General features: G+C 32.2%; 6 protein-coding genes and 1 pseudogene across 7 annotated transcripts in view; 4 read left to right on the forward strand and 3 right to left on the reverse strand.

Annotated features, from left to right (window-relative positions):
* LOC133315630 (putative HVA22-like protein g) overlaps window positions 1–2,791 on the reverse strand; it is a 4,149-nt gene extending 1,358 nt beyond the window's left edge. The window contains exons 1-6 of the mRNA XM_061517294.1: window positions 2,645–2,791; window positions 681–721; window positions 486–584; window positions 341–397; window positions 151–214; window positions 1–53 (exon numbers count right to left, since the gene is read on the reverse strand). The exon at window positions 1–53 is cut by the window's left edge and continues 157 nt beyond it. Of these exons, the coding sequence (XP_061373278.1) occupies window positions 1–53; window positions 151–214; window positions 341–397; window positions 486–584; window positions 681–721; window positions 2,645–2,659 (329 nt within the window). The 5' untranslated portion in view covers window positions 2,660–2,791. The remainder of the gene's footprint in view (window positions 54–150; window positions 215–340; window positions 398–485; window positions 585–680; window positions 722–2,644) is intronic.
* A 10,159-nt stretch (window positions 2,792–12,950) lies between these two features.
* On the forward strand, window positions 12,951–15,959 carry LOC133315646 (probable diphthine methyl ester synthase). The gene is made up of 6 exons (XM_061517313.1): window positions 12,951–13,260; window positions 13,342–13,466; window positions 13,545–13,774; window positions 14,138–14,177; window positions 14,382–14,473; window positions 15,453–15,959. Exons 1-6 carry the CDS (start codon window positions 13,111–13,113, stop codon window positions 15,638–15,640), a joined length of 825 nt encoding a protein of 274 aa, XP_061373297.1. The 5' UTR covers window positions 12,951–13,110; the 3' UTR covers window positions 15,641–15,959.
* An 876-nt stretch (window positions 15,960–16,835) lies between these two features.
* Window positions 16,836–19,254, reverse strand: LOC133315654 (L10-interacting MYB domain-containing protein-like; annotated as a pseudogene).
* Window positions 19,255–20,758: 1,504 nt separating this feature from the next.
* LOC133315641 (uncharacterized) lies at window positions 20,759–21,370 on the forward strand. The gene has a single exon (XM_061517307.1). The coding sequence runs from the start codon at window positions 20,759–20,761 to the stop codon at window positions 21,368–21,370; it is 612 nt and encodes a 203-aa protein (XP_061373291.1).
* Window positions 21,371–28,070: 6,700 nt separating this feature from the next.
* Window positions 28,071–31,639, forward strand: LOC133315647 (endoglucanase 2-like). Its single transcript, XM_061517314.1, has 6 exons — window positions 28,071–28,281; window positions 28,452–28,735; window positions 29,402–29,839; window positions 30,118–30,265; window positions 30,849–31,015; window positions 31,097–31,639. Exons 1-6 carry the CDS (start codon window positions 28,071–28,073, stop codon window positions 31,427–31,429), a joined length of 1,581 nt encoding a protein of 526 aa, XP_061373298.1. The 3' UTR covers window positions 31,430–31,639.
* Window positions 31,640–37,979: 6,340 nt separating this feature from the next.
* On the reverse strand, window positions 37,980–40,905 carry LOC133315618 (cytokinin riboside 5'-monophosphate phosphoribohydrolase LOG1-like). Of its 2 annotated transcripts, none has more exons than XM_061517272.1 (7): window positions 40,572–40,905; window positions 40,140–40,237; window positions 40,014–40,044; window positions 39,775–39,874; window positions 39,074–39,144; window positions 38,588–38,731; window positions 37,980–38,432 (listed from the first exon to the last, which is right to left on the reverse strand). In XM_061517272.1, exons 1-7 carry the CDS (start codon window positions 40,689–40,691, stop codon window positions 38,337–38,339), a joined length of 660 nt encoding a protein of 219 aa, XP_061373256.1. In that variant the 5' UTR covers window positions 40,692–40,905; the 3' UTR covers window positions 37,980–38,336. The 2 variants fall into 2 exon arrangements, with proteins under 2 accessions (XP_061373256.1, XP_061373258.1); XM_061517274.1 differs by having other exon boundaries at window positions 40,568–40,683.
* Window positions 40,906–69,231: 28,326 nt separating this feature from the next.
* LOC133315645 (protein SMALL AUXIN UP-REGULATED RNA 51-like) lies at window positions 69,232–69,578 on the forward strand. Its single transcript, XM_061517312.1, has one exon. It carries the CDS (start codon window positions 69,264–69,266, stop codon window positions 69,576–69,578), a length of 315 nt encoding a protein of 104 aa, XP_061373296.1. The 5' UTR covers window positions 69,232–69,263.
* The last annotated feature ends 2,511 nt before the right edge of the window (window positions 69,579–72,089 follow it).

Here is a 72,089-nt window from a genome sequence, read left to right on the forward strand (position 1 = left end):
TCGTGTTTCGCAACATACGGTTTAAAGAAGGAATCATACACATATGTTGTTCCCTAACACAGGTAATAAATATTAAATTAAAGAACTCAAGCTGAAGAAAAGCAAATTATAAAGCAATATCAGATTCAAGCACAGTAATTAATTGTATACCTTTGTTTTCGGGTACCACAGATATATAAAAAATGCCAACTTAGCTTCACTATACATTGGGACCCTTCAAGAAGAATAACTCACTTATTTTAATAAGAAGGAAACAAGAAAGCATAATATACTTTTTTTTTTTTTCAATTACAAAAAGAACATAGCATTCTCTGCACACATCCAAAATATTATCCTCTACCATGATATAAAAGCATCACCAATTCGCTCACATACGGTCAAAAGAGCCACCAAAATCCTGCAACACAAGGGGAAAAGAAAGCAGGTATTGGTATTTATGAACAGCTATTTATAAGTTTCGCACAGATGATCAATGTGCAACATACCAATACTGGCACCAAAAGCGAAGTTGTTCAATTTCTGGCTTATTCTTTTCAACTGTTTTATAGCATTCATAGGCTGGGTAGGCATAACCAAAAACCATCCTGCCAACACATAGATGAAAATATAAAATTATTAAAGCTCAAAAAATACGGCATAAACCCGCCATGTAAGAACAGTTAGAATATCATAAAACATACACAAGTCCCCTGGTAAGAAAGGATCCTATCATTTTGTATTCCTGGCATAGAAAAGAAAAGACAACCAGTTAAGCCAAACAGGATAGCTTCCAAGAAACTGAAACTGAAGAGGAGTTATAGATGTGAAAAATTAAGCACAGCAAATTAAGCTTGCTTTAATGTGAGAAAACATGAAAAAAAAAAATTGGATTCGAACGAATATGACAGAGGCTTATGCATAAAATTAGGATCACTATGAGTTTCTCTATATTCATTAAAGGAATATTTAGATAATGTAAGGCTTCTTTTCTTACAAGAAAAAACGAGGAGAGTCTAACCCCCTATCTTTCTGAAATGCAAATTGAAACCAAAATCAAACGAGGTTCATGATGAATTCGATTATATCCAAAAGGTTCGATGCTCGTGAAAATAACAAACATATTGATATCTTTTTACCTATTTGTACTTGAGACAAACGCAATTCATTTTAGGTCTGCTTTCGAAAACGAAAATCACCTAAATTAGGGCGAAGCAATGGCGAGTAAAACAAAGATCGGTTTCGAAAATCAAACTAAAGATAAAAATAAAAAAACGACACTAGTAATAATAAGGCAGTAAATAAACCCGTTCAATTTAATTTACACATCGCAAAATGAAACAGGATAGGAACTGGGAGAAATGAAAATACCTGTTTAGTGTAAGAGAAAGAAGCAACTATAGTATAAATCCAAAACGAGAGGAATTTCCTGGTTCAGCGCCGGCGAAGAGGGAAATCGGCGGCGCGGAAATGGCACCGCGAGCCGTTAAGTTGTCGGCGAGAGAGATAGAGAGAGAGAGAGAGAGGGAAAATGGGTAGAGGAAGAAGAGTGAGTGTAAAGAACACAAAGTCAGAAGAGAAGCGAGAAGAAGCAAAAAAAAGAAAAAAAGAGAGAATCGCAAAACGAAACTTGGAAATGGAGCCGTTTAAATTGTATGTTTGTTGTTACGGCTTTGTATTCCTATTATCGCTAATCGCTATACCCCACACTCTTGTTAGTAGTTAGTAGTTACTACTAGTTATTTATTAAACTTAATAATCCAGCAAACCCAACTTAACCTATCACAGTGTCAGTGTGGTCTTTTTAGTTTTTACACATCGGTCAACCCTTCGCAGAAAATTTTAATTTTGAAACTTTAATTAATAATATATTATTAGAAAATTGGGAATTTGGTGGCAAGAAAGTTCACGGTCTCTGGTTCTGGTGGTGTGTTGCAGTTGCAGATCAGATCATCCACGATTACTATTGTAAGGCTAAAAAACAAAATGCAAATTAACTTGGGCATTCATGTGCCGATTCGCGAATCAACTTTATACAATTTAGTATCTTCTAAAAATTATTATTACCGAAAAAAGAAATCCGCATGAAATGTGCATTTATTTACTTAATTAACTAGCTTTACCACATTCGTTATCTATAGAATATATAGTTTACTTTATAGGAGTATTTTGATATTTAGTTCAAATATAAAAAAATTTAAATTACAGTAAATTATAAATAAAATATGAATAATTAAATTATAAAAATAATATTTATAAAAAAAGTATACACAATTAATTTAGAACATTGAAATTTTAAATTCAAAAAAGATCAACTAACAATAATATTACTTTTAACCTCCAAAAAAAAAAAAATATAATGTACTTTGTAGAGACGGGGCAAGATTTGTCTTTTGATTCTCAGTCAAGGATCTTGGAGTTATGGATAACGATCAAATATAAGCAATTCACGAGGTGGGGGCATCATAAATAACACATTAGGAACATTTGGTAAAGGATAAAAAAAAAATTACCTAAGAATTTGGTGGAAAAATAAATTTTTTGAAAATATTATCAAAAATTTGTTTGGTAGCCCAAAATATTTCTGAGAAATTTGAATCAGGTTTCCTGATACTATATTTGATGGTAAAATATTACTGAATATATGAAGTAATTTTACGAAAATAACCTCTGCGGCTTTCATCTTTCTTATTGTCCTCCACTTTGAGTTCCTTATCTTCCTTCAATTTTTTCTCTTTCCTCTGAGTCTTTCATGTCCTTTCTCTTATTTTTCTTCCTCTTCTCTCCCATGGCACGCACCATCGACGCTACCTTCTTCTCGGCAGTCTCCGTCTCCAGAAAGTCGCTTTCTTGGGAGATGATTTGAAGACTCTATCCAAAAACACAACGAGATTTGATCTATCAAAACTCACGCTAAATGAAGAAGAATAATTATATGATGGGGAAGGTTTCGTTTTGGAGTGAGTCCCTTTCTGTTCGTTTTCTTAGAAATCAAATTAATAGTTATTAGTTGATATAATTTATTTTTATTAGTTTAATTTCAATATAATAATAATGAAAATGGTTGTACAGGATTGTAGATATACCCTCCCTCTTAATAATTTGAATTTTTTTTTCATTAGAAAATAATTTGATTTCTAAAGAAGAAATATTTTCTCTTTTCGTTAATGTTTCTTGGTGAAGTGTTTGGAAAAGCTTCCAATTTTTTTTAAGGAAATTATATAATTCATGCCAACTATATTTATTACTAGTCAAAATAAAAAAAAGTTTACTTTGCTATCAATTTTAATTTTTAATTCTCTGAACTTTTTAATTACCTAAACAACCCCTTATGTTTATCTCTCTCTATATATGATGACAAAACTTTCAATATGAACTATTTGTGGTGTAGAGCCACTAATGTATTCCATAGAAAGTAAAATATATCAATCTAGCGGTACTTTCAGTAAATGGTATGGAGCAAGGATCTGTTAGAGCTTCCCAAGTGCTAAGCAAATAAATTGCAATTGGGGGAATGTATTTGGTTATTCTGGCTCAATGTTTAGGCAGAGCAACAACTCATGAAGTTGAATAGATTATATGTATCCCTTCAATAGAAAAGGAGGGTATTCAGAAAGAAGAGGAAACTCTCCAAGCATGGAAGAGAGAATAAGGAGGGAAACAGAGTTGTACCACTTGTAACATGGCCTTGTCCTTGGGACAAGGTGCCTTGCAGCCATTATCACTGCACAATGGCTATTGCCAAGGAAACACGGACACTTGTAAAAATAGGAAGAATCGGGTCCGACACGCTCCGACATGGTGTCGGACACGCGGTTGACTTTTTCCGACACGTTGACCATTCCGACACGCGAATTTGACCGTGTCCGACACGGTCAAATAGCATTTTCGTAATTTGTTTTAATTTTTTTTTTAATTTTCTTTTAAAAAATTTATTTTTTTAAAGTTAAAATATATTAATAAAGCTTCCACCTGATCATATCAATTTTATCTTTTGTCTTTTTTCCCCTTAAGTAAATAAGATATCATCTCAGCATCATTGTTGTCAATTTCTATCACGCTCTTGTTGTATCTTCTTCTCTCTGATCTCTCTCTAATATGATTTGATCTCTCTATCTGATATTATATCTCTCTCTCATCCCAGATTTTATTTTTTTTAGTAAAGCTTCCATCTTTATAACGTGTTGATGGATATTAGTAATTTAGTTCATTTTTTGTTAAATTATTAAATATTAAATAAAATATACACTATATAAATTAAAAATATTATTTAATATTAAAACGTGTCCCAACGTGTCGGAATCTATAATTTTTTAGGATTGACATGTCGGAGTGTCATGTCGTGTCGTGTCACGTGTCGCGTGTCGTATCGGTGCTACATAGGTTGTTGCGCAGGGAAAAAATGGTACTATGTGATGAGATTTTATAGCTCACCATGCGATGCCCTCTAAAAAGTTCTAGATGTGGACTATTATCATTGGGTCCCACTTATTGGGCCTAAAAAGGCCGGCCTGAACCCAATAATTTTTTATTTTTATTTTTGGTGAGGACCTTAACCCAATAATTTATTTTCTCTAAGAATTTAAATTTTTTAAAAAAACTATTTTGTTAATTTTAATTAAAGCTTAATGTTTCTACAGTGAATGTAGATAAGTTATCTACATTTACTCTCAAAACGACGTCGTTTTGCGTTGAAAAATTAAAAAAGTATAATAAAAAAGACTATTATAACCTTAAAATAAATTATAATTACAAAAATACCTTGATTTCTGCCTTAAAATGACGTCATTTTGGGTTCAATGTAGGTAAGTTATCTACATTGACCGTAGAAAAAGCAAATCCTTTAATTGAATGCATTTATATAAATAATAAACTAACCATATAAAAAATTAAATAATAATATTATGCTTGTCTTAATAAATTCTTAAGCATGATTATAATTAATTTTTTATTTATTTTCTTGTATTTATTTTCTTTTATTTAATTATTTTTTTTAGAGGGAGGATCTCTTGACTCCGATATATGATTAAGAGCCTATTTTGACCAACAACAAAAAAAGAGAGTATGTTTGGATGGATTTTCAAAAAAAGTATTTTTTATACCTTATTTATTTTAGAAGTATTTTTTTATAAAAGCTAAAGCTATTTAGAGTTTTTTTAAAATATTTGGTTTTTGAAAAAAAAAATGACTTTTGACTTATGCATTTTTTAGAAGTTAAAATTTTTTGCTTTCAAAAACAGGAAGTTTTGGTTTTTTTTTGTGACTTCTGCTCTTTTTAAAAACAGGCATTCAAATAGATTTTTTTTAAGAAATGTTTTTTTTTTCCCTAAAAAAAATAGCTTTTGGAGGTGGAAAACTCCATCCAAACGGCGCTAAGAAATCTTATTCTTATCTCAACCATTAATTTTTGTTTATCTGACAATTTTAATTTATTAAATTATATTTATTATTCAATTATTAATTTTAAATAAACTATAATTATTAGATGAACGAAAATCATCGTTGAAATGAAAAATAAGAGTTATTAATCATACTCTGAAATCAAAAGATCCCACCTTTATTTTTATATTATAACTGATCTAATACATTTCAATAATGTCACCAAAAAAAAATTACAAAAACATCTACGAATCTCTTGAGGGGGCGTTTGGTTGAGGAGAAATTTTATGAATGATAGGAAAATGTTATACACAGGGAAATGGTTGGAAAGTAAGATAGGTAGGAAAATGTATAAAAAAAATTGTTTGGTTGGGAAAAATTTTACCGGGAAAATTAGGTAACTTTTATTAAATCTATGTTTGGTTGTAAATAAAATATAGATGGAAAAATAAGTTAGTTTTACGAAAATAACCCTGTATTTAAATTTTTTTTACGGTGGCCGTTGTACACACGCAGTATGAGCAAAAAAATTAGTCAATGTAATTTCTAGTATTTAAAAGAAAGGATAGAGCCTCATTAACAGCTTATACACATTTTATAAGTTGCCATATGAACTGTTGCAATCTATGTTTTCAAAAAAATTGGACAGTTTCAGCAGCCCCCCCTTTTTTGTCTGGGGTTCGAACCAGTGTTAAAATTTTGGGGTCTGGTAAATAAATTTCATTTTCCCTTATCAAAATGAAATTGACCATTGCACTTTTTTATTTTATTTTCTCGTTTAATGTTAAACGGGTTTCAGCTTTTCCCATGTGAGCCTTTTATCCCAGTCAATTGTATATTAGTATTGAATGCACAATCATCAATCATCTCAGCAAATCGTTGGGGTTGTGTACAGTACGTGTATCAGTAATTTTGTGAATCTGCAATACAACCAATGTAGCTGAAAGAGACCATTACAAATTTACAACCACTTTTGTTTGGCTAATTAAGATTATTTGGAATTTCGTGATGTAAAGTGCAGGCAGCAGGCAGTGTTTGTGATTCATATGATTAGTACAATTCATAGGCACTGTTACATAAAGGATTAAGAAACATAAATCATCAACCTCTTCATTAATAGCAGCTGATTCAAATGCAGTATACAGACGAGAGTCTGCACAATTAAATACTATGATACTGTTTTATGTTGATAACCATTTAACTCAAATCCAATATGAAGCTGTATTAACATTTCAGTTCAGACAGTCAATGGAGAAGTGATCATAACCTGGTTAACATCTCACATTTATATTAAATAACAGAGTTACAAGTCATCATCATATTCATTACATTATTACTGCATATACAATGGATTGCACTTAACAAATGTGATTAATAAAATTGTTGTCATATTCATTACATCATTACTGCAGATTACAGTCAAATAGACCATAACATTCATCATTGTCCCCTTTCCATCATTCAATTTATAAGAAGCTCACAAATCTTCAATTCCTGTTCGAAGTCCATTGCACAAAAAACTTTCGATCTAAGCAAGTCAAATTCAGGCTATCTGATGCAATCCTCATTACCCTTGAAAGGAAGCACTCCAATTTCCTCCACATTGTTTGACTATGGAGCCCATGTAGCATCACCAAAACACTGTCCAACACAGATATAAAAAAACATATTGGTTGGTCATTTGAGTAAGACCAAAAAATTATATGTTGAATGCATATATGTTCAAAACAAGAGAGATTACAGACTTGAAAAAATCTTCCTTAACGTTTCACCATTACAAGGATAGCAGCTATTAACACTTTACCAAACCCCATCACCATTAACGAAGTAACTTGAAAAGTGAATCCGAACTTCAGAAATGGCTTTAGGAAAGGCAACCAATTGATATCATCATTAACAAAATTACATTTCCTACAACAAATCCAGACAGCAAATCCAGACCTTCCAGCCTCATGCAAAGGAATATTAAGCTTCCATAAAATCCATTAATATGCCTAGCATATGTACCATTTCTAGAAAAGGCACAAGCAAGCACTTCCAACGAATAAAAGGCAAGTAAATTAAAGATAAGATTGGCATTATTCTAAGAACAAAGAAGACACGTCTAGTAAAGTGAATGATTTGAAACTATGTCTTAATGAAAGACCAACTTGTTAAACAAATATCACCATCACTGTAAGAATTTACTCAGCAGTCAAAAGTATAAGAGGATCCAAATTGTTAGCCGTCAAGGGAGATGAAACAGAAAAATAAAAAATCCATCTTTCCCAATTCTCAAACAAAAAATGGTCAACATGTTTCCCCCAAACTTCTCTCAAAATCTCTCAATAAATCAAACAACAACGCAGGCAGCAACCAGCAAACAAAGTACAGCTAGAGCAACATTGCATTTCGCCATACAATCAATGCCCACGAACCTTACTAATTGAGGGCAATATCAAAATCAATTTTTTATTCAGAAAATGATAAAAAGGCAATGCTTCCAATCTTCCAATGCTTCCAACCAATTGATATCAATTTGTTAATGATAGATAAATTGATGAAGGAGAAAGAGGATCTCACATTCATAAAGGTCTCTAGTTTTTGAAAAAATTAAATAGAGATACACATATATTGGTTGAATCTTGTATTTTCAATATCACACTCAAGTTCAAACCAAATATTACCATAAACCAAAAATTAATGACATGCTTCACAAACAGAGGGTTACCGGATAGATGTGGACCAAGGTTGACGGAAAACAACAAACGCAAACTAAACTTCTGATGGTAACAGTTTCTTCTCGGTTTGACAACCTCGACTCCAACTTACCGCACGAACAACTGACAACGGTGGAGCAAGTTTTTTTCTCAGATCTCAAAGGTGAAATGTGAAGGCCAAGACTTCAGAAACTGTTTGGCTCTGCATGCAATTAATCCAAAGTAAAATCGATATTAGTAGGTCAAGGAAAAAACGCAAGGTGTTTCTGTGGAATAAACCAAAAAAACGCACGAAATAAATTTGCTATTTCCTTACCTTACCTCCCACAGTAACCAACTTCATGCTTCAGCGATGGTTTGTTTTGGGTTTCTGACCACAAACATGAACATGGTAAAGGCTACCTTGGATGAGCATCTTCGTTTTCCTCTGTGCAAGTCTTTGGTCATAGGAAAGTGACAACTAACAGCTCAGCAAATAGATGCATCAACTTTTTCACTTTCGCGCGCTCTTGTTGGAGGGTACGCTCGTCAATTGGTCTTTGCACAGTGAAACCACATACGTTGCTATCTTGCAATACCACCTCTGATTTGGGAATCAATGGCCGGCTATCTCCATGAGAAAGACATGCAAATGGATTAGATGGAATAATCACTTAGGTAGATAAATATGTCAAACCGCTCAACCAAACAAGGACATCATGCAAACCCACTTCTCCATTTCCCCATCTATCTCTCCAAAATCCTCCAACCAAACACCCCTGAGAGTCACACATTCTAATGATGTTAAAAATTAAAAAATCTGCGTCCTATCTTTTTTTCTTTGAGTATTTTGACGTCAAAGATTTATGCCCACAACTTTTGCTTTTAAATATATAACTAGTCATGAAGTTTTTATACAACTGAAATTACATCCCTAGCTAATATTGTATGATTAAAAATTACAAAAATATAAGCATTATGCAGCGGTTAAAATCGTCACGAAATCCCCAAAATGCATTTAGCGGCGAAATGAACGTTGCCAAAAGCCTGCTTATTTTTAGTAATTATATTTAAAATAAATAAAAATTTGAAAACTATTATTGAGGCTAGGGATGTTAACGGGTCGAGCCGAGTTTTGGTCTTAAAAGGCTAAACTTGTGTTTAAATGTGTTAGTCTAAGCAAACCTGTTACTTATTATGAATATAATTATCGGCACGTGGCCTGATTTATTTACAAAAAATAAAATTATGATTTAGCCTGTTAATCTTTTTTTAAAAAAATAAGACAACAAAAATTTATCCAAATAGAATATACAATTAACAACACTAGTAATTTCATGAATATTCATAAATTTAATGTATATCCAAATAGTATAATATAGAACAAATCATTCAAAATCTCTGTTTAACCAATAAAATAGGATGAAATGGATTGAGGAGAGAGATATTATAAGTAGTATAAAAAATAAAAAATAAAAATTAATATACTAGGCCAGCCTGAGAGGCTCTAAGGCCGAGTTTTTGAATTTAAGCCTAAGACATTTTTATTAAACGAGTAGTCAAAGCCTGGTTTCAACAACCAATTTTAGATATATAAGTTCAGACCTTCACGAGCTGAGCCAAAGTTCCGGTTTGTTTATCACCCCTGACTGAATCCATTGTTACTCCATTCAAAACAATTTGGATAAGGTCACTGTATCTCCGTGTATAAGTCCATCCATTTTTTCTATAATTAGGTTTTCTATATTTTTAGTGTGAAATGATATCAAAGTTATTTTTCTTGGTGTTTTCTCACATGGTCGATGTAAAAAGGTGATTGTATCTATATACAGAAAAGAACAATGCACATTTTTTATGCTGTACCTTGCACATTTCTTATTCACTTGAAATCAAGAAACACGTATATTGAAAAAATGTTTAAATTTTATACATAACTAAACTGGAAGAGTTTGAAAATTTTTAAAAATAAAAATTAATAATGACACTTATTTTAATAAAGGAGAATAAAATAAAAATATCACTGCTAACTAAAAATACTTTAGTTTAAGATAAATGGTGGCAGCATAGTTTTTTTTTTACATTCTCTTTTTAATATATATTTTCGTTTATTTTGTCAAATCTTGTACTTACTCCATCGATCTACTTTCTATTAATGAAATTAGCATAGGATTTCAGTCAATAAAAAAAAAATGTTAAAATTTAGAGTATTGCCTACATTCCGCTTGTAATTTTTTTTTTTTTTTTTTTTGTAAATATTCCGCTTGTAATTTAATAAATAAAGTTTACCTATTGAAAATAAATTTCTGTTGGCCTGCACAGCTGCAATGGCTTTAGGGTGATAAAAGGCAATCAAAATTTGGTGGAATCACCAGTGATGAATTTATTTTTATAAATCTCTGTTGGCCTACACAGCTGCAATGGCTTTAGGGTGATAAAAGGCAATCAAAATTTGGTGGAATCACCAGTGATGAATTTATTTTTATAAATCTCTGTTGGCCTACACAGCTGCAATGGCTTTAGCTGCGATGTCCTTTTTATATTTTTATTTATTTACTTAAAATGTTTGGTGGCATTATTAAATACGTGGATTAATTTCAGTTATGGTTTCAAATTCAAATCGTGTTAAAAATTTCATAAAGAAAATTTTACCATTTTTGTGATCCTATTTTGCCTGTTTGATAAAATTAATTGAATAATCGGTAAACTATGGAAAAAAAACTAAAAAAAATAATTGTTGGGAGGCTGTTCATCCTTATAAAATCGTTTTTTTTACCTTGATAGCCTTCAATTAATAAAAAATTACATTTTTGCCTTTTTACCAAAATATATCACCCATCTGTCTGTGCTTTACTGTTAACACCGTAAAATACCCAGATACATAAGAGGTTATCCAGGTATAATTCGAAAAAATAACACTACTTGCTGACCTAGGTGGGCTATTTGGATATTGTTCATAATTTGAGAATTATTATGAATTATTTACCTAAGTAGGAAGGGGGCTACCTGAATAAATGTCACGGGTAAGTTTTTATAAAAACCCAGCAGCTTCCATTTTTCAAACCCACAAATCACAGTACCGAGTAGAGATGTGAAAAAGGAGAAATTAGTAATATATATGTCCTAAATATCAGCCGCCTCCAATCGTCTAGGATCTAAATATTTTACACAAACATAAGCTATTAATTCCGATCCATATACATCTCTATTATAATAGCTATTCCATCTTAAAGAAATATATGTCCTTAATTGGGCATGCGTTGCCATGGTCTCTAAAGTGATGGAGTGGAGTGGAGGACACGGATCCTAAGTGTGTTTTTGTGAACCACAAGAAAGGTAATAAAAGAGGAAACACAATATGGTACATTATTGCGATAAAAAAGCAAAAGCTAACAGAAAAGAGGCCATTATTTAATAAAGCTCAAGCTACATTTCAGAAAGGCAAAGGGACCCTTGAGGATGATACAACTACAAGGATATCGATCACTATAAATCATCTATATTATATTATACATACGCATAAAGATAGATAAAGAAAACCAGGGAGAAGGGAGGCATGTGGATGATAGAGAAGTGGATGTTTCCTCATGAAAAGAGAAAAGAGGAAAAAGAAAAGAAAAGGAAAGGCTTGGATTCTACGTTTATGAAAGGATCAGCTATCCATTCTGTTCCATGATCTTATGGGACATGCGAACGTCCAACATAAAGATCATATATATGCCATTACGCCAATACAATGGTCAATATTGTTGTCATTTCCACACGTGCTTCCTAATTATGTGCGTTTGTTGGCCTGTCGCTCTCATGTCTATTTTGTAATGCCTATTCTCCATTCCTCCCCTCTGCTACAATTCTCGCTCCCCACGCACAACTCGCTCCTATAGTCATGTATGTACTCCTGTTCGTTATTCATTCATTTCTTCTTTATAAAATCCATGACTAGAAAATGATCTCGCCTCTATTTATTTATGCATTGTATATTTGAATACTTCTTTTCTTATTTTCTGTGACGTATGTACATCACATTTATTAATTAACTCCTACTGAAAGAAAAAGTTTGGGCTAACTTGGAAATGATGAGAGAAGTTAACGCTATGATAAAATTAGAAATATGCAATATGAATACATGTGTATATTTTAATAATAAATTCTCAAACTAGTAGCATTCAAGAATCGGGAGCGGTGATTGAAGTCAAGATATTGGGCCTAGTAATTATCCCTTGGATCATGGTTTGTGAATTGAGGTGCAGACTCCGAGAGGAATGGGCTTTGGGCTAACAATTTTATCAGCCCAGTTGAGCTGAGAAATTTGGATGCATGGTCAATGGGTCATGAATCATCAACGGATCCACGCGAAAGAATGGACTGGATGTAGGAAAATTCAACATTAACATAATAATAGTTTAAATTTGAATTTAAATTTATTACAAGGGTTTAATATTTTCAGATAAAATTATCTCGCATGACCCAACAAGAATACACTAGGAGAAATATTAAATCAATACATATATAAGGGTTTGTTTTTTCTGATGTTACTTTAGATAACTTTATCTAATATTCATCAAAACGACGTCGTTTTGGGACAGAAATCATGATATTTTTATAATTTTAATTTATTTCAGAGTTATAATAGTCTTTATCACTCTAATTTTTTAATTTTTTAAACCCAAAACAACGTCGTTTCGATGAATATTAGATAAAGTTATCTAAAGTAACATCGGAAACTTTTTTTTCTACATATAAAACATAAAATTACCATAACATTTTAATTATTTCGATTTTTTTTTTTTAATCTTTCAACGCGAGCTCCTTTGTATTTCCAACACTTTTTATAATTTTTTGCAAAAAAAAAAAAAAGAGAAAAACCTAAAACTTCATTAACAGCATAGTTCTAAGTTTATTGTTGTTTGCGACGAGGATACGACTCGCAATGTGCAAAGCTAATTTTAGCGCAGTAGCAGTAACCAAATGAAGGCAAGTGTGAGGGTTTAGGTTTAGGTTTAGGTTTAGGTTTAGGTGAGTGACAAAGACAGGCTAAGAAGTGAAGGAAGGAGTAAGGAAAAGAGTGAAAGGAAGAGAAATGTTGTACATAATCGGTTTGGGATTGGGCGATGAGCGAGATATCAGTGTTAGAGGTTTGGAAGCTGTGAAGAACTGCGTCAAGGTTTACATGGAAGCCTACACTTCACTCCTCTCCTTTGGTCTCTCCACCAATGGACTCTCCAACCTGGTATAATACTCTTTCTCTTTCCCTTTTCTCATCATTGTTTGCATCCTCAATTTCTCACCTTTTCATTTCTTCTCTTCTTAGGAAAAACTATACGGTAAACCCATTACTCTTGCCGACAGAGAAATGGTTGAGGAAAAAGCCCATCAAATTCTATCCGAAGCTAGTGATGCCCATGTCGCTTTCCTCGTTGTTGGGGACCCTTTTGGGTATGCTATTCTATGCCCCTACTTCCTTGCTTAACTTTATTAGCAAAATTTGATTTTTTATTTTTTATATTTACCTAGGGCTACAACTCACACTGACCTTGTTGTTCGAGCAAAGAAGATGGGAATTGATGTCAAAATAATACACAACGCATCTGTGATGAATGCAGTTGGAATTTGTGGTCTGCAGCTTTATCGGTATGGGGAGACTGTTTCTATACCCTTCTTTACAGAGACATGGAGACCTGATAGCTTCTATGAAAAGATTCAAAGAAATCGAATGATGGGACTGCACACACTTTGCTTGTTAGGTTACTGTCTCTTATTCATGCTTTAAACTAGTGCTGCTGTTATACATTTTTGTGCCTCCATCACTTCTTTATTGAGAAAATTAATCTAACATGGGTCTTCTGAACCTATATTGAACCTAGTTGTGTGATTATGTTTGTAAGTGTTTGTTCCTGCACTTGTTGATCAGCTGAAAACTCAAAACTTGTTTACTATATTTATTATCTTCTACTACTTGGAATGGAATACCAAAGCCTAGAGTCTCGTATTAACATCTAAAAGACAGTTAACAGTAAAATTATTTTATTATTTTAACATCAGAAGAAATCTTCCTTTTTTGTTTCTTGAGAAAAGCTAATATAGTTTCCAATTTGGTATGGTTACAGATATTCGGGTGAAGGAGCCCTCACTGGAATCTTTGTGCAGGTTGGTTTTCTAAGTGGTCCTTTTTTTTTTTCTGTTGCTAATATAGTTTCTTAAGCAGTCAGTAAGTATAGATTGCGAAAGTTCGCTGGCAATCATTCTTATGTTGTGACAGTATCATGGCATTGATTGATTTGTTCTTATTATATGCTTTTCTCTGTATGTGCCTATTCTGTTTTTATTTATCTTATTTTTTGGTCATTGCAGAGGAAGAAAAACCTATGAACCACCCAGATATATGACCATAAACACAGCCATTGAGCAGCTCTTGGAGATTGAGCAAACACGTAAAGAATCTGGTGAGTTCCTTGAGAACTCACATCCCTCTAGGCTTAAATTTCAAGTGTTGATTATATGTTTCTTGATTGTACTTATATTCAAAGATATAAACCTTTGAAATTTGATCAGGATTTTGCTTTATTTGCCGGAAACATATTATAATAAAACACATTTTCGGCCTGTTAAAAATATTATGCTATCAAACAGTGGAAGTTCCACTTCCACCACTCAGAAAGAAAGAAAGAAGCAACATGGTGCGTTTTCCTTGTTTGTTAAAGTTCCACCACTAACAATTTGTCCTTTGCAATAGTCTAATGTAGTAGTTTGTCAATAGTTTTTCTTACCCAGATTCATTTGTCCTTTGCAATTTGTAGTAGTTTAAGTTATAAATTAAATGGATATAAAAATCAAAGCACGTAATTGTCTTTGGCTCTTTGCCTTTGGTCTAGCATGTCTTCAGATACACCATAAACCTCAAGATGGTTATACTGAACATTGGAGCCCATAAAACGTGAACCCATTCTCATTCCCAAAGACTTGCAGTTCTTATAGGCTTTCCAAATTTTGCTTTTGTCATCTACTCTGTAGGGTGCTGGCTTGTGCTGATGAACTACTTTAATTAGTTCGAGTCTTGAGAAATTATAGTCAAATACGTTTGATATAAATTTAGCTATTGCTTTGTTTTATATCCTAATTTTGACCTTTTACTGCAATATAGTCATCTGCTCTAGATTTTTGGTATGTTAAAATGCTTTGGTTTCAAAGATTGATTGGGCTGTTGATGTAGATCAATCATATCTATATTTCTGGTCCATATTGTTTTGTCCTGTGCCTGTATTTGTCGATCATATATATATGTGCTGAATAGTATGTGCTGATTAGGAGCCAATCTTCACTGTGATAAGAGTTCATATTCTTCTCATGTGGGCTTCTCTTTATTATCATAAGAAATATAGCTTTCAAGTTAAAAGTAACTTTTTCCCACCATTTGCCTTACAGCCTACACTGAAGATACCCAGTGTGTTGGGTTTGCTCGGCTTGGAAGTGAAGATCAGATGATAGTAGCTGGAACAATGAGGCAGTTGCAGTTGATTGATTTTGGAGCACCTTTGCATTGCCTTGTCATAACAGGTCAGACCCATCCGTTGGAGGAGGAAATGCTGGATTTTTACAGATGCAGGACGTAGTTACATCATTAAGATAGCAGGACCATTTTAATTCAACAAAGAAATTGTTTGTTTGTGGTGAAGGTGCCCTTATATGTTGTATTTTTTAAAACTTTTTGGTTGCCAATCAGAGCCAAAAGTATCTTAATTTCATTAGTGGCTTAGGCATTATGGAGCAGTCGGGTTTTAATTTCCTGATGCTATTACTGAACGAACATAACAAACATTCGTTTTCTTATTTTAAAATAATTTCTTTTCTCTGTTTTGTTTAATTCTATTATGAGCTAATTTGCTCTATAAGTTAGGTGATAAAGTACCTATGCTGTAACATTGAGATGTATGCCTAAACTTTGTTTATGTTAATGTTTAATTAGTTATTCAACGAATTTGCTTAATCTTATTCATGTGTAAAAATTAAAAAAAAAAATCAGCTGATCAAGTGTGACTATTAAAAATGGTTTAAGATCTAAATGGGAAAGGATGCTCTCAAGTAACATAGCATATTTGTGAAATCTCAACCGCCTAGGTATAAATCAATGGTTGTTTTTTTATTATTATTTATTTTAATATATTTTTCCATCACCATTTATTTGTATTTAGATGGTTGAGGTTTTTTAAGATCAATGACTGATTTTTAAAGTATCGGAAGAACTGATTTATCATAGATTGTTGTTGATGTTGCTTCTGATTGAGGTCAGAGACAACAGATTGCTTCTTTTAAATTTTGCCATTGAACTTGTAATTAGTTAATTATCAGCACGCTATTTGATAAAGAAGAAAACTTTATGGGCAATTTCATTCGCTCTACGTTTAGAATTAAAATAATTGAAACGGAATGATGTACAAGTCTTATCAAAAGGGGTAGGATACACAAATCATGAAATTTTACACACAATGATTTGCAAGTAAACGGAATTCTTTGAACAAAATCATTTTAAACAAATTTCATGCATTCTTACAGCCTACACTCGCGCCAAAATTAATAAGACATGATGAAAACATTTCATGGTCTATTTCTGCATATCTACTGCGGGATCGAACCAAATGTGACCTTGGAAGTAACATTTCAAACATCGAACACTTGCTTATAATTAATGAAAGATAACACGGATAACAGTGGATTATATGGTTTGCAAAAATCACCTGTTGAGAAAACAACAATGGAAATCATGTCCACATGCAATAGCACTTGTAAACAAAACTGCAGCGGCCTGTAAGAGCTAAAACAGGATTACTTCTAGCCAAAAAAGGTGTATCATAAACAAAATCATTATGCTCTCAAGTAATTAAAGCTGACTTCAAAATGGCATAAGTCTAACGAATGTTACTTTTACCACAGTTTCCTTGTAACCATGTCAGTAGTATCTTGTCACATTTTAAAGAAATGAAAATCTCCCTTGAACTAAGGTCCTCAAAGAGGAAAAGTAGAGCTGTTGATCGATGCCTTGTACCTCATCAAGAGCCATAATACAATTAGTTATGGAGAATTTATCATCATTTACAACTGAAACCAACTGTCCTTAACCTATAGGCAGCAACCATCTCTAACAAGGCTTCTGTCATAGCAATAGCTTCGCAGCTGTCTTGATCCAGACTGGTATTTTGCAACTCAGATGGTCGTTTCATTTTCGTATCTGGAGAATTCTTAGTTACCTTCTCTGCAGTTGAGGTATTGCACTGTATGGACTTTGATGATGATGTGTTTTGATAATGTGAGACCGCAGCTTCTGGACATGAAATTAAGCTGGTGGCATATATTCCAAAAGACTTGTCCAACTCTTCATAATGACTAGATTGGGCATATTTCCCATCAGCACCTGAATCTGTGAATATTGTACAGTGCTGCTCATATATCAGACAATCTTTCAGTTTAACTGTTTCAGGCCTAGGCTGTTCCTGTATACAAAACCTATCAAAATTCATAATAAGAATAAAGAAAAAGGAAAAGATTGCTTTTGCTTCTATAATGAAAGTGTTTTTACCCCTATGTCTTCCCATAGTTCAAAGCCAATGCAACAGGAATCATCTATTACAAAGTCATTATTTTTTTTTTTGTAAAGTCATTATTTTGATTATAAGTGGATTGCATATTATAGAAGCGTGTCCGAAGAACATCTAGATGCTTCCTCAATTGATTATTATTGAAATTGAGGTCTGTTTGCTTATTCAACTCATCACGAATGTGATTCCAAGTTTTCTTGTCAAAAAACATTGTTTGGTCTGTTCCCTAGTTGAATCTGCTTGACAACCAAGTCTGCAAAATATCTTGTCAAGCGATACTGTCCATCTTGTCCTCGAACGCTCTTGCTTGGGTTGATTACTACGTTCGATTTCCATCTACGCCTGTTGAAATGCTCATAAAACAACACTTTATTCAGCATCATCTTTTGCACTAAATCCACTGAAATTTAAGAAAAAGCAAAAATGAAAGTGTCATGCTGACACTAGGCTAATTGTGCAAATTTGCAAAATGTTAATTTGGCCACAAGTGCATTCTATTTTTCCATACTAACACATGGAGAAAATTGAATTAAACTGAAGCAGAACAGCAGATAGCAAATTGAATTATTCTTGAAAGACAAGGGCAGCTGATATAGCCCACACCACATGATCTATTCTAAAAGGGAATGGCAAAATGGTTGTGCGGTCTCTTATTGACGGATTTTCTGTGATTTTGAAAGTTTTGAGGGATGAGGCTCTACACAAGGCTAGTGACAATAATTCCAGACCAAAGCTAGCTCGTGTGATCCTTAATGTTAAATTTTAAGCATTTTACAACATGGGTTTACCTGAAGAAGATCAAGCAGCTGAACTAGCCCATGTAATCTACCTAAGCAAAACTTTTTTACTTCGAATTGCTAATCCCGCCTGTTGGAAGAGAAACCGTGCAACACAGGTTTATGCATTTGTTCTCAAGTGTACAACAATCAAACTTGTTCATCAAACAATAAAGGGAACACATCATCAAGTCTCAAACTGAATAATTCTGAATATCAATTATGTTTCTAGTTTTTACAAGATCCAAACTTCATTTGATCAATCAATACTAGCTATTTTTGGATAAACCACAAGTATTCTCTATGGGAGTCAATCATGTTCGGGACGGGTCCAAGATTAAGACTTTAAACCCTTTCCAAAGATGATAATGGGAGCATCGAACATTTCATATTCAAACTGCAGAGCATTAATGGCTTCTACTAAAACAAAATAAGTGAGTCAGTCATGGTTTCTGTCAACAAGATAGAGGGAAATTTCTCTTTTACGCACACAAGAGAAACAATTCAGCCAACAGATAGTTCAAGAGAAGAAAGGAGTCAAAATAACACGTGACAATGGCAATTAAAACAAGAAAATCATATTCATTGATAGGTGACGATATACCTCAAGCAGTTTGGGGGTTTGAGAAATCAATGAATCTCCTACGAAGAAGGTGAAACTTCAACGGGTTAACCATTAAAATATAAAATAAGAACACCAGGCTCAGATTCATCAAATGACAAGTGAGATTCCAGAGCAGAGAGTAACTGAAAGAGAAGGAGGCTTTTATATACATACAACCAACATGATGTATAAAGCTTCCGATACCAATTAATCCTTTATTAAAATAGGGGATTGAAATTCTCTTTACCGGAGAATTCCATCCAATCCTGCATAGACAAAAGACGTAGCTGTCACTTTTTTTTTTTTGCAAAACTTTCATGGGACCGTTACTCCCTTAGTGCTGAAATGGGTTAAAACTTAAAATCTCCCTCCAACGGTAAAAAGTTTTAACCCGTTAAAATAGATAATATCGTATCTTATATTATAAAGGAATTTCATTACGTGGGAACCTTGCTGACGTATCGCACTGTGGTTCAATTTTATCATTGTGTTCACACTACAAATTTTAAAAAAGTTTCCTTTAATGGTAAATCGGTGAATATAATAAATACAAAAAAGAATTATATTTTCAATGGACAGGATTTGTTACTTTAAATCAATAGTCAAGATTGCTTATTCGTTTGTGTTTATTAATGTATTCGTTTGTTCTTTTTAAGTAGGTTCTAATCATTTTGTTTTTTAAATCTTTAATCAGTTTAATTCAAAAACTTTACATTTTTTAAAGAATACAATTCTATTTACTCGAAAAAAAAATTAATTAGTAAAAAAAAAACACTCATATATTTCCCGACCTTTGTTCCTTATTTTCAGATTTTTAAATTTGAATCTTTTATTAACCTCTTGATTCAGTGGAATCAGGTATGAGTGTTTTGTTATTAGAAAAAACTTCTGTTTTATTCCATGAAAATCTCATTTCTAACTACTAAATCACTCTTTTGTCGTCATCTTTGTTTTTTAAATAATTGATGTTGATCATGTAATCTAATCGTTTTTTTTAACCTTTATTCAGTTTAATTCAAATCTTTACGTTTTTTGAAGAAAAAAAAAACGGGATATTCATTGTTATTAAAACAAATGACTGTTTTATTCCATGAAATGACTGTTAAAAAAACGGGATATTCATTGATTTATAACTACTAAATCACTCTTTGTCGTTATCTTTGTTTTTTAAATCTTTATTCAGTTTAATTCAAAAACTTCACATTTTTTAAAGAATACAATTCTATTTACTCGAAAAAAAAATTAATTAGTAAAAAAAAAAATTATACATATCCCGACCTTTGTTCCTTACTTTCAGATTTTTAAATTTGAATCTTTTATTAACCTCTTGATTCAGTGGAATCAGGTATGAGTGTTTTGTTATTAGAAAAAACTTCTGTTTTATTCCATGAAAATCTCATTTCTAACTACTAAATCACTCTTTTGTCGTTATCTTTGTTTTTTAAATCTTTATTCAGTTTAATTCAAAAACTTCACATTTTTTAAAGAAGACAATTTAAAAACTTTAAATCACTCTCATTTATACAATTCCTGATACGCATTATTCTTCAACATCGGTGATTGCTTCTCTGTTTTTTCTTCTTACACAAAATATGAGTTCAAAATATGATTTTCTGAAGGATGTTAATTCTGCCAAGGAGGACTGGAGGATTAAGGTGAAGGTGGTTCGGACTTGGAAAGTTCCTAACTTTCAGCGTATCACCGAGAGATAGGACACTGAGAGATGTTCTTAGAATTTCTGATACAAGCTGTGTTGATATGCCATTTGGTGGAAAAGTTGTTGTTCTAGGAGGTGACTTTCGGCAAATATTACCTGTCATTCCTCATGGCAGCAGACAAGATATAGTTCATGCAACCATCAATTCTTCTCATCTATGGTCCCATTGTCATTTATTAACTTTGACCAAGAACATGCGTCTTAATTCTGGAAGTAGCGCTCACAATTTAGAGGAAATAAAAGAATTTTCTGAGTGGCTACTTAAAGTTGGGGATGGTAATCTTGGAGATGATGTTAAAGGAGAATCTATTATAACAATTCCAGATGAATTGTTGATTAGAGAATCGAAAGATCCGCTGTCGGATATGGTTAATTTTGTTTATCCGAATCTCTTGGATAATATTTTGGATCAGACCTTCTTTAAAGAACGTGTTATTCTAACCCCTAAATTGTCTGATGTTGCTATGCTAAACGAGCACCTAATGTCTATGATTCCTGGTAAAGAAAGGACTTTTTTGAGTTCGGATAAAATTCTTAAGCAAGGTGGGACTTCCTCTATTGAGGATGATGAAATCACCCCTGAGATCTTAAATACATTATCATGCTCAGGGATTCCTGATAATAAATTAATCTTGAAGTTAAAGTTCCAGTAATGTTATTAAGAAATATTGATCAGTCGAGAGGTTTATGCAATGGCACGAGATTGCTTATTACAAAATTAGGGAATCATGTTGTTGAGGCAATTGTACTTACAGGAAGCAATATAGGGGAAACTGTGTTAATCCCTAGAACGACTATGAGCCTATCGAGTCATACATTTCCTGTAAATTTCCAAAGAAGACAATTCCCCCTGATTGTATCGTTTGCCATGACTATCAACAAGAGTCAAGGACAATCACTTTCACATGTTGCAATTTATCTCCCTAAGCCTGTCTTCACTCATGGGCAATTATATGTGGCACTGTCTAGAGTAAAGAGTAAGCATGGATTGAAGATATTGATACTTGATGAAAATGGCTGCGTTACGAATGGTACCCTTAATATAGTTTACAAGGAAGTATTTCAAAGACTGCTATAGTATATTGGGTTCTTTCTTCAAAGATATAACCTCGTGGTATGGTACAGGTAAAGACAAAAAAAAATGACTGTTTATTCGCGTCTCTTTTCCTTATCTATCTTCAAAGATATGACCTTTATTATCCTATTTTCTTTCCTATTTTTAATGTAACAATGAATGACTGTTTTGTTATTTAAAAAAATGACTGTGTGGGACCTTTGAAATACTGACAAAATGAGTTCGGCCCTCCGGGCCGACCCACCACGCCAAACAAACCAATTTTTTTCCCTTGCATCGGCACGGGTAATTCACTAGTATTTTTTAAAGGAAAAACTACTCTCACGTTATATTTGATAATTTTCTCTACTACAAACCTTTCGATAACTGTGTCACTTTTTTTTTATTTTTCAGGTGGTGGAGCCCACAAATTTATCTCTATTACATGGGCAAAAAAATTAAGTTAATGCTTTTTAATAAATTAATTACGCATTTATTTATTAGAGTTTTATAAATAATTACATATTTATTGCATAATATGACACCCAATTTGGGCGTCACTAAAGATGCCTAAATTGGACGTCACTCAAGAGACAATCACACCTAATTTATGCGTCACTCGTCAGGTGTTGACACGTGTCATTTTTAAAAAAAAAATTATTTAATTATAAAACTTCTAAAGGCCATAACTTTTAACTCGGGTATCCAAATTAGGTAATTATTTTTTTATCCCACATAACTTTTCGAGATCTACGCAATGACATCTCATTTGACATATTTTATTTCTCACAAACATAATTTAAATTTGCAAGAATGATATTATAAGAGCGGTTAAACCCAGAAGCCTCTGAGTTTTGGGTTTGTGATTTAATATAAAAAAATAAATAAAATTTTGATTTTTGATTTAATTTTTTTTATAATAATTTTTTTTATTATAACAAAAATTTGGTCTGTGATTTAAATTAAAAATAAAAATAAATATTATTATTAAAAAGAAAAACAAAATAAAGATTTGATTTGTGATTTAAACTAAAAAATCAATTTGAAAAATTTGTAGAAATAAAGGAAATAATTAAATAAACATTCTAAATCTCTAAAGAAGAAAGATTACCTGATTTAAATTTAAATTATGTTTGTGAAAAATAAAATATATCAAATGAGATGTCATTGCGTAGATTTGGAAAAATTATGTGGAATGAAAAAAAGAATTACCTGATTTGGATACCCGAGTCAAAAGTTAAGGCGTTCAAAAAATTTATGATTAATTTTTTTTTTGGAAAAAAAATATTACACGTGTCAACACCTGATAAGTGACGCCTAAATTATGCGTGATTGGCTCTTGAGTGACGCCCAATTTAGACGTATTTAGTGACGCCCAAATTGAGCGTCTTATTGTGTAATAATTCTCAAAACTGTAATAAATGCATAATTATTTTATTAAAAAGCATTAAATTAATTTTTTTCCCCTATTACTTGAGATAACTTATCTCCTTTAACATGAAATTAATAAAATCCAATATTAAAATAGATAATATCGTATGGGAAGGATATGGTAACAATCAACTAATGTTACTATCAATGTTACTACCAATCAGTTTCACCATTAGATCGATTATGTTGATAACGGTTATATTTATTTCCATCTTTGTATGGTTATGATTTCTCATATTTAATACTTTATATTTATTTTCACCTTTGTATGATTATGATTTCTCATATTCAATGCTTTCACATTAAATATAGAGAATCATAACCATACAAAGATGAAAATAAATATAACCGTTGGATCAAAATAATCGATCTAACGGTGAAACTGATTGGTTGTAACATTAATTGGTTGTTACAATATCTTATCTCATATCGTATAATATTAAGATTATAAATTTAAGGGTATTTGGTAGAGAATAATTTCTTTTATCCGAGAATCACAATTCCCAGAAATATAGTGGAAAAGTGAATTTATCAAGAATGTTATAAAAAAGCTGTTTAGTAGGCCAAAATATTCTCAAAAATATTGGGTCAATTTCTCTTATGTTATATTTGGTTGATTGTAAAATATTGCTGGAGATGTGGACCAAATTTAAAAATTAACCTTTATAAGGAAAAATAATTACAAAAATTTTCAGTCTCGACTCTCTCTCAATCGATTTAGTAGGTGAATGGAGGAAAATAATAGGCTCAAACCGTATAGAAGCTCATTTGAAGGACGCGAATAGCTAGCTTCAAAACTTTTGCGAGGAAGACTCGTGGTTCTTATAAGTCCTTAAACTGTACAGAAGCTCAGCTATCTCAATCTTGATGTCTTTCTGATTTGAAGAATTTTGCGTTTAACCTGAAAGAGGGATCTTGTTTGTTTTTGCCATGACTTCATGTGAAGCTCCTTTTTCCCCTCTCTCCTCTCTCTACGTATACCCACCTTTTTATTTTACCCAATAATTTCTTGTTGCATGTAAGATAAGTTGATTTTTATATCGGATTTTTCAGTCTTCCAATTTTCTAAATATTTTGGGAAATGGGATTTAACATAGAACCTGGATTTGTATCCTTGTTGCATTGATAAGTATGGTTTGAAGTTTAATTTTCCTTCTTAGTATGGTGTTGTGACTGTCAAGGGGGTGGGGGAAATTTTTCAACTTTTTTTATTTTCAAATTGTCCTTTTCATGTGTGGAACTAAAATTGAAATTTGAAAGAGGCTCATCTTCAAAAAGTGAATCTTGGGTCCAATCGATTTCTGAAACAGAAACAAAGTGATTCTTCATAAAGCTTCATGCCATTTTCTCTTCTTTGTCACGTATGAACAAAATCATAAATGAAAAGGGAGACAAGTAAAATCATTGGAAGAGGGGTTTTGACATTGAACAAGGGGGAAGAAGGGCTTGGTAGTTGCGGAGAAGAAATGACAGGGTTATTTTAGTGAAAAAATCGTGTTTCAGTTTCTCACCAGATGAGAATTCCAAAATACCACCCACCTGGTGGTATTTTTTATGGAAATATGCTTCACAAATTGAAATTTCGAAAATTTGATCTTTCCGATTTTTTTTTTTTATAATCCTTATATCAAATATGAAAAAATAAGAATGCCAAGCTCACTTTTCGAGGAAATAAAATTTGCCCACCTATCAAACGCCCCTCCCTTAGGGTGATAAGCTTCTACTTTGCAAGAGAAAACTTATCACCTGCAAAAAAAAATTACAGAAAAATATCCAGCAGAAAGAAAGTTATTTTTCTAATTAATTTACAGAAAAAAAATTATGCAGTTACTGCAGATAAGTTATCTGTATTTACTCCCAAAACGACGTCATTTTGAGATTGAAATATTAAAAATTTATAATTATAAAGACTATAATAACCCTGCAATAAATTAAAATTACAAAAATACTATAATTTTCGTCACAAAACGACGTCGTATTTGGCTTACTGCAGATAACTTATCTGCAGTATCTGCAGAAAAAGCGAACCCATAAATTTAATATAGTTTAAGGTTTGTTTTTTTACAGTGAATGCAGATAAGTTATCTCCATTGAGCCCAAAATGACGTTGTTTAATGATAAAAATGAAGATTTTTTTAGAATTTTAATTTATTTCAGGGTTATAATAGTCTTTATAACTATAATTTTTTAATCTTTCAACCCTAAAATGATGTCATTTTGAGAGTGAATGCAGATAACTTATCTATATTCACTGCAGAAACAATTAAGCCATAATTTAAAGTAGAGAAAAATGTTTCTTCTGTCACATAAAATAAAGTTATCTCCTGCAATTTCGATACTACGTTATTTTGAGGGTTTGAGAAATTAATGATAGTTGTTTAAATTCATATAATAAAATAATAAATAAAATTATCAAAACATCCTTTATTAATTCTCTCAACTCTCAAAACGACGTAGTTTTGAGATTGGAGTAGATAACTTTATTTATTGTGATTTAAAATATCATAAAAACATATTAATAATATTTTTTTAATACTTCATTATTATTTTTATCAATTTATTAGTCTCTAATTTAATATAAATAAAGATTCACACTATTTTAATGTAATTATATCAATCACTTCATTAATATACAATATTAATTATTCTTCTCCTTTATATATTTAGGGTCTGATTTTTGTCTTTTTAAAATATATAGAGTTACGTCATTTTAAATGATAGAAAGATACAAGCAATGAAAATCTTGGGGGGAGAAAGTGATTGATATTTTTTTTAATTTAACTCTTAAATAAAAAATTAGTTTGTGTCTTTTTCTCACTTAAAATAATACAACTCTATGTCTTTTAAAAGGACAAATATTTTCTCTATATATATATATATATTCCAATAATTTTTCATCTTTTGATGTTTGGGGAAATGTGTGAAATAAAAATGGGAAGAAAAATTTTAGAGTGAAAGTGACTTTTAAGCTAAAGTTATATTTTTTTTAATAAAAAAAACTAGAAGTTATTTGATGATTGTATAACTTTTTTTTAGCTTAAAAGCTATTTATTTACCCAAAAAAAACACAAATTTCAAAACATGATTACATAAATTTTTTGGCTTTTTACTTTTTTTCTTCATTATAAATAATTCTTTTACACAAATTCTTTTTATTATAAGTAAAAGCTTTTGTAAAAAATTGATTGGCCTAACTTCTACTTTTAAAGAGAAGAGGCTAAAACCAAATGGTGGTAGCTCAGTTGGCGCATGGTAACTAAGCAGGTGGGGGTGAGAGCATGTGTTCGAATATCTCCAGTACCACCTTTGGGAGGGGTTTAAAACTTTAATCCTGGACCCGCCCCGAATCGGATTAGTTGCGAAGCAATGAACCGATTGAAATATTTCCAAAAAAAAAAAGAGAAGAGGCTAAAAAGAAGACTTCCCAATAGCATTTGGGCTCGTTTGGATGGATTTATGAAAAAATGCGTTTTATGTTTTACTTATTTTAGAAGTATTTTTACAAAAGTTAAAGCTATTTAGATTTTTAAAAAACTATTTGAGTTTTAAAAAAATATTTGACTTTTGACTTCTGCTTGTTTTAAAAGCTAAATTTTTTAGTTTAGACTTTCAAACGAAGTTTATAGTAGAAGTTTGTTTTTCTTTTTTTTTAAAAATAGCCTTTCGCTTAAAAAAATCAACCAAATGGGTAGGGATGTAAATAGGCTAGACTAGACTTTGGTTTCAATAGGCTAAGCCTATGTAAAAAATCTTTGGTCTAGCTTGACCTGTTAGCTTGTGTAGGCCCAAAGTACAAGTGTGATCTGACATATATTTAAAAATAAAAAATTTGGCCAAAGTCTATTAACCTATTTAAGCTTATTAAATATTTAATAATTAAAAATATAACTAAACTAGTATTACTTTATTATTCAAATAATAATTTTATTTATTTTATTTAAAATAAATAATATGATATAGACTGAGCTTAAATTTATAAGATTGATATGTAATAAAAAATCTATGACCTACTTTCTAAATATATTTTTCTTTTAAATCCAAAAACTATTTTATTTAATTATTTATAATAGGTTAAATTTAACCTTATATAGATTAGGCTATAGACACACCCTAATAGCTTTAAAGCTGAAAGCTAGATCCTTGGCGTTAGGGAATAGGGACACATATCAAAGTTTGATTATAGTTTAAGTCAAATCATTGGGTTTACGATGATTAAGATGAAGGGTCCTTCTCACTCAACCAATCCTCGATAGCCAACAAGCCAGCCACTCTACCATCCAAACGCACCGACGAAGCTCGCATCAGTCATATGTTGACTCTCTAATTTTACCTTTATGCCCTGCAAATTCACCGACGCTACGTTCTTTTTCACCAAACAGCAGCGGGGCAATCTCGTAATTTAACAAACAAAAGACAAGACCACAAAAGTAGATATTCTCCCGCGGGAATCATTCGTCGCCGTCGCAACCATTTCCAACTGCATTCTCTCTCCTTTCTCCTCTGACTCGGGTCGGGTCGGGTCGGTGGGTTCGTTAAAGCATTTTCTGTTCAAGATCCAACTCATCCACCCTAACAAACGAGCACAGTGTGTATTCGGTTGGTGGTTTGTTTTTTTCTTGTCGGTTTCTGAAACTGAATCGTTACAAGCCGGTTTCTAAAGATAGCCATTGTCGTTGTCGTTCGTTGGCGTGCAACCTAGAAATTGTGTCTCTGAGGGTAGAAGAAGAACGCATTGCGCTCTAAGGAAGTGCTACATTGAGTTGGTACGTGAACAATGGTAATGTGTTGTTGGGATCTGATTATATAGATCCAGGTCCCGAACTCTGTCTCTGTGTTGTTGTTTTTGCTTTTGAAGCGCATTTTTCATAATGGGACAAAAATCGAGGTCCAAAGGGTGCTGTGGTTGGTTCCTTGCGCTTCTGATTCTGGCTCTGGTTGTCGGTGCTGTTGTTTTTACCATTAGGAAGAAATTTGGTCACTCCGATAAGCCAGCTCCGGTTCCGGGCCCCCCTGGAGCTATCGAACAAAAATATGCCTCTGCTCTCAAAACCGCAATGCAATTCTTCGATGTACAAAAATGTAATCTTTTATTTATTTATTTACTTATTTTTGTTGCATATCACAATGTAGTCGTGTTTGAATCCATTAAATATGGTATGCTGATGCTACATATGATTACATCCTTTAATTTCTATTATCTCTTGTTCTCTAGGTGTTTGTTGAATTAACAATCATGTTTTCTCTTGCAGCTGGCAAGTTAGTAAACAACAAGATAACTTGGAGAGGGGATTCAGCTCTTAAGGATGGGAGCCAAGCAAATTTAGATCTATCAAAAGGAATGTATGATGCTGGTGATCACATGAAGTTTGGTTTTCCGATGGCTTTTACTGCCACGGTTTTATCGTGGGCCATTCTGGAATATGGAGATCAAATGGATGCTGTTGGCCAGTTGGAACCGGCACAAGGTTCGCTCAAGTGGATCACTGATTATCTCATCAATGCTCACCCTTCTGCGAATGTTCTTTATATTCAGGTGACTGTACTTTACAACTTCATTTGATGCCTAAGTTTATTATCTTTTCTCTTCTTACAAGGACATAGTCGCTATGGGTACTCCATAATTTTTGGAATGTTTCTGTAGCTAAATAGCATTTAATTTTGATCCATTGACAGGGTAGAGGTTTTACACTATATGATGCAACCTGTTTCGAAAACAATTAACAGCTTTAGCTAGAAGTGTAAAATCTCTCTTAGTTACAACAATGATGTGACACATTCTCGTTTCGTTATAATGAAAAACTGTTACATTGATGATGGATCAAATTTAAAATCAAAACTATATTGTTGTTTTCCCAGAATTGGTTTTCTATTTGTACCGTTATTGGTATGTTTGTGGTATTAATGCCGGGGAAGGCCATGAGATTAGATAAGTGATCTTGTTCAGGGCAATCTATTGATTTGGGATTTTCGAGACTTCCTTTTTTTTGTTTCCTCCTATTTCCCTTAATCTTTTAATTTTCAGACTTTGTTGTATGTGCATATGGCGATTGATTAACTACGGATTTCTCTTTAATCTTTATGTTCAGTCACTTCAGCCTTTGTCTTTTGGAATATATATTAGGACTGTCAGGCTGTTTAACAATCTATATTTAGGCAAAACTTTTCTAACCAGTTTCTTTTATATAAATCATTGCGGCAGGTGGGTGATCCTGTTGCAGATCACAAGTGTTGGGATAGACCTGAAACCATGACTGAGGAACGGCCACTCACACAGGTGAACTCATCTTGTTCTGGATCAGACGTTGCAGCTGAAACTGCAGCAGCCATGGCCTCAGCATCTTTGGTCTTTAAAACGACAGATTCTACATATTCAAGCACTCTCCTCAAGCATGCAAAACAGTTGTTTACTTTTGCTGACAAGAATAGAGGATCTTATAGTGAGAATATACCTGAAGTACAGACATATTACAACTCAACTGGATATGGTGATGAGCTTTTATGGGCAGCTAGCTGGCTTTATCATGCTACAGATGATGATACTTACCTTCAGTATGTGACTGGCCAAAATGGAGAAGACTTTGCTCAGTGGGGAAGTCCAACCTGGTTCAGTTGGGACAACAAGCTTGCTGGAACTCAGGTCTTAAATGCTCAATTTTTTTTCCGGTTTCTAGTTTCTGAAGACAATCATTAGTGTTATGAATGTTGCTAGAGAAAATGGCTTTTTAGACTTGATTGCAACGTACACATCACATAGAGAAAATAAAAGGATTTATTGGCTTAAAGTTTTGTCTTCTGAACAGAGTTGAGCTAAATTGGGAGTCTTGTAGCTTTCTCTTATTCTGGACGATGATTCTAGTTTATCACAAAGCTGACTTTGTTTTCATTTCCTATAATAATTCTGCCTTCTTCGTGCAGGTTCTGTTATCAAGACTAACCTTTTTTAAGACAAAGGACATTTCAAATTCATATAGCTCTGGTCTCCAAAGTTACAGGAAAACAGCTGAGGCTGTAATGTGTGGCCTTCTTCCAGATTCTCCAACGGCCACAAAAAGCAGAACAGATAGTAATGCTCTCCTTGAATGCTATATGACTGTATACTTACACACCTATAATTTTTTTTTCTTTTATCCCTGCCACATTCCGTTTTTCGTATCCTGGTAATTACATGTGTAAAACTCAGCAAGTAAGGTGTTACTTTGAAGATGGATTCTACTTGTTTGTCTTGTTGATCAGGACTCTTTCCTCGCAACTTTGTCATGTTGCGGAAGAAAAAAGGGGAGGAGGGGGAGACCCAGGGTGAATATTCTGCTTGTGGTTTATAGAGGGTCAAGTGTATGCAACCTTACCCATTTTGACCAGTGAGGCTGTTTCCAAAAATAGAACCCATTATGGTTACAAGGGAGCAACAGTACTGTTGCACTAAGGCTCAGCTGCCAGGAAACTTGAGAATCTAATTAGCTAAATTGAGTTATAGGCGGACATCAAATTAATGACACGCTGACTAGTTGTAATTGCCAGTGATAATCAATGCTTCTGGACAAAAATATTTTTTAAAATTTAAACTATTGAAATTCATTTTTAGAAGCATATTTCTACTGGCACTGCTATATGTTCTGTAGTTTGATTATTATTTTTATTTAACACAGATGGTCTTATATGGGTGAGCGATTGGAACTCTCTGCAGCATCCTGTTGCTTCTGCATTCTTAGCTGCTCTTTACAGTGACTATATGCTTACATCGCAGACTCCAAAACTAAAATGTGATTCAGATTCCTTTACACCATCAGATCTTCGAGACTTTGCCAGATCTCAGGTATGCATCCATTATTTTTTGCATAGAAATTCAGCTTGATATGATCCATGTTCAAATTGAAAATCTATTTAATACTTCCAGGCTGATTACGTGCTGGGCAAGAATCCTTTGCATACGAGTTTTCTAGTGGGATATGGAGATAAATTCCCACAATTCGTACATCATAGGGGGGCTTCAATTCCTGTTGGCTCAAAAACTAGCTGTAAAGATGGCTTCAAGTGGCTTGACTCACCTGATCCTAATCCCAATGTAGCTACTGGAGCACTTCTTGGTGGACCCTTCTTAAATGAGACTTACATTGATTCCAGGAACAATTCCAGGCAAGCAGAACCAAGCACATATAACAGTGCTGTCATAATCGGCCTCTTATCAAGTTTAGTCACCACATCTTCTGCCGTTCAATCCTTTACCTAAGCTCTAGCTTCCTCTCCGTCCTCATATCTGCCCAAAAATAGTTGACAAAGATTTGTGTTTTATGAATCTTTATTCATTTCCCAATCCTGACGAATGAAAAGTTTTAAAAGCATGGAACATTATATTGTGACGATATGCTTGATTGTATGGGTGTAAACTGTGGCGTCTGGATAGGTTAATAGTAAACAAATTGGCGTGAAGTTTTATTTGGCATTATTAGCTCACCAGCTCTAGCTATTTTGTTGTACTTGTCTCCAGAACATAGCTTTAAATTTGTTATTATTATTATTATTATCATCATCATGGTTATCAACTTAGTGATCTTCGGTTGCCCTTTGTTGTACGAGCAATCTGTGACCCAAAACCATCCCATGACGTTGTACATTTTCTTGGCATCTACGACTACCTAGTGCCTGCGCAGTGATCCTTGTTGTTTCTGCAAAGATGAGTTTTTGAGGATGGGAAATAAATTTATTAACCTTGAAACTAATTATTAATGTTTGGTTCACAGCCCTTACTAAAATTCGTAATATTAAAGTGTCTGATATGGTTAAAATTGTATACATGTGAGGTGATTTGTACATAAATTGACTGTTGTTATTAGAAACCAATTAAACAATGAATTAGATGTGAGGATTAAAAAATTATGAATGGCTAAGAGTGGAGTGAAGCCGACAATAACTTGGTGAGGAAAAGGTTAGAGAGGGGACTTGAGGTTGAGGGTAGGAAAAAACTGGAACTGTGACTAATGTGTCACATTTTTTGTATTAATATATCAAATTGGCACGGTAAAATTTACCAGACTGCCACGCGTTAAAGTTCGTTACAACTGATAGCGAACTTGGTAACCAATAATTTCTTGACAAATGCCACACTTTATCAGGAAAAGCTGACTGTCACAAGTTTAAGTTCGCACTGGTAACGAACTTGGTAGCCAATGATTTCGTGACACGTGACATATTTTCGCAGGAAAAATTGACTGGATCAAGTTACCTACCGGTGATAATGAACTTGGTGCACTACGTGGCACAATCTCGTTGTCCGATCAGAATTAATATACCAATCACAATCAAAAAATGAAAACGAAGAAAAATGACTTTTTAATTAATCTACTAATCACAATTAATTGTCAATCACAATTAATGTATCAATCACCAATCACAATTAATTTTGATCACAATTAATGCACCAATCACAAATAGCAATTAATGTACCAATCACAATCACAATTTTGATTGATAAATTAATTGTGATTGGTGATTGGTACATTAATTGTTTGTGATAATACCATTGTTACAAATTCAAACGATGTTTGGGAAAGATAAAATATGCCAAATGAGGTGTCATTGAGTAGATCTCAAAAAATTATGTAAAATAACCTAAAAAACATCCGATTTGGATATCCGAATCAAAACTTATGGCCCTCCGAAGTGGTTGGTGATTGGTACATAAATTGTGATTGGTACAATCAAAAGTTAATCCCATTGATAGGCTAACTGTGATTGGTGATTAGTATACTAATTGTTATTGGTGATTGGTACATTAATTTTGATTGATACATTAATTAAATAGCTATTTTTCTTTATTTTTTATTTTTTATTGTGATTATTAATTATGATCGGACAATGAGATTGTGTCACGTAGTGCACCAAATTCGCTATCCCTGGTAGCAAACTTCCTCCAGTCACTTTTTTTTTTTTTTGTTAAAATGTGTCACGTGTCATGAAATCATTGACTATTAAGTTCGTTACCGGTCATAACGAATTTCAATGCGTAATAGTTTGGTAAATTTTAGTATTCGTGTGAGAGTTTGATATAGGGTTTTATTAATCTCATGTTAAGTTATCTCATGTCATAGAGAAAAAAATTTGGGCTCCACCACTTGAAAAAAAAGGGAAAAAAAGGTGGTACAATTATTGAAAGGTGTGTAGAAAAAAAAGTTATCACATATAACATAAGAATAGTTTTTCTCTTTCATATATTAATGCGACGTAACACATTCGTCACTGTTTCGAAAAACTAAGCGAATGATCTGAATGCACAAAAAGGAATGTTTACTTTCAGGTACAACAGGAATTATTGTTGCTAAAAGTTTCAAGTCGAGACCCCAAATTTTGGAATTTAACCGACGTCCATGTTTTAAGTTGATGATATTCGCCAAACTTTCAAAACGTCATTTGTTTTTTTATCAGAAGTCGTAAAGTAAGTACGTACATACTTTCTATGCCTGATACCAATATTCAGTGTTTGACGAGGTAAACTGTGTGATACTAATTAAGGAAGAGGGGGAGAAGGGAGAGCATTTATTATCCTCCGGATCACTATTTTTTTTGGATGATTTTTTAGTGTAAATGAGAGGATAAAAATAAAAATAAATAAAAAATAAATAAAAAATAATAGAGAAAAAAGAAGAATAAAAAATTAATGTTACGAGACGGACTAAATTATTTTGTGATGCTCATCATAAAAAATATTTCCGGTAGATGGAAACCAAGTCCAATAACATATGTGAAATTAAGAAAAAGCTGCACAATGATTTAATTGTAAGTCTGCTTTTGGTGGGTTCCTAATGTCACTAAGCTCGCTATTATCACAGCTTAAACAAAATGCAATGAATGTTTACTTTCTTTAAGTTTCTCTTTAATCCTTTTGACCAGCATTAAAAGTAAAGAGAGAAGATCGATTCACACAATAAAAGACATGATTCCCTCTGACACAGATCAGACTGATGCTTATCCAATACCAAATATAGCAAAAAGAAAACTTGGAAAAAAAAAAAGTAATCAAAAGCTAGACGAAAAGGGTTTTTTTTTCATATGTCCTCCTTCCTTCCTAGTTCCTACCATTGCCACCTTTTGTTGAATAAAGAAAGAATCACAACGTAAGCAGTTCTCATTCTATTAGCTAAATGCCATGTCCCCGTGAGCACTCACTAGTCACTGATTCGTTGTTCCTGGCTCGGTGGCCCCTTTGATCTTATCTGATAACATCAACACCTCATGATATGAAGTAACACTTACCAACCTATTCAGTAGCTGTAGCCTGTGGGACACTCACCCTTCGTCACCACTTTTATTTATCCTTCTCTTTTGTTTTGTTTGGTTTTGTACACGAGGCATCTCCACTGCGTACGGTCTAGGACAGGTGTCCTTTCAACCTCCAATTATTCATGTAAAAGATAAACAACTTTCAACCGTGCTCCAAAATTGCTGCTGAGTTTTAGCTGTAGTTATAGCAAAAGGATCGTTGCCAAAATCTCCAAATGTTCACCATACTGTGTCGATAGAAATATCGATACGTCTGATAGTTAAAATTGACTCTCTACGTAAAAATAGAAATGATAGTGGAAACGTAATTCATATAAACACGACAAAACATGAAATTTTTACTATTAAAGTCAAGATATAAAATTATATATATATATATATATATATAAATTTTTTTCTACATAAATCACTACTTAAAATTTAATAAATAACTTCATATTTAAAAGATATAAGTTACATAACTATATAAGATATAAATCCAAAAATATTAAAAGAGATAATTGAATTTAAAAAAATGGAAAATAAGTTTTTTAAAATTAAAAATAAAAAAACTGAGTTTAAATAAAAACGTTAAAAAAATGTTAAAACTTGTGTTTTTACCGTTTTTACGTTTCTACACGGCGTTTTTACCCATTTCTACTTACATTTTAACACGTTTTTATATCGCATTTCTACCGTTTCTACGTTTTTACATTTTTAAACTATATTTTAACAAATGTTTAAATTTTTAGGTTTAATGTTTAGGTTTATTGTTTAATTTTTTTTTTAAAAATTATTATATTTATTTTGACAACAGAGAATATTGCATTAATTTTTTATAAAATTTTTAAAAAATTAAATATTATTTAATTATAATAAAAATTTGTATAATTCAACGACATTTCTAAACCGCCTTTAAATTCTTATTCCATGACCCTTAGCCTAAGAATTCTTAATCCACAACGCTTTATAAACCGCCTTGGAATTCTTATTCAACGACTCTTATACAACCGCCTTAAAATACTTATTCCGCGACGGTTAAATAAATGACGTCATGTGGAATTCCACGACGGTTATAAACCGCCTTTCAATTCTTATTCAACGACTTTTATACAACCGCCTTAAAATACTTATTCCGCGACGGTTAGGAAATCGCCTTTGAATATTCATCGATTTTTTTAAGGATATTTTAAGGCGATGATAACCGCCTCAGCAACCGTCGTTGAATTCTGTTTCGACGGTTATTCCAGCGGTTTAATCAAACCGTCGTTGAATTGCCTCTCGACGATAGTAACTACGACAGTTGGTTAACGGCCGAAACTTGCATTTGGAGGCGATTCAAACCGTCGTGAAATGACTTATGAACCGCCTCCGTATACCTCTTTTGTTGTAGTGCCTTGAGGTTAGAGGTAGCAAAGTAGGCGGCCCCGCCATCAACACGTCAAAAAACGAATCAGCCCGTCCGATCCTGCTTTTGAGAGTGGGTTAAAAATGTATCATTTAAATATCATGTATGTAGGCCATTGTGATTATAAAAATGTATCATTCAGACCTATTGTAGTTTTTCACATACATATGCACGCACACACTAGAATGAATGTGTGTGTATATATATATATATATGGGGAGGCTTGTTTTGACTTTAGAGTAAGATTTTTAAGTCTTACTTCCCATCTTAACTGTTGATGGATGGAAATCAATGGTTGTCATTTGTAGTGTAATTAATAATTAATATAACTTCCTAAACTATAACCGTAGGATGAGCGAAAATCAACGATTGAGATGAGTAGTAAAATTTAAAATTTTTACTCTGAAGTCAAATGATCTCTTTTATATATATATACGTACACACACACACACACACACACACACATACACACACACATATATATATATATATATATATGAGGTGAGATCCTTTTACACCAGTGTCAAATATCAAATTTGTTGATGGACGGAAATCATCGGTTGGTATTTGTGGTATAATTAATGATTAATTCATATTGACTAATTCATATATGACTTCCTAAATCATAATCATTGGATGCATGAAAATCAACGGTTGAGATATGATGTAAGATTTATTAATCTTATACCGGTATAAAATTATCCTGATCCATATATATATATATATATATATATATATATATAATACAATTATTTAAATATATCATATAAGTGATTGATTCACGATAAAAATAAATATTTTATTTAAATTAAATTCATTAGATGATTCATATTTAAATCTTTTGATCTTATATTTTTATCATAAAAATAAATCTAAGTCAAATATTATTTTATTTTTTTGATATTGTTAATATAATTTAAAATAAAATAAATCATTTTTTTTGTAATAATAAATAATTTATTTAACTGATACATCTTTAATTTATCTTGAATAATATTCTTAATTTTAAATATATTTTTTTAACTAAAAAAATTTAACATGATTTTTAAAATAATTTCAAAATAAATAAATTTAGTTATTTTTTAAATTTAATCATTAATAATTAATTTTGTTAAAAGTTTATTTGATATATCATAATTATAGAAAATAAAAGTTCTAATTTTTTTATTAATTTCAGGTGTGAACAATAAGTTTAAAATTGCAAGAGATTAAGTAATACACCGTTAAATTATAAGGGGTGAAAATAAAATTTTTCCTTTTTTTTCTGTAATAGGTTATTTTATCTTCCTTTGTCTATTACTCGCTAACACCATTAGATCAGAATCTTAATAAGCGAGAGAAATGATAAAGATAATTGAGATTCTAAACTAATGGTATTGGAGAATAGTAAATAAAAGTAGGCAAAAAAAATAAAATAAGTAAAATAAATTATTATTTTTTTATCCATAAAGTCTTGAGAATCAATTAAACATTACAAATTAGCCCCGGTCGTGCACTTGGCATCTGTCCTGAATCCTGATCTTTATTACCGGGTTGTGGTAATGAGATTGAAGTTCCATTTCCCATTCCCATTAAAGATGGATTAAAAAATAGCCTCAATACTTTTAGTTATTCTATTATGTACGAAGGGGCAAACAAAAATTTCCAAATATAAACATCTTGAATCCATAGGAATGGAGCAATATTGGGTCATTCCGATTTATCGGTCAAAGATCAAATTGGGTAGATTCCATCATGGACCATAAGGGAGGTTAGAATAAGACCCAGAAAGTGTCTCTTTTTTCTCATCGATCAGTAAAGTTATAAGAAAAAAAACATAGGGTCCGTTCCCGACCCCACAGATGAAAACTAACAAGGAGGATAACGGATCGGAGATAGATGCAGAAGGAAGCTCATCATGTCAACGTCCCATCCAATTTTTTTTATTTTTTTTTGAAGTTCTATTTCTGTTAAATTTCAACGTGTCATCATTGTTGGCCATCCACATCAATTCTTTTAATTAATTGAAAGCTGTATCCAACAAGTGATAATTTATAGTTGAAACTTGCAAAATAATTAATAGCATTACAAATCACCGACACGATAGAAAATTCATAAATCTTTCATCTTTGATCGATCATCCAGGTAAAATTCTAATGCACAATTAGTTTGTAATAAAGAGTGAGATTACAATACATAGTCAAAAGACTCAAAACCATAAAAGCAAACCAAGAAAAAAAAAAAAAAAAGCAAGAAATTACACAGTGAATCTTGAACCAGAACCGTAGACAACAAGGGGGGAAAATGAAAATTCAGTGATGGTTGAAATGATCAGATCCACAACTAAACTAAAAAGGACTGTGGTCGTCCTATTCTGTGGAGCTTACTTGAACATGGGTCGGGTCGAATTTTGCTTGTTTTTGAGGTAGATGTTATGTACTAAATCTAGAGTCCTTGTGCATTAGTGTGTTTGTAGAAGATTGAATTTATTATGTCAACGAGAAATATCTGACATTGCTGTGTTAACTAACTGTTGCTCCATCTCCCAAGTTAGCTTGGGGCCCACGTCACAGTGCTTAGGGACATATTCCTGTTCCAAGTAACATATCAACGGCTCAGATAATTTGGATTAAATTTGGGCCCATCACATTGTCCCACGTGTGCATATATAATATATATATATAAAAATTAAGATGTAGTGGAAATTGGAAAACTGCAATTTGTGATGTACAATTATTTTGGTACCTCAAGCTTGCACATGAGGTCTTGGGCAGTGTGGGCAGAAACAATAATATGACGGGCAGCTGGTGTTACAAAACCTTCATCCACAGCTTTGTCCATGAATGCCAGCAGCGAGTTGTAGTACCCATCCACGTTCAACAACCCCACCTGCAACAAATTGCTTCCCTTAATTTTTAATTTTTTTTAATTTCCATTAATAATAACAATAAATCAAATTCTTCTCTCTTTTGAATCCCAAACACCATCGTTGAGTCTTTTTCTTTGACTTCCTCAAATAGGGGAATTTCTGCTAATAATGTCCATTTATGAATAATTAATAAACGAAATATTTCTTTGAAAAATTAGTTGATTTGTTTTAATATGTGATGTGAGTATTAATTTTTTTTTTCATCACGAGGAAAATGACTTTTGTTTATATGACTAAAAAAACTATTATCTAAATCTATCTTAGACAAAAAAAGGCTTACAAAAAAATAAGGAGCATCTTACCGGTTTATCATGGATTCCAAGTTGAGCCCATGTGATTATTTCCAATAGTTCTTCGAGGGTGCCGTATCCACCTATTGGAATATAAATTCGTGTGAATTTTCACCAAAAACAAAATTGCATGAATTAATATATTATTACTTTCATAATAATACATCAATAGCATGTTTATAAAAAAAAAAAATCAATAATAGAATTTCATACCGCCAGACAAATTGTAAGTATAACACATACGGTTGACAGTTATGGATACAGTTATCTTGGGAAATTTTTTCTATTTCCAAGAAATGACAACCAGGGATGAAAGATAAAGACGGATGGACGTCTTTATATACACAAATATTTTTATTTTTATTTATTTTTGCAGATATTACGGTACAATATTTTTAAAGCTTGAAAAAAATATAACAAAGAGCTCACACCACTAATCTTAAATGATAGTGTAAGTTTTGAGGTTCTGCTGTTGCTAAAATTTGCTTGCGGAGTTTTTGGTATATATAACTAATTGTATTTCAAAATTTAAATACACAAATATATTTTATTGAAACGAGCGATATCCTTTGAGACTTAATGTTAGTTAGCGTGCAGAAAGCAAAAATATCTCATTATCTATATTACAGAGTACAAGTCGGAGAAGAGATAAATTTTATAAAGGGAAAGAGCAGAGTATGAAAAAAAAAAAAAAAAAAAAAAGAAGCAAAAACCTGGCATGGCAATAAATGCATCAGCTTGTCGAGCCATTTCGGCCTTGCGTTGGTGCATGCCTGATACAGCTCTTACTTCTCCTACAGTCTCTCCAGTGATCTAAACACATTAATCAAACTATTGTCAATTCCACTATACAATTATTATAATATTTTAATTAATTAATTAATTAATTAAACTCAAGACCCCAATAGCATAATAATATATTTGTCTGAAATTAAAAAAGAAAACTAAGTACCTCTCTGGGCATAAGTGTTTTGGGAATCACTCTGCAACAGCAGAAAGATTCATCATTCATCAGCATAAATACAGGAACAAAGAGACGAAGAAAGAAAGAAGGAGCTAGCTAGGAGCGGTGAATTACCCTAACACGTGGCGTCCACCATCATAGACAACTTGTGATATCAGACCCATCAAGCCAATACTTCCACCTCCATAAACCAAGTCAATGTTCCTCTCAACCTGCATAATACATTTTTCTCCTTTTTACTTACACTCTCAAAACTTCAATTAACCATTTAGACTCTTTGATAGCTCCAATTGATTCAATAATCGCTTGGCTTGGATTATCTATTCTCCAACGCCCCTAGTCCAATATTTTTTAAAAGGCAGAGGAAAAAACAGGACTGACTAACTGACTAACTACAACACTCTCTGCTTTATTACAGAGTTCATAACAAAAAACACAATACAATGAGAAAGTACTAGGTTGAAAGTCTCACATAACAGTAAAAAAAAAAAACAACAACAAAATAAAAACCGATTGGAATGAGAAAGTGTTTAATAATATACTTGCCAGTTGTTTTCCGAGTTGGATAGCAGCGAGTTGGTAGCTGGGGTTCTTTCCAGGTCTGCTGCCACAGTAGACACAGATGCGTCTGAACCTAGACTTGATGGCTTGTTGTTGAATTTCCATAACAGGAAAAAGATAAATGATTTTGCTTTGAATGGGGTTATGGGGATTGATTGAGTAGATAAAGGAAGAGAGGAACAGAATATAGGATTACAGGGCGAACGTGTCTGTTGTGGGAAGGAAAGCAGAACAAAGGAGGAGTCAGCAATCACTTTGAAAGCCAATACCCAAAAGTGAGGAGAGGAATCAGAATTATTATTGTCATTGCTTCACTTCTCTTTATTTATAGTTATTACTGTCTCTTAATTAATAAAGATGAGAATGAGAATATGAGAGAGATTCACCCACACATGATATTTTCGCATATCCACATCTCACATCTTTTTTTCCTTCTCCTCTTATCTCGTCTGACTCCTCACATATTCTTCCTTCATTTTGTTTTTCTTATCATTTTCTACTTCTCCGAATATTCTCCTTTCCATCTATTTAGATGTAGTGTAAATTTATTCTACACTCATCAAATTATATAAATTACGCGTTATAAAATTTTAAAGTTAAGTCGAATAATACAAATTTAAATTTTCATGATAAAATTTGTTTATATAAAATAAATAAATTGACCTTTTGACTTTAAAATGTATAATAACGTCACATGTACGCTAGCGGCCTTAGATTAATAAGACACGTATGTACCAAAAATTAAATAAAATTAATAAGACATGTAACAGATTTTATTATTTATGTATTTAGATTTTAGATCCTGTTAATCAATTCAAATATGTGTGTATGTGTTTGGGATAATATCCGGATGCAATCTACAACTCACTTTGTATACCTGGACTCTTAGGCACTTAGCATTAGCAGTGCATGATATAATATCTCTCCCTCCCTAACCAAAAAAAACATGATATAACTTCATATTATGCACAGATGCGCTGGACCTAAAGAAAAAATCATTTCATAACACTGCAGTTCCTTTGTGCTAAAAATAGATTCATCGTACTATTAAACCGCTGTGCAGTTCAGTGGCGCAAAAATAATTGTCCTTCTCCTCCAATTTATTTTTGGAATTTATTATTCTTATGTTACATAAGAAAAAACTTATCTCCTCCACACACAAATTTAAAATGGATCTCACTTTAATTTCTCTCTCTCTCTTCCTTTGAAAGTGAATCCCACTTTTACAAATGAGTAGTAGAAGATAATTATTATCTCTTACTACATGAGAAAACTATTCTCTTTATTTCTCCCTAAAAAGTTGGGGTGGCATTCATAACAATGCCAACAATTTTCAAAAAAATTATATTATTCAAAGCTCATGTTTAACTCATATACTGTTAGAATTATTTTTTTAATTAGAAAAACTTAGAAATAGTCAAATAATTTAATAAATGAAAATTTAAATAGAAATAACTATTAACATAAATTTGGAGACATATATAGAGAGGACAGTACAGCAAACGAACTATAAAATATGAAGCAGAATGTAAAATTTTCTGTTCTAATTTTTCCCGTGCAGCACATTGTTAATTATTTCTATTTTCAAAACCTTCATCGTGCTCACAAATATAAAATATACGAGTCCCAGAACTTAGGAGTTCTACTGTCCGGCCCGTGATTCGTGAATGTTTTTTTTTTTTTTTTTTTTTTGGGTATGCGATTCGTGAATGCTTTGCCTGAAAATAAAAGTGATAACGAAATTGGACGGTTGTTGCAATTTGCGATTTGCAATTTGGTGGACGAAAAATGCATAAATTCTTCATTGATGGGTGTGGAGGAAAAATATCAATTAAAATTAAATGGACCTACTCGATATAAAGATGTGTTATAATTACAGCTGTAGCGGTTGTTACATGCAATACAGGACCAAGCTACTGGGCCTGCCCAGTTGCCCATCAATCACCATAATAATAATGCACAAAAGGGACATAACATAAGAAAGAAAGAAAAAAACTACGTCAAATTCACATGGTCTTATACATACTCAATTAAATAAACTCAAAATGTTATTTAAAATATGATATGAATATTTGTTTGGAGGAATTTATGGGAATTCCTGTCCTGTCTCGAGAAATAATTTTGAGAACGTAGGCATCTTAAATTTAACTTTTTCCTAAAAAAAAAAAATATTTTTGCAATTACATATCCAGTCTCATTAATTATCCTTGTTGTATTTAATTTTGCCAATCAGGGAAACAGAAGGTGGCAGTTTGAAGTTTCAAGAACGACTAAACAGTGAAGTGTATCGTCTTTGTCAAACAACCCCCACTGCTCAACTCAGATACGTAGCTAATTAAACCAATTTATGTATCTGTCATTTTCCAAATAAATGGAGGAAAGAATGTTTTAGTAATATTCCATACCCTTTTACATTTTTTTTCTTTTTTTGTTTTGAGATGAGAGGAGGGGGGGCACTTCCGACTTTACACAATATATAGCTATTAATCGTGGATATCTCTTTCTCATTTGAGAACGACAATAAACTCCAACTATTCCCCGATAGGCGATAGGCAATCACTTTTGAAATCTCATTCTCTTTTGCTTCTCCAAAAAAACTGGTTTCATATTTGGGTCCTCCATCCTCTGGATTGGTATTATTATTTAGTCCAAATGAGTTGCAAATCAGAACATTGGTTTTGCAATTTCCATGAATCAGGGCAAGGAACAAAAAGAAAAAGTTGGGAGAGAAAAAAGAAAAATTCGCTAACCCTTTTTTACTTTTAGTTTCATTGTCTTTCATATATTCTTTAACCGCTTTGTGAAAAGATTCTTCCTAAGAAAAAAATGAGCCGCCATTTCAGATTATTCACACTTCAAAATTTATTAGTCTAATATAGAGTTTGTGTTTTACAAATTAAAATTATGAAAGTTTGTGTGATAAAACACTTTGTTTTGTAGAAAAAAAATTCCAAAGTGTTTGCAAATTTTTTAAATCATGTTTGAGGTTAAATTGGAACGATAAACTTTTTGTTGTTATATATATTTGTGTAACATAAGAGGCTGTATCTAAGCATATAAGAGAATTTACTTAAGTAATTGTATTTTGAAAAATTCAAAATTTTCTAAAATAATTCGTTAGTAGACTTTTATAATAAGAGCCCACTCTAATATACAGTATAAATATTTATTTACCTACTCTGTTTTGTGCAATAGGACTAGAGGTCAGGGTCCCTTATCAAAGTTTGATGTTAAATTTTATTTTATCGTTGGAGTGTGTTTGGTTCAGGCTTTTGGTTTTTCATTCAAATGTAATTGGTATTCAACGATTCCTTTGTTTGGTAGACAGAATCCAAAAATTGTGACATGCTTTTCTTTTCTCCATCCTTTGACAAGCATGTGAAAAAATGAAAGAAAAAACAGTGTAAAATTTGACCAATTTGAGTGTAGTATTCCTAGAAAAGGCCGGGTGACCCCAAAAAGATGACGAACACGTTACCATATTACCCTCGGTCAAGTACACATGTCTACAGATTCAGAAATTAAATTACGGGTTGTTTTCGGTATTTCAACACATTTACCCATCATTATTTCACCTTCAACCAAACAAAGACTCATAAAATTTAACCTAATTTTCTTGGTGAAAATTAGGCCAACTAAATAATTTTTTTTAACTTTCCTATCAAATTCACTTTCCTACAATATTACTGGTAATTGCATTTACTTGGTAAAAAAAATTATTTACTCTACCAAACGCTCGGTAGAGAATAATTTCTTTATTTTTTTATAACAGTGGAGGGCACAGCCCAAAGAAAAATAAAATTACAAAGTGAGATGTTGCATGTCAGGAAATTAGAAACAACATGCTCTATCATCATTTTAGATCTAGTTACATTCTTGCGGATTTTTTTGTTCTTGCGAATAATGATTCCAGAAAATATGTTGAAAAAGTAAATTTATCAGGAATATTATCAAAAATTATTTGGTAGGCCAAAATATTTTCAAAAATATTAGCTCAAGTTTTCTAATTCTATATTTGGTTGATTGTCAATGATTCATGTGAATGTGGGCTAATTTTATAAAATTAACATTTGATGAATTTTCGAAAAAAAATTCTAATATTATACCACAAAGAGTCAAAATACAGAGTTGGAGATCAAAACCAAATTTTCCAAACGATTGTAAAGCAGAGTATCACGAGACTTTAATAAGATATGGCATTTTAGTCATATAAATATTTAAGCTAAATTATTTATGTCCTACAAATTATATAAAAATTCCACCAGGTGAGAATCGAATAATACTACTCACTTGGTGGTATTATTTAATGGGATTCCTATTTATAATTTTACTTCTCAATAATCTCATTTTTTTCGGGAAATTTTAAAAAATTCTTATACTAAACATGGGCAACTAAAATTCTCAATTTATTCATCTACCAAATGGCCCCTAACATTTTTGTAAGTTAAATAATTTATAACGATATAAAACTAATAAGCCTTATATCAATCTTAACAGTTGATTTTCTTGTATCTAACAAATATAAAACAATAATTAAGATTTAATATAAAATTTATTATTCTTATACCGATATAAAAATACCCCACCCATTTATATTTACCCTGCAAAGCAAGTTACTACAAAATTTTAAAAATCTTGATATAATTTTTTATATTGGTGTCTATCTATCCTTTGGGATCATAAGCATATCATTGACATCCTACGTAGTGCATGATTATCAGGTTTTTTTTTTTAATTTCTCTTCTTTTTATAAGTAAAATTAGACCAAATAATTTTTTATAAAAAATTCTTATAATAAAAATAATTTTTTATAATAAAAAAAGTCAAAAATTAAAAGCTCCTAAAAGAAACTTTTCATAAGTTATATCAACTTTTTTTGGAAATAAATAACTTTTTTGAAATGAAATTTTTTTAAATAACTTTTAAGTTAAATTTTTTATATAATCATCAAATAAATTCTATCTTTATTTTTAAAGTTGTTTTTTTAGTTTTAACTTAAAAATAATTTTTAACTAAAAAAAAAGCTATCAAACAGGCTCGTAGTAGCATTTGGGGGATATGTTTTTTCTTTTTGCTTTTATTCATAAAAACATAATTTATAGGTTTAGACGAAACATTATAGATTTTAATAATTATTTTTTTCATATAAACTTAGAGAAAAAATATAGAAAGCGAAAAAACTCAAGTCAAAACTATTGTATTTAGTAATACTCATAATAACATCTATGTTGTTTTATCTTACAAAATTATTTATGTATATGAGAAGAACGTTAGTAACATTAATTAGTTTTACAGTCGAATTATATAATATAAGCTTTGATTAGATGGTTTGTTAATTTGCTTGGATCGATCATTGAAGTTAGTTAAAGTAAGCTTCAATTAAATTTTTGCCGTGTTTTTATATTCTATAAGAATATTACACTAATTAAATAAATTTTTGTACTGTCAACAGTCTCATTTCAGAATATCTAAACTAACGATTATTAAAAAATAATCATAATAAATACAAAAACTCAAATCGATTTTGCATCTCCAGATCGCAGTGTACGAATTGAGTGGTAGTTGACGATGTGATGCGAAAAACTAAACGGGGCCCAATTATACTCAACCCATTTCCAACTTCAAATTAATTGTACTATTATATTTATAAAGCACTCACTCGACTCGAGTCACATGTCTCCTTTTTTTGTCTCATTACTTTAATAAAAAAAAATCTCTCTTTCTTAAGTAATAATTTTCTGCCTTAGTTGTTATTTTTTCAATGATAATTTCCACTTTGCAAGCTTATAACGCCACGTGGGACATATTCGGTGGTTTCCAAATATTTTCAGGAATCCCAATTCCACGCATAACACAAGACCAAGGCTGTGTCTTCCCTTCCTCTATGGCACCCTTCATAGAATCCTAGGTGCGAAATGTGAATCCTTCTCTCGAGTTTCAACACACTTTGTTTCTTTGTTACTTCGGTTTCCTTTTTGAATCAAATCATATAATATTATTCCTCTTTTGCATTTTCTAGAATAGGAAAAGGAATATTGGGCGCTTCCAATTATGAACAGGAATGAATCTTCCACGCTTCAATTCAAACATCTTATGCAATCATCCGGTGCTTTCCCAAAAATCTTATCTAATGCGGTTGGTTGTTGTCCTCTGCTTTGTTGCAGAACGCAAATTTTTTGTGTTTCTTTACGAAAAAGTATTTGTTATTTTAAATGATATAAAATTATGTCATTTTAAGAGAGATAAACACAAAAGAATATATTTTTATTTAAAATTTAAATTAAAAAAAAATCCATTCATTTTATCTCTCATAATTTTCATTTCTTGTGTCTATCACTCTCTTAAAATGACATAACTTATGTCATTTAAAATGACAAACACTACACCCTTTATATATATATATATATATATATAAAAGAAGGTTATACTTACAACTTTTTTTTTACAACCTCTTACAACCATATATAGTAGTTCTTCTGCTTCTAGTAAAAATTCTCCCGTTTGTGCCTCATAAAAAGAACTAGCGGGTTGATGTATCATTACCCTGATGATATAATATACATAATAAAGTAAAGGTTTATTCTCTCTCGCACGATAAGTCGAGTAAACAATAAGAATAATATAATAAAGAACACAAAGATAGAATTCAACAACCGTACGGGCATCTTTTTGTATTGCATACGGCTCTACTTATGGGGTATGGAATCTCTTTTTACCTTCCATCTAAAAAAAAAAAAGAAAAAATACCTACTCTCTCAGTTGATTTCCGCTAATCATCGATTGTCATTTATTATGAATTAATAATTAATTAATAAATTTAATTTACGAAAATCATAACATGAATATGATTAACATTACAAATGATGAATATGAATTTTTTTTTTCTTAATCATAATTTGCGAGCCTGCTGTTTCTAAAAGGCATGTACATCGTAACATCTATGCCTCGCAAAATTGAACAGGAAAATGCTTTCTTTCTCTAGCTCTTCACGCGCATTCCTTTCACAATCCATGGGTTTGTTTATTTAATTCGGGGAATATTATATAATTAACATTACAATCGAGTGTTTGAACTTGCAATTGTTTAATGTTGTTATTTCACAATGAGAATCGTGCTGTGGGTGTTCTTTTGACTATGACTTATTTAAATACTTAAAATCATGATACTATAGTTTTCGAAAGAGATTTAATAATAACGCTTACGCAGAGGCGTTTCCAAGTTTGATCCTTTAGGTGGCGGGAGAAGAGACAAGCTAACACTATCAATTTAGCGCATTATAATTTATAAGATAGGGCTTATGCGTCCGGGGTCTATTGGGCAAAGACAGAAGTTGCTGGCATGGTTCTGAGAGGGCCATAACCTACAATTTCCAAATTGTTTATAGTTACATCTTTCATGCTTTTCTTGGGTTGTATACGTCCTATCAATTGTTTAAAAATATCTTAACTTCCAAAAAATATATATATATATAAAAATATATAATATACAATATCCGTCTAATAGGAACATAACACTTGTGTTGATATATTTTTTGAAGGGAGAGAAAATTTATTTTTAATATTATAGTTATATATTTTTAAAAATACATAATCTTTAATTTAGGAGTAGTACTAGAATGACCTCCAATGACTCCAGGTCAGTATTCACCTATAGAAAAGAGCCGCTTGGCATGTAGTTGCGCAAAGATTAGTGTTTTTTTAGCAAATACATAAATCAATCTTTAAAAGTGTAACTCAATTTAATGTTTTAAAGGCAATTATGATTGATATTTATGGTAAAAATTTCAGCCCACCAGAATAATCATTGATTGGTTTTCTCATTATTACGAGATGTGTAATTTTACTGTAAATTTTTGTTAAGGTTGGTATTAAAGTGAAAGTGAACTGAGTTGGGCCAAACTTTGCTTCAAAAAGCTCAAATTTACGTCAAAAAATTTCAATTTAGCCTGACACAAGCTTAGCACGAGTCTAACTGTTAGCCTTGTCCGTTTATAAAAAAAACAAATGGCCTGGTCTAGCCTGTTAATTTTTAATTTTCAAACAGAACCATGAATCACTTTACAAAATATTCAAATTCTGTTGCTAAACCAAAAATCATAATTTCGACATCCAAACAGAATCATGAATCACAACAAATATAATACAATCTGCATTTAAGTCAATTTCAAAATAAAAATGCTCAAACTAAATAACATATATTTCATCAGATTCATACTATATAAATTAAAATAACTACATGAATCCAACAAACACATCATGATTCTTGTAGTAGGTATAACATCTCCCAAAAACTTTTTAATATATTATACACAATCTAACATGCTGAGATGCCGGTTCCTCCTACATAAAAATAAAGTCAGATTTCTATTACAATATAATTGAATATAATTAAGTTATAAATAATTGCAATTGATTAAATTTATAACTTTTATTTTTCTTCAAGTCATACTTATTCTATTTTATTTTATTTAAAATAAATAGTATAATATAAGCCGACCTGTAGGCTTATAGGCCAGACCTTGTGAAAGTGAGTTTTCGGCCTTTTTATTAAACAAGTTTTTTCAAAGCCCAAGGCCCGACCTATTTTACAAAATATATTAGTTCAGGTCTGACCTGACGTAGGTCAAGCCGTAGGCTCCTATAGACCGGTCCGGCCCAGTTTCACCCCTAGCTAGTTGATACGTTCTTAGTTTAAACGTTTGTCTGCTGAAAAAATTTTAAGCATCAATTTTTTTAATAAACAGTAGTAGAGTAATTTGATTCTAGCCGAATAGGATTATATAATAAATAAAATTCTTTCTATCAAATTTTTATTACAGTTGCATATTCAGATTCAAACTGGATCAAAGTTAATGTAAAAAAATACAGAATTGCATTCATAATATTAAATAGTTAAATTAATATTCAAAATATTTAAAGACTAAATTAAGATAAATGTTTTTTTTATGTTGTTGGAAATGAATTATCTTATGTTAGTGAAATAAAATTATAAAAGGGATTAACAAATAATTGGAAGAAAAAAAAATTAGAGATGAGACCCTTATTTGTTATATGTATGTAAAAATTTAATTTATCTCATATTAAATGAGATAAATATAACCTCTAAATTAATCTTTCCTGTGTATTTGAATACTTATTTAAATATGTATTTTTATTTATTTTTAATTAGAGAACGAGAGTTTCTCCGACTCCAAGACAAAAGATGATATAAGTTTAATAAAGACAATTTGATGACACAAATTGTACCAACCCTGGTTAAGTGAGATCAACATATCCATGACAAACAGCTGTGACTGAATTTGAAGCTGTCAACTAATTTAGTGTACGATGAGGTTATGATGACCATGCTTGGTAGAAAAATTATTATGTTGCAACGAAGTGAAAGAAAGAAGAGTGAGGATATTTTAATTATTAAAAATTCTCACTATTAATTTTTTTTTTTGGTAAGTACTTTTATTGTTAATTTATTATTCATCACATCTCCATTGGATCAAAGAGAGAGAATGTTAAAATATTTTTGAAGAGAGAGAAAATATTAATCTAATAATGATTAGATAGATAATAAGTTGATAGTGAAAATTTTTAGTAATTAAAATATCTCTCCTCAAAAAAGAAATTGTACACAATGAGTTTAATTTTAATATAAATAATCAGTATGAAATTTTTTTTTTTATATTATCATCTAATTTTATATTGACACTTAAATTTTTATACGTTTAACTGTGTCAATGATTTAATATATTGTTAAACTTATTCAATAATATAGCAACATATTATAAAAATGTAAGTGTAATTTTTTTAGGAAAAAATGTTTGTCATTTTAAATGACGGAAAATTATGTTATTTTAAGAGAGAGATAGAAACAGAAATTTTTTTATTTAAATTTTAAAATTAAAAAAATCTTTCACTTTCTCTCTTCCATGATTTCTACTTTTCTGTGTCTATCTCTCTCCTAAAATGACAAACACCAAATCCATTTTTTTATAGAACTATTGATTCAAAAGTAAATTCAACTCGATATTTGAATTGTTGTAACTTGTAAGGAATCTGAGCGGGGTTTTATTTTTTATTTAGTAATTTTAAAAAATACAAAAGATGCAAATGAAAAAATAAAAAAATTGTTAAGTAAATAATAATACTTATTTTTTGAGTGTCCTACCTAGGATTTGGATCCTTTCATATAAAAAAAATAGTCATATGATATTATTTAATCACAACCATTCATTTATGATGAGATTAGAAAAAAAAAATATATAATTTTTAAATAAATAATTATAATCAAATAACATGATCAACTTTTTTACGAGGATCCAAATCTGATATTTGGAATCCATGACCCCATGCTTCTTTTCAGCACTTTCCGCAATCACGAGCGTCACGCTATATATTTAGAAAAATAGTACAATACGACTTACAAAAATTCATTTGTCATGTTATATGACAAATGAATAGTTATTATGTTAAAAAAAACAAGTTAAATTTATTGAATAATATATCCTCTCACATTTTTAATATTATATAATTTATCTTTTTCTTAACATAACAATTATTCGTTTGTTATGCAACGTGACAAATGCATTGTCCTAAGACTCAATATGATTTTAATTTATACAAAATCTATTAATCATTTTTTTTTTTTTGGGTACAATAAATCTATTAATTTTACATATATGTCTTTCTTTATCACGTATTATCAAATTAATAAGTACAGTGAAATCATCCTCTTCCGTTAACTACATTTTACGTTTTTAACCAGGCCTTCGGTTCCCTTTCATTCTTTCGGGTTAGGGGTGTAGTCAAAGATTCCAAAGTTAAAATCCTATTTATTTAGTTAAATATATGTTATGAACGCCAACGACAGTTGCTTCGGGAATCAGTATGATCAACGAGTTGCAGGGCTGCATCAGTGTTTTCGTCATAGATGACTTTTGAGCTTTCCCTTTGCATTACATGTTTAAACACTTCTGTTTTCACACCTATGACCTATCTAGTCATGATGAGATGAGATCATATCGTGAGAGGAACTCTTTTAACCGAGCGTATCCTCAGAGAAAACTTTAATATTCCTTCATGAAAACTTTAACCGATCGAGCGCATACCATGGCTGACATTCGCTATTGTCCGCTACATTAGTCACTTGGTTATACTGTTTCAGGAATGTGATATAAAATATAATATCAATATTCATTAATATGCCTTTGTTTTAAATGGTGTTTGCTATTCCAATATAAACTCATTAGAAATTAACAAGTGGCACGTTAAGTGTAAATTTTTTGTAAAAGTACGTCTAGATTTCCCCAAGAATTTATCCCTGAGTACTTGAAGTCTAAAACAATGGGTATGTTATTTATAGTATAATGTTTATGGGAAATGTAATTCTCCTTTCATGGAAAAAGAGATTTTTTTTGCAATAATCAATTAATACTATGTTTTAACGGTAAGGTATAATTATAATTTTAAAAGCTATTTTTCTTTTTCTCCTCAAAAGATTATTGGTTGACGTGAGGGAGAGAGTAAAAATAATTTTAATATTATAACTATGTTAGGATATATTGTTAATTGATTACTGCAAAAAAAAAAAATCTATTTCTTAAATGAAAAGAGAAGTTGGGGAGCCAATGTTTATTACTAAATATATTTGCCGTTTAGAGGTACTATGACTCTGAGGCTGATAGTTAAGACTTAAGAGTACTTAATTTGAGTTCTAAATTGCCTTTGTTTTTTCGCGTGGTCACCGTCATATAGGAACAAAGGATGGTACGCGCATGAACTAATTGATTTGGTTACCACTAAACACAAAATTATCCTTCTTTATATCACCGTATAAACTGTATTTTGAACCATGAATGGTACCTTTTGAATTATGAGAAAGATCAGTACCTTTGGAGGCGAAGGGGTGTCCTGTTTGAAGTCAGTGATCTATCTTCCTTTCTTAGCTGTTTCCATAAAAATACAAATAGAGAGTGCTCTCTCTCAGCTTTAGACATTGCGAAAGGACTCAGATTTAAGACAATGGGCCTCAAATTCGGCCAACACCCGACACTTACAACCTGTGACCTCTGACCGCGTGCACTCGTGTGCTTAATTGCTTTGCAATCATATATTTTTATTTATTTATGTATACTTTTGTTGCTAATTAAGTTTCACTTGCCAATCCCCATCACCGACTCTCTAATAACGCGTTCACTCGTACTACGTATGCATATGTTAGTTAACGGAACAACGTAACATATTCACTTTGAATCCTAGTTTGTCATTGAGGCAATTAGATATATAAACAATGTGTCGGTGATTCGGTGATCACTGATCAGGCTCGAATTGCATGCAGTGTAATATCCTATAAACAGAACAAAAGTGTTAAAGAAGAAAAGTAATACGTATATTATCAATATAAATAAGGACTTAAGGCATTTGGAGTGGGTTAGTACTTAGTAATAACTAATAAGGCTAAAATTTCAAAATTCAATTTCTATTACGGGCCTTTACTTCTTATGACTCGTTCTCATATTAACTTAGACATTTCGAGCAACAAGAGCTGATTTTTAACAGAATATGTTGGTTCACCAGAGCACTGCACGCCTTTAATAAGGGCTTTGGCGGCACACGGATCAGGCCCCTTCTCTGTTGGATGCTGGATCAAGTCCGAAGAGAATGATGAGCAGGCCCAACTTCTTCCGTGTCTATGAGACTGATTGAAGAAAGGCTGGGCCAACGAAGGATTGCCTTTGAGTAGGCCCAATTACTTCCGTATCATTGAGCCAGAGATTAAGTGTTTCTACTTATATAGGTGTTATCACATATTTAATATTTTTTCATTGATATGGATTGCATAATAAAAGGTAATATTCTCTTTTTCGGAATTTGTTTCCTTTTTAGTGAATACAAGAATTGATTTCATATTTCATTGTTTTTTAGGTATATAATAAATGTATTTTTCTCTTTTATTTTTTTGAGTAGATAAAGTCATATTTTTTGATTTTATTATGGCTGTCAATTAGTTTCATTGCTATCATTACCACAGGTGTTATTTTGGGTTTTCGGGGTTATTTTTTATTTAATTTTTTATCTTTTTATTTCATAGGAATAATTTCATATTTTTTGTTATTTGGCTTTTTGTTACCTATTTAAAGATATTATGAACTATAATTTATTTGATTGTTTTTGTAAATAAAATATTATTTAAAACTGCTGCTCTAAATCCTAATTCATTATATTTAGCCGATTTAGTGCATGTTTCCGCATTAGGATCATAAACAAAAACACAATAACCAGATTACTTACTTAAAGTCTTAAACAAACAAGTTTCATTAAATAATTGATCTTTGAGATTTTGACATAATAAATCTCACTTGTAAATATTCCGATACAATTCTCTCTCTCTCTCTCTTTCTCTTTTAAAAAAAAAAGGAAAAGAAAAAAATAGGACAAAACCTCAATGACTACTAGGCTTGTTTTTATTTTAATCACTTGGGTTGAAGATGGCCCCCAATTAGAATGTTGTTTTGCGTGAACCTGCAACCGTTCACATGGTAAGCAATCGAGCCCACACTAAACAACCCTGTTTTGATGGGATGTCCCTGCAGTTCTTTCTCAATGAGCTCTTGAAAATGTATATTACTTCCAAAAAGTGTCCTTTTAATTAAATTGCAGGCCCACACTTGACAATTGCAATCCTTCCATGACCTTCAATTTCCTTCGTTACAGCAAGTTATGAGATCACGTGCTATTTACAATTTCAGAAACTACTTATTCTCCCACTTTTCTTAAATTCATTTGCATTGGGTAGTTAAGGTGGGAATAAATTCCAATTAATTAGTTAGTTGCTGTACCTGCTTGTCATTCAATTTACATTTTAACAAAAAGAGTAACTCAGCAGAGCATTTAAACAAATTCAAGTTTCATTTTAATTTAGAGGTTTGGGGCAACAAATTTTCCACCCTGACTTGGACCCTCTAACCATAATTCTGTTTCCTATTATATATGGGTCAGTTTCTGATGAAACTGAAGAATTTGATACTGATATGCTTCTCTTTGTGTCATGCATGCAGCACATGTGCTTGTTCATGTTAAGAGGTACATCCGTAAAGTCCTTTGGTGGTGAGCTGTGATGGGGTCGATCCCTTTTTTCCCTGCGAGATGATAAAATCATTTATATACCCACCTACTGTTTATGTATGTGGCTATGGCTTGACAAGTACTCTAACTGTTGCAATATTAATGTATCTCGCTATTAGTATGATTAATATTTAGGCTATGTTTAGGGTATTGGTTGTTGAAGTATTGTGTCATGAAAATGGATGCTATCGTCGGTGTAGACCTTTATTTCTTATCAGTATAAACATGTTTATTTCTGTCTGTTCCTCTTTTAATGTTTGATCCCTTTCTGTCCTAGTTGTATTTGATTAATCCTTGTCTAGCATTATTGGATAACACTAGTGAATGCTAGCTATTAGTTCATATATTTCTTACAGAATTTAGCTAGATATAGACACCATTAGCAAATGCTTCATTATTCTTAACGTAAAGAACCAATTCACCCAAAAGCTTAAGCTAGAGGGTGAGGGTTTTTTTAATGGTTTTATATATCTCAACACGCGCTCCTCACACGATAGCCCATTGGGCTTAAATGGTGGACAATGCACATACCCACCTACCTGTGCTAAGAAATTCCACAAGAGAAAGTGGGAGACAGTGAGAATCGAGCCCGGAACGTAAAGAACTAATTCACCCAAAAGCTTAAGCTAGAGGGTGAGGGTTTTTTTAATGGTTTTATATATCTCAATATAAGCAAAAAAAAGTACATGAGCAGCTGCTGCATTCTCTCTAGCTTGTTTCCACTATAAATTTGGGAAAACTGTAACCGTGGCTTTGAATGGTGTTTGGTAAATTATGGAAAAGTAGTTGGTGCTGGGAACTTGCAGTTGCACGTCCTTACTTTACTACTCGCATTGTCTATTCAGCTTTGAGTTCAAAAGTAACATGGCTACATGTGCTCTGCTGAAAGTGGCAGAGGGGCAAGGGACAAGGGTACTCCGTACTCCATTTTCTACTTTCTACCTCTTTGAAGTCTGCCACGGTTAATTAGCAAACTAGTCACTAGTCACTCTCTTCCGTCGAGGGTGTTGTAGGGTCACATATCCTATCTGTTATTTTCCCTGTTCTTACCAAATACGAACCAATCTCATTCACAGAACATGGGTAACCTCTTTTGAAAACTGTGAACCTCTTGTACATGAGCATGATAATATTGATGATGGCCCAGTCCTGTGTTTCACACTTTGACATTTAATAAGACTTGTTTTAGATGTCTTTGATATCATCATAACTTCACCATTATGAGAGAATGGTCAATAATAAAGTTTTCCATTCATGACTATCTTAATTATAAGATAGTCATGAATATAGAAATGGAATCCAAGTCAAACAAAGATAACTATTCATATTATGCAACCTGCACCCAATTGTCCAATCCTGTGGACATCTTCCTTCCCCATAAATACTGGTTTTCCTAACTTGTTATCTTTTTCCTATTTGATTGGTGAGCAGATGGAAAGTAGGTGGAGTGAGGCCGAAATGTGGGTTCTAAGGTAAGATTTAAATTGAGATGAAAAATATGACTGTAGAATACCAAATATACTGAAATAGGTTGTGTATATGTCAGATTGCTAGAGTCTTATATATCTCCTTGAAGAACAACGTCTTCTTATGCAACACTCACTTTCACATTTACACAACGTTATAAAACAAATAAAAAATGTGAATGGTGATGTCCAACAGTGGTAAGGAATTGATCAAATGAGGATCCTACTACAAGTGAAAAAGATAAGATGCAGGGTTAAACTCTCCTCTACATTGTGGTCCTAATAACATCTTAAGAGTCCATATATAGATCACAAAAGTGGAACTGATCAGGATTAGTTAGAAACTTTGATGCTTTGATCCACTTACTTGTTAGTGACAATTGAGAATGTAATGCACCTGGCTTCACACCTCAAAATTGAAAAGAACGACCATCATTTAGACAAAAATAGAATTAGAAAAAGAGGGAGAGAGGGGGGGACCGAGTTAATAATCTCCACCAATGTGAGTTTGACTCGTGTATACAATGGGTTATGCTATGGATGATGCTCACATGCTATACGTGTCCATAGACATAGACATAGACATAGACACACGTACATACGTACACTGAAGGAGTGAAGGTACTGTTTGATGGCTGCGAGGAAGAGAAGAATAACGGACAGGACACGGCCGCATTAGATGACGCGTGAAGAAAAATTGATGGATATTATTGGCCATAGAACATGGGCATGATATAGCAAGGACAATAATCTAATAGTTATTCTGCAGAAAGAACCAACCCCGAGCCCCATATGGGTTCTCATTAAATATATATCTCCACCAATTTATATTGATTATGACAATGCTTTCCATTGCTTGTGCTCTGCTGCATTAATTTGCTGCTATATTTACATTGTAGAACCAGGACCACACCATAAACCAATCCCTTATATCCATTCTAATGTCTAAAGAATTAGAGAAAAGAGAGGGATGACGAGTGCAAGCGAAGCGAGTCTTCCAGATTTCCCAAGCCCCAGAGGGTGTTACTTTCAATGTATCCATAAGGGTGGTGATGGTAATTATATAATTTTTAATATGTACTTAATAATTATCATCATGAATAATTTTAATTAAATAATACTACCTTAATTTAGAGGAAAACAGGTAATAATAAATTTTTAGGTCTAATGATCTGAAGATAAAAATGTTACGCCATTTATGATTCATTCAAGTGTAAAAAATTATAAAGAGTCAAATAAGTTTATAAATAGATATTTATATTTTGTTGTTTATATTTTTTTTTTTCCAGTGGTCCTGATATAAATTTTCGTGGTTTTGTATATGAATACTATACCCTCGCGGATCCTCATTTATGATCCCTAGGAGGTGTTTGGTAGGAGAGGAATTTTCTTTTTATCTGAGAATCTCGATTCTCAAAAATATGATTTTTACATTCAGTTCATGATAATATCCGAAAATACAAAAATTAAAAAAATTCAATTTTTATGAGAATTCTGAAAAGTTCCGCGTACCAAACGTTCCCCCTAGGGAATTGGGAAAATATTTTCGGTATTCCCCTTGCAGCGAGTTCTTGATATATCGTTTACTAAATATAATAAAAAGTAATATTTTTATGGGTTTTATATTTTTTATATAATATGAGAAAATAAATTTTTCTACATATTTTTCAATTTTCGTGTTGATATAAGTCTTATATATAATTTTTTTAACATATGAGTCTCGTATAAATTTTGTCCATATAGCATAAGAAGGCTCATTTCATATAACATAAGAAGTATAAAATCCTATTTTTATACTACCATCATCTTTATGGTTATTTTTATCCATATCTTATATATATTTTTTCCTTTTAACAAAACAGTAGGTACTACTAATGTAAAAAAGAGCTCAAGGAAGGGGTACTCATGGGGGCTCTTTCACAGGACTGGGGTATTTGCTTTAGGGGTGTTCGCGATTTTGAAATCAAAAATCATTCAATCCAATTTCTTCGATTTGATCATTTAATCGTCCATTCGGTTTGATTTTTTTTTTAAATTCGATCCGATCCAATATATTTTTTTTCGATTTGATTGGATTGGTTTTCGATTTTTTGAAAATCGTAAAATTTGTTTCATGATTATTGAGCAAATAACATCTTTTGTATATATTGGTTTTGTAATTTTTTTTTTGAAATACAAAAGCATCACTAACCGATAATACAGTTTTTTATAGGCAATGAGATAAGAAGCTCTATACAGATGAAATTTTATTGATGAGATGTGACTAGATTTTTTCTTGGGTTAATGGATCTTGAGTTTAGAAATTTTTGGGCTACGCTTGGGGAAAGACCCAAGTAGGTAGAGAAAAATTAATATATTGGATCGATTTAGATTGGATCGGTTTTCATCAACCAATCCAAAAATCGATCCAATCCAATTGAAATTTGCAGTTTTTTTCGATATTCAGTTTTTCGATTTTCGGTTATTGATTTTTCGTTTCGGTTATCGCAATTTGAATCGGTTTGTATTGATTGATGAACACTCTTAATTTGCATTTTTAATATATCAAATTAGTATTTGATTAGAAATTGTTACCATTTGGGGACTTTAAGTGCCGCAGGCCGCCTCCATCCCCTGCGGCACTCATTTTTTTTATTTTTTGAACCCAGTTCCGCTGTACTCCCCCACGGCATTGTATAAAATTCAAATTTTTCTCTCACTTAGTTATGCGGTATTATTAAAATAATTTAGTTTTTCTAACACAAGTATGTGCAATTAATTATATTTAGATATTTGACATAATAATTAGTCATTGATGAATAGTGTTAAGTATTTTAATAATGTAACTTAGATAATTAGTTTGTGATTAATATTTAGGATTTCTTTTAATTATTTAATTGATTTTATAATTATTTAAATTAATTATTCTGTGTTATCTTAACATAGACATGTGTAATTAACAATATATAGAGATTTTACATAATACTTATTGGTTAATCAATGGTGTTTAGTAATTCAATAACATAATTTAGAATAATTTATTTGTGATCAATATAAAGTTTATTTATTTTTTGGTAAATAAAAGGCTAAACGCCCAGAAAAAACAAACAAACTAATCAACGACTAAAGCACGATCTCTCCCAACAGAAGAAAGATCAGCTAAATACAGCAAATAAATCCCAGTAGGAGGAGTCTCACATAAAACTTTATCAACTTCCTGCTCAGCATCCAGAATATAGTTAGTCATCCAATCAGCGCAAGTGTTACTCTCCCTGTAAATATGACTAAACTTAATTCTCCAATCTTTCTGTAACCAAGTCCGTATCCGAGTGACCAGATGACCCTCACGGACTGCTGCACCATTGTTGGTGAGCACAGAGATAACACTCTTTGAATAACTTTCGAGCTCAATATGCCTTCACTCCACGCAATTTCCAACCCACGAAGAATTCCCTATAATTCAGCTTTAAAGGCTGAACAAGAACCGAGTTTAAAGGCAAATCCTTTTAACCAATCACCAGAAGCGTTTCGAATAATACCTCCACAAGCAGCAGGTTCTGGATTTCCTCGAGCAGCACCGTCAGTATTAATTTTAATAAATCCAACCTCCGGAAACTGTCAAGAAATGCTTGCTGTCACAGTTCTTTTACCCATCTGATAGCTATTAGGCGAGTTGAAAGCTTGAACGACATCCCTCACCAAATTTCGAATTATTTGTTCCCTTATAGACAGCTCCAATAAAGTAGCACCATGCCTAACCTCATTTCTCCAGCACCAAATCTTCCACACTGCAAGGATAAAAAATGACAACCAATGATCCGGTAAAATAATCCCCCATGTTCCTCTCATATTGCACTCCAGCCAATGCTCCACCGTTTCAAAGAACATAGCTCTAAAATAATTTGGGACCAAATTAATCCACAAATTTTTCACTTCCAAACAATCTCTAAGAGCATGAATAATTGACTCATTTGCAACATGGCAGATTGGGCAAAGTTCGGCTCCTCCAACCCACCTGTTTATTGTTTCCATAGTAAGTAGCTTATGGCGCATAATTTTCCACATCAGAATTTTAGATTTCTGAGGGCCATGCCAGCTCCACATCAAGGACCACAAAGCACTATCTCCCACACCCGCTTGCTCCTCATAAGTCAGCCAACCATAGACATCTTTAACTGTAACTGCATTACTGCTTCCTATTATCCATCTTCTTCTGTCCGGGCCATCATCACTACACGGAGGAAGAGTTCCTTGAAGCATCTCAATAGCACTTGGTTGGATCCACTGACTTAACCCAGCAAAGTCCCATTCACCAGAATTCAGCACAAAATCTGCAACTTTAGAATTAAGATCAAAGTTTATAATACCTGGCATAAGCAAGTCTTGCATGTATGGAACATTAGTGAGCCATTTATCACACCAGAACCTGATGTCTTTGCCATCCCCAAGTTCCCAAACCAATAACTCTTCTAATTTCTTCCAAATTTTGCACAAATTTTTCCAGAAATTAGAGTCTCCATTTCTTTCCACAAAAATCATCTCCCTTCTGCTGTGAGACATGTATTTAGCTTTAAGGACTCTAGTCCACAGCTGCTCATGATCAGAAAACATATTCCAAGCTCTTTTAGCTAAAAAAGCATCATTCATAACATTTAATCTCTTCAAGCCTATACCACCAGTCTTCTTAGGCGACGTGATTGTACCCCAGTTAATTAGATGATGCTTCCTGACTGCATCTTTATCTCCCCAAATAAAATCTCTTTGGATTCTTTCAATATCTTTACAAACAGAAACTGGAACCTTACAACTCTGCATTTGAAAGTATGGCACAGATGCTATGACAGATTGTGCCAATGTGATTCGACCAGCTTGAGAGAGGCATTGCATATTCCAGTTGTTAAGCCTTTCTTTTACCTTTCCCACAATATTTGCATAGAGCTCCTTACTAACTCTTCCATGTTGCATCATGGATCCTAGATACCTCCCAACATTTTTGACTCTCTTGAACCCACTTTTATTCACAATCCTTTCAACCAGCTTTCAAAATATAAAGTTTATTTTAAATAGTGAATTGTTGTTGTAATTTTTTAAATTATTCTTTTGTGTTATTCTAGCATAGGCAATTGTAATTAATAATATATAGATATTTAACATAATGGTTAATGGTTAATGAGTAGTGTTTAGTATATTAATAATGTAATTTAAAATAATTAATTTGTGATTAATATTTAATATTTAATTTCTTTAATACATACGATTTATTTTAATCAGTAAAAAGTTATAATTTTTTATATTAATTCTTTGGTATTATTAAAACATAGACATGTATAATTAATTATATGTAGAGACTTTAAATAATGTGTAATGGTTAATTAGAGTAGTGTTTAAATTTTTAATAATGCAATTTAGAATAATTGATTTTGTTTATCCCATTTCTAATTTTCCTAACCTTTTATTGTCTAATGTTTTTACTTTTTTGTTCTAGATATGAGGTCAGTTTATGCAATCATATATTATAATGGTAGAATACATGAAGGTCCTACAAGATGGACATTTGAGGGACAAACCAAAAGAATACAAATACGATATAGGGTGGGATTGCATGATTTAAAATCTAAGATTGCGGAGAAATTGAAGCTCGATCACAATCAATCAATGCCTCGGTTAACCGGCAGATATCTTACAATTGAAAAATTTGTTGTGATGGAAATTGTTGATGATGTTGATATAATGTTCAATCTGTTTCAACAACAGTATGCAATGGTGATGCTTGAGTTGTATGCCGACATTGCTTGTGCATGCAGTTCTTCATTGCCGGTTGAGTCATTGGATCTAAACTTGCCACATTCTGATTCCCCATCACTTCGCTGGTAGAATACAGCTGTGGAAGAAGGAGACGGTGCAGCTCACGTGGATGTTGATTTGGGTGCCTTTGATGAAGATGTATGCGAAGAAGTTCCTCATGAGGGTAGGGACTCTGATTCTGATGTGGACACCAATAATGTCCCAAATGTTGTCCCGATTGTTTAGTTATTTAAACTTGTGATTATTGTATTTTACATGTTATATTCATGTGTTAGTTGAATGTGATAGAGTGTTAGTATAGGTAGGTCAATCTAATACTCCATTCTGGAATGCTAGTCCGCACTATACTTATATTAACTGGGAACACCCAGATCAAGAACAAATTGTTATTAGGGGAAATTTGGCAAATGGGGGATGAATTATATGTTAAACAAGAATTTGAAAGTAAGGAAGCGATATAGTAGGCACTCAAATATTATTGTATGAAGAATTATCATACTACTTTTGTATAGGAAAGCAAAAAAAATAAACTGCGTATGAAATGTATTAATCATGCTGAAAGATGTCCTTGGAGGGTGCGAGTGATGTGACCGAGATGGTGAGATCGATGGATTATTATTAGATGAGGAGGCAAACACACTTAGGGGTGTTCATCAACCGATCCAAACCGATTCGAACCGCGGTAACCGAACCGAAAAACCGATAACCGAAAAAAAATCGCAAATTTTAATTGGATTGGATCAGTTTTTGGATGGGTTGATGAAAACCGATTCAATCCAAACCGATCCAATATATTAATTCCCCTCTACCTACTTGGGTTTTTCCCTAATCATAGCCCAAAAATTTCTAAACCCAAGACCCATTAATCCATCAACTAAACCCAAGAAAAAATCTAATCACATCTCATCAATAAAATTTTATCTTTGTAAACCTTCATATCTCATTACCCAAAAAAAAAATTATATTATAGAGTTTACTAATGCTTTTGTATTTCAAAAAAAATAAAATTACAAAGCCAATATATACAAAGATGTAATTTGCACAATAATCAAGAAATAAATTTTGGGATTTTCAAAATACCGAAAACCGATCCAATCCAAACCGAAAAAAATTGGATTGGATCAGATCAAATTTGAAAAAAAAATCCAAACCGAATGGATAATTATATGATCAAACCGAAAGGATTGGATCAGATGATTTTTGCTTCCAAAACCGATCCAATCCAGACCGCGAACACCCCTAAACACACTTGTGTGAACCCTTATCTTTTGTAGGACCACAGACAGCTCAATTTTGACTTCATTTGTTCATGTATTCTAAGTATGACCACTAAAAATATTGGTGTTTGTCTAAGAAAAATAATGATGGTATAATGTAATTGCATTTAACGGTTGTATTCTCCATTTTTTTATTAGGTATGGTTCAGGTGGATCCGTCAATTACATTATACTTATTTAGGAGATAATACTTCATGGTTATAAAGTGTCCTATCGAAAAGCCTGGAAGGCCAAACAAAAAGCCATAGTTAAGTTGTTTGGTGATTGGGAAGAGTCATATGCTTATCTGGAAAGATAATTTGAAACTATGACCAAGAAATCAGTCCACTTTTGAAGATATCGAAATGCAAATCAACGTTCCTGACTTTAACTCCCTTGTACACGTTTTCCCCCCCCCCCCCCCCCACGAACACATGACCCTTTATACGTCATAGGTCACACAACCCCACACCTAGTGAGGCTTACAGGGTTGAAAATGATTATGGCATCACACTTTACGCAGTTGGAGAGAATCTCTAATCTCCTATATAAAGGAACTTCAACTCCCTCATTAGTCATCATCTCTGTATGCTCTCTATTGTTGTTATTCTGCCGAAATCTCTCCTCAATCTTAACCGTAGCCCTCAAACACCTTTCTCTTTGCACCCTCAGCTAGATTGAGCTAGCATAGTGACGTCTCAGAGCTATGGTCTATAGCATTGTCTCTTTTGTTCCTGTCAAATTAACATATTTCACCCTCTAGAGACGCTGCTCGTGGGAATCGAATCCACGACTACGTGGTTAATAATAAATATTTATTACATGAATGATACATATTCTTCTCCGATTTGTATCATTATTGGTTCATTTATTAAAAAATTATTATGAAATAATAATTTATTGAATAAAAAATTATACTTTGCGCGCTTATGAATATCTACGGGACGTGTAAAATTTCCGCTCTTTAATTTATGAAATGGATACCCATTCCCTGTCCCATTACATGTAATTTCCGCAAATTTCTACGAACGCGAGATTTTTTGCAATCCAATGTTTTGTAGTTTGTATTTTTAATAGCTTGGGTTCAGCCTAAATAATGTAAATAAGGGGTTTATCGATGGGGTTCTTTCACATGAGATCTAGTCTTATTTGTATCCCAGCAAATTCAAATATAAACATCGTCGGGTTCTCTAACCTGTTTAAAAAATATTTTTGGATTGACACCTACGGGAAGAAAGGGTAATTTTTGTTATATTTTAAGTAGATATTTTTTCATTTGAAAGTTTATAATAAACGAATAAAACGAGATATTATTATATAATCTTCTGATTATCTCATACTTATTTTTATAAACTAATAAATTTTTGTTATTTGTTTTCTTGAATTATTTTAAAAAACATTTTAAAAATATGCCCAGAATAAATAAGAGCTTTTACATAATCGGCTGGTCGTTGACTTAAATTATCAAGCATTAAATTAAGGAAAATATAATCATGGTGTTACATAAAAGAACTATCTTATATTATACACCCATAGAATCGTGTTACATAAAAAAGCTATCTTATATTATACACCTATAGAATTTTATGCCAACTTTTTTTCTTCTTTTTTCTTCTCTTTTTCAAATTATGAATCCCATATATTTGTCTCACTCACATAAAAATATTATTTCCAATAATATAAGATTAATAATTCCCTTAAATTAAATAGATTTTAACATAACATATCATAAGTAACTGCGGGCGACATATTAGAGTCCAGTTTTTTTACAGTTCCAGCAACGGCATCCTAAGAAACGAAAGTATAAGAATCATACGCAAATATACACGCAATTATATTTCTACGAAGGGTTTTGTATCTATAATTTAACATGACCACAACAATTTTCCTATACACATAACATTTTGTGGGATCCACAATTTTTGAAACCAAAAAAAAAAAAAAAAAAAAACTCTGGTACGCAAAACGAATCTCTATAACATAACACAATCATTTTTCCTACAACATAACTCTTATTAAACCCTTACATGAATCATTGAATTCAACTTACCAAAGAAAACCAAGAAGGGCATTTGACCTCCATGTGACCATGTGTATTACCTATTTTATTTACCTTAACAGCGCACGGTGATGGGGATTGCTTTTTGTGTTAACAAAAATGGTTTCGGTGTCTTACCTTTCGAGGGTGTAGTGTGGGCGTTGAATATATTGTAAAGAAAAATTATATTTACAATTTTTTTTTTATAAACTCTTATAAATTATACTATGTTTAATTGGTAATACATTCTTGAGTAGAATATTATCGATCTTTTGTAAGTTTATAATTTTTTTTTTCAATATAACCCTATTCATATTGAACGTAAATGAGAAAGATGAAATCAAAAGGACATATTTAAATGACCGTTGTCCCCTTTTATTTTCTCCCCCGCATGTTAAATTAAAGATGATGGGTGAAGGACCGTACCGTAAATAAAAGTGCTTGAAGGGATGGTTGAAAGCACGTGAAAACCTGCATTCACCCATCACAACTCACTGCTCAACAATCTAGATAAGTTGCTATGTTTGTACGGTTTAACTCTAATTCTTTATCCCTCTACACTGGATTTAATAAACCAATTAGGGATAGTTTATTTTGTTTTGGCTTAGATTTGTTTATGATAAAAAAGTTGATCCGGCTAAAATATAAGTCGAACGAGGGTCTAAAAACACATAAGGAAGCTCAGGCTCACTGAAGATCAGAGCAAAGCGCAAAGAACAAGCACAGACGCGATGCTCTCATCGCGTCACACAAGACGCGATACCCACATCGCATATGAAACCTTCTATAGGAAGTAAATTTAAGGCCCAAGGCAACTCCACCGTGCCTTAACTTCAGTAAACAACGGACAGTTTCAGCTTGCCACAACTCTACTACTAGACACTATGGAAGATAAGGCTACTCAGGTCCCCTGACTGTCCTGCAGCCCAAGGCTGGCCACTCAGAAGCCAAACCGCCTTAACTAAGGCGGCATCTTAACTACTATATAAGCAAACGATATACCACCAAGGTACGATCATCCTTTACTTTAACAACATAAAACACATGTCTCTGATACTGACTTAAGCATCGGAGTATCTTCGCAGGTACCCCTCATTTGGTGCAACGCGCCAACGTGAAGGACAAAGCTCAAGCTCGTTCCAACAGCAATACTAGGCCCAGGCTAATAACAACGTAAGGTGTCTCAACCGTGTGTGATTGAGCTCAATACATATAGGCTAGTCCATACTGTATTTGGTCTGATCAGAAGTTAAGGGCACGTTTTATTGTGTTTTTATTTTTTTTTATTAAAATTATTTTGTAGAATAATTATAAAGACAAGTATTTTTTGTTTTAAAAATTAAAAGTCCAAACACAATGCAAAAACATGTTATCTAAATTTGATTCTAAAATAAAAAGTAGTTATAATTTTTAATTTTTTTTTGTACGAAATACACTTTATCAAATGAATTTTTTTATTCTAAAAATCAAAAAATTGTTTTTAGAAACCGTATTCAAATAGGCCTTAATTTTCCTATTTCATCTATTACATTAGGGTCATTAGCCGTAAACCTTTATTTATAATAGCACCGTAGCTGATCATCACTCGCAGTCCATTGCCAACATGATCAGAGAGTTAAAACAATGAAAGTTACTAGTCGTGTCGTGTGTGTACCGCGAATCTCAAAGCTTTGAACAAGAAAAATAGAAAAATGTGTCAAATGACTCAAGAGCAGGGGACAAAGCAAAATCTGTATATTTCAGACTGAAACTGGGAAGGAACACTGCTAACGGAGCATTCAACTACAAAAGCAAGGAAGCATGGTGTTGAGATATATAGTCTCACATTGGTTGTATGTGCAACTAATATGAAGTTTATAAGACCTTGGACACTCCCACCCTTTGAGTTAGCTTTTGGGGTGGTGTATCCCAAGGTTCTTTATGTGGTATCAGAGCTTTGCCGCCCCCCACTTTCTCTTGTGGCGTTTCTTAGCACAGATAGGCTGGGCTTGTTGCATTGTCCACTCTTCAAGCTCAATGAGCTCGTGTGAGGGGACGTGTTAAGATATATAGTCCCACATTGGTTGTATGTGCAACTAATGTGGAGTTTATAAGGCCTTAGACACTCCCACCCTTTGAGCTAGCTTTTAAAGTGGTATATCTCAAAATTCTTTACATACGGATACTACTGACTATTAAAACTTTTGCTTTATTTGTGTAAAAGGGTTGAGTTACTTGGGGGTACCTTAATTGCTGCCGTTGGTTTGGTATGAATTGATTCACTGTTTCTTTTCATCTTTATTGCAAAAAATGGACTTCCCCAGAAAGAATAGTTGGAAGCTAGTTAAAAGAAACATTGGAAATTGCGGAGATGCTTCTTCTAGTGAGAAGTGTACGTGTTCATTCAATTGACAAAAAGAAAAATATCATGTGAAAGTTGAAGACCCGGCAGTGTGGGATAACGGAATTTTATGCTTTCAATACATGTTAAGAACATACGAAGCTTGTTATCAAAAAAAAAAAAAAAAAAAACATACGAAGCTATGTTAAGTGAGACAAAAACAAAATTACTTGTGTCTTGATTTTTTCATGTTCTATGAAAATTATTTTCTTATATTGTGACTTAATCAGTGGTGGATTCTATACTTATTAAAAAAAAAAAATTACAGACAAATCAAAGGATCATAATATGAGTGTTAGGAAATTATATTTTCTAATGTGTTTGTGGGCTATATATTGTATAAATAATTACATTATGCTATTTTGATATATATTAGGTAAATTAAAGTGATCAAATAAAGATACTCAAATAGAATTCTAAGTAAGTGTGAGACAAATGGATGGATACTAGTGTTGGACCAATAAGGTATAATGAGAGTTTATTAGCCCAACAATAAAGAAAAACACTTGTTCTGTTCTAGAGACAGAGATGTCTAGCCCAATGGACTGATATGTTGATCTTGGATCTAGTGCCCTCTCTAAGGTATTTATGAAAGAGATACCCTTGAGTCAAGCAGATCACTGTGCACAGAATACTACTAACGGCGATAGCCAATAAGGGGTGTGTGTGCGCGTACAGTGACAACATAACAGTAAAAGAGAGAGCGTAACATACCTTTAGAGTTTACCTTGTATTTATAGAGGTTACATGTGGGTAGTGTGGATGAGCCTTTGGTGCCTCTGACAGGGACCCAGGCCTGTTTGCTATGCTGTCGTACTATGATTAGTATCCTTGATGGATATTTATCCATGATTATATTAGATTTACATCTTAGATAACCCCTTATTGGGCCTGTCATTCTACGGATCCTTTAGACGGGTCCATAACAACACTCTAAAGAGTTATGATCCCCAATATAGAAAATAACAATCCTAGTTTCTCTTCTCCATTAAGAGAGAGACAACACACTAAAGAATACGGATTAGAGCTATTTGACTAAGGAAGATTGCATTCCCCATAAAGAGAAGATCGTATTAAAAAATAAGGATTAAAGCTATTCGACGAAAAAAGATTGCATACTCCAAAGGTGAAGATCGAAGTTATTCCGCTGCTATGGAGACAGTTATACCTCCATCTTTCTGTTAATATTCTTTTACGATTTAATATGATGGATCTTGGTTTATTGGTGATGGTTATTATCATAAGGTTGAGTGAAATTTGAGAAAATATTCTCATGCAAAGTAAGAAGTGTTTTCCCTCTGTATAAATTATAATGTATCTAAATAACATGAGATATTGTTATTAAAAAAATCCAAATAAAAGAGAAAGAGGAACAAGTTGTTCTTTGAAAGGGCAAGAAGGGGAGTAACACTAAAAAGGAGTTAGCTCCCTTCACGTCTAAAGCACAGGCCCCCAAAAACAGCCTTAGGCTCTTGTCATTTGTCCCCACAATCCCACATGACTCTGTTTCTCTCTGTACCTCTTTCTATTCCGTGATAAATAGCCAACTCGTTCCCTTTAATCTTTCACAGCAAACTCTCTAAAATTTTCTCTTCTCAGGCCTCTTCCTTTTCTCCATATTGTCACACCAAATCCACAAATGGCTTTAAGAAAATCAAGTAGACTTCCTCAAACAGCACTTATTAAGCAAATCCTGAAAAGATGCTCAAGTTTGGGGAAGAAACAAGGCTACGATGATCAAGGCCTTCGTTTGGACGTCCCAAAGGGTCACTTTGTTGTATATGTTGGAGAAAACAGAAGCAGACACATTGTTCCAATTTCTTTTCTAACTCGCCCAGAGTTTCAAACCCTTCTCCATCAAGCAGAAGAAGAGTTTGGCTTTGATCATGAAAGGGGTCTCACAATTCCATGTAAAGAAGATACTTTTGAGTCTCTTACATCCATGCTCAGATGAAAAGCCTAGCTACCATGGCACCCTGTATCTGTATCCACCATTTTCGTCTCTTTTTTTTTTTTTTTTGGATGGGTGGAGAAATTAAACTGCCAAAGATGAAGCTGCTTCACTGCTTCTCTCTGTCTTGATTTTCTCCATTTCTTTCTTTTATAAATATTAATTGTATGAGGTTCCTATTTTAGAGAGATTCTAACCTCAAGATATTAGCCCATGAAACAACCTTGTATTGTGGGTTTAGATTGTGTAATTAAAACTACTAGAAAGCAGCATTTTTCCCGGTCGTGCAAATGTACCCTGCTGGAGAACTGATTTTAAAAGAATATTGAAAGGAATAAATTTTTGGTGCTACTCAGAACATTTCACCAATAGAAATATTATATGTCAACTGTTTTTTTTTTTCTTTTCTATAATATGTAATGCTTCCGTCAGTGAAATACACTGAATCTTGGTGTAACATAAGCACCAAAAATTTATTCTATTGAAAGGTTTCCAATTCCATTCCTCCTTTCTCTCTTTTGGATTAAACTAATTGATAGCAGATATATTATTATGGAGTAGAAAAATTTATATAACTATTTATTACAAAATAACAATTTATTAAATGATTTAATGTACAAAATTTTTATACACAAGATCTAAAGTACAATTTGTCGCACAGTCCAGCCCGTGTAAGTGGACTGATCCAAAAACGGAAGTGGATTCTCTCATATAGAAAAATGGTCATGTGACCAGTTATTTGATCACAATCACTCATTTAAAAATAATAAACTTTTCTCTTTCTTATCTCATCATAAACGAGTGGTTGTGATCAAATAACATGATAACATGATCACTTTTTCACATGCGAGAATCCACTCCATCCGTAGACTACTTCGAACAGAATGTTTGGTCAGGAGCAAGGAAACTTAAATTTATTCAAAATTCAACTATTATATTCTATGGTTTATTCCCCATTCTAAATAAATATTTGATATAATTAGCAGCTACTTCGTTAAATTAAAGTTGGTTCGCTTTGTTGTTAAATCATTATTAACTTACCAAACACATGCATGCATTAAATTTGAGCCTTAAATAAAGCACGACGATTGAGGTTTCGGCTTTTGATCTGAAATTGGAGGGTGCCCAAATTAAGCACTGAAACCATATGGTAAATTAGCAAATTTAATAGGCAGTTGGTTCACTTTATGTTGAGGACCACCCATCACTACTATACCCGCCGTGTTAGCATAATGTAATGTGTCCCCCTTACCATCAAAAGGAAATCACTTTCTATCCTATATATGTGTAGGTGGTCTAGAGCGCATGTTTAGTACGTCCTCCCCGGCAAGGGCGGACCTACATGGGGCTAGGGTAGGCCCGCCTTCCTCTAAAATATGAAAATATGTTTTATTATATAATATGCAATATGGTTTAAAAAAAATAAATTTTGAAATTGTTTTTAAAAAGTGAAAGACAAGCTAGCTATGCTATTAATAAGAAAAATGTTTCACTCGTTCATTGCATCCAATTAGAGATAATTATTATTTACCAGATTCAACCTGCCAGTATATATGCTAAGTTTTGTTCTTGGTCTATTACCCTCCTCAATTAATATGCAAAGTTGGCTTTTTTGTTATATACAAAGAAGAGTTCAGTTAGTAATGCATATTCACTGTACCTGTCAAATTTGTCTATAATTTGATTTTATATTAATTGATTATATAATTTTCTTTTTATAATCATTAAAAATTTGTACAGATTCTCATTTTAATCTCAAGAAAAGATTATTTAAGTTTTGACTTTGTTGGCAAAGAAAAAAGGTCAATAATAGTTATTAATTAGTAATTGTGACCAAATGCTAAAAATAAATAACACATTAATTAATTTACTGTGTCTTCTGCTAAATAACAACTAAGGAAAAAAATAAGATTCTAAATAAATCAAAGAAAGTGCAATTATAGCACCAGAAGGCATGAAAGTAAACAATAAAAAATTGATTTTAGAAACAAAATATAAGGACTTATGGCTAGTTCTTCATTGAAATAGAGGGTGCATTAGACTACTGTCACTGAAAACAAAAAATTGACATTCTAACCAAAAAATTGGCAAATTTTTTTATAATTTTATTAGATTCTTCTTAATATGTATTTTTGTATTTCTAGCGTGATCATCCAACCAAAACTGGCATTACCTTTTCATAATAGTAATATAAATTTTCGCCCCCCAACATATAATTTTCTGGGTCCGTCACTGCTCCCTGATAAATACTTTAGAAAAATTTATATTAATCATAAAAGAATGCGCAGCATAAATTTAATTAGGGAAAATATGTTTTTTCTATCTTTAATAAATGATGCACCGGGGTTTTCAGTGTCATGATAGTGAAAATATTTTGATTTCCGGTGTGTACTCAATCCATCCATCCTCGAACAAATCGATCGTTTGATGAGAGGTTTTTACTAATAATTTTTAGGGAAATATGTTTTTTTTATGTTGTATGATTATGCAACATAAAAAAAATAGATAGGACTC

The sequence above is a fragment of the Gastrolobium bilobum genome, unplaced genomic scaffold, assembly GCF_033153095.1.
Source record: "Gastrolobium bilobum isolate Gb01-03AN ecotype WA unplaced genomic scaffold, APGP_CSIRO_Gbil_v1 utg4030, whole genome shotgun sequence".
NCBI classification, from domain to species: Eukaryota; Viridiplantae; Streptophyta; class Magnoliopsida; order Fabales; family Fabaceae; genus Gastrolobium; species Gastrolobium bilobum.

What these genes read in the sequence shown, in the direction of transcription:
- LOC133315646 (XM_061517313.1), top strand. Translation starts at nt 13,111, where the DNA reads ATGTTGTACATAATCGGTTTGGGATTGGGCGATGAGCGAGATATCAGT. An exon ending in GTTGTTGGGGACCCTTTTGG is followed by an intron (nt 13,467 to 13,544) that starts GTATGCTATTCT and finishes ATATTTACCTAG; the next exon opens with GGCTACAACTCACACTGACC. An exon ending in GCACACACTTTGCTTGTTAG is followed by an intron (nt 13,775 to 14,137) that starts GTTACTGTCTCT and finishes GTATGGTTACAG; the next exon opens with ATATTCGGGTGAAGGAGCCC.
- LOC133315641 (XM_061517307.1), top strand. Translation starts at nt 20,759, where the DNA reads ATGCCATTTGGTGGAAAAGTTGTTGTTCTAGGAGGTGACTTTCGGCAA.
- LOC133315647 (XM_061517314.1), top strand. Translation starts at nt 28,071, where the DNA reads ATGGGACAAAAATCGAGGTCCAAAGGGTGCTGTGGTTGGTTCCTTGCG. An exon ending in ACAAGCTTGCTGGAACTCAG is followed by an intron (nt 29,840 to 30,117) that starts GTCTTAAATGCT and finishes TTCTTCGTGCAG; the next exon opens with GTTCTGTTATCAAGACTAAC. An exon ending in GAGACTTTGCCAGATCTCAG is followed by an intron (nt 31,016 to 31,096) that starts GTATGCATCCAT and finishes TAATACTTCCAG; the next exon opens with GCTGATTACGTGCTGGGCAA.
- LOC133315618 (XM_061517272.1), bottom strand. Translation starts at nt 40,691, where the DNA reads ATGGAAATTCAACAACAAGCCATCAAGTCTAGGTTCAGACGCATCTGT. An exon ending in TCCAACTCGGAAAACAACTG is followed by an intron (nt 40,238 to 40,571) that starts GCAAGTATATTA and finishes TGTATTATGCAG; the next exon opens with GTTGAGAGGAACATTGACTT. An exon ending in TTGGAATCCATGATAAACCG is followed by an intron (nt 38,732 to 39,073) that starts GTAAGATGCTCC and finishes AATTTGTTGCAG; the next exon opens with GTGGGGTTGTTGAACGTGGA.
- LOC133315645 (XM_061517312.1), top strand. Translation starts at nt 69,264, where the DNA reads ATGGCTTTAAGAAAATCAAGTAGACTTCCTCAAACAGCACTTATTAAG.